Genomic DNA, 72,089 nt, shown 5'->3' with positions numbered 1-72,089 from the left:
TCCTCCTTTACATTAGAAGTCATCATCAGAGACCCCCTTTACATGAGATGTTCCCATCAGAGTCCTCCTTTACATCAGATGTCCTCAACAGAGTGCCCCTTTCCATCAGATATCCCCACCAGAGTCCCCCTTTACATCAGATGTCCCCATAAGTGTCCCCCTATACATTGGATGTCCCCATCAGAGTCCTCCTTTACATTAGATGTCACCATCAGAGTCCTCCTCTACATTAGATGTCCCCATCAGAGTCCTCCTTTACATTAGATGTCACCATCAGAGTCCTCCTCTACATTAGATGTCCCCACCAGAGTCCTCCTTTACATCAGATGTCCCCATCAGAGTCCCCCTTTACATTAGATGTCTCCATAAGAGTTCCCTACAATAGATGTCCCCATCGGAGTCCTCCTTTACATTAGATGTTACCATCAGAGTACTCCTTTACATTAGATGTTACCATCAGGGTACTCCTTTACATTAGATGTCGCCAGCAAAGTCCTCCTTTACATTAGATGTTACCATCAGAGTACTCCTTTGCATTAGATGTCACCACCGGAGTACCCCTATACATCAGATGTCCCCATCAGAGTCCCCCTTTACATTAGATGTCCCCATCAGAGTCCTCTACATTAGATGTCACCATCAGAGTCCTCCTTTACATTAGAAGTCATCATCAGAGACCCTTTTTACATCAGATGTTCCCATCAGAGTCCTCCTTTACATCAGATGTCCCCATAAGAGTCCCCCTATACATTGGATGTCCCCATCAGAGTCCTCCTTTACATTAGATGTCCCCATTAGAGTCCTCTTTTACATTAGATGTCCCCATCAGAGTCCTCCTTTAAATTAGATGTCCCCACCAGAGTCCCCCTTTACATTAGATGTCACTATCAGAGCACCCCTTTACATTGTATGTCCCTATCAGAGTTCTCCTTTACATTAGATGTCCCTATCAGATTCCCCCTTTACATTAGATGTCACCATCAGAGTCCTCCTTTACATTAGATGCCCCCATTAGAGTCCTCCTTTACAATAGATGTCCCCATCGGAGTCCTCCTTTACATTAGATGTTACCATCAGAGTACTCCTTTACATTAGATGTTACCATCAGGGTACTCCTTTACATTAGATGTCGCCAGCAAAGTCCTCCTTTACATTAGATGTTACCATCAGAGTACTCCTTTGCATTAGATGTCACCACCGGAGTACCCCTATACATCAGATGTCCCCATCAGAGTCCCCCTTTACATTAGATGTCCCCATCAGAGTCCTCTACATTAGATGTCACCATCAGAGTCCTCCTTTACATTAGAAGTCATCATCAGAGACCCTTTTTACATCAGATGTTCCCATCAGAGTCCTCCTTTACATCAGATGTCCCCATAAGAGTCCCCCTATACATTGGATGTCCCCATCAGAGTCCTCCTTTACATTAGATGCCCCCATTAGAGTCCTCCTTTACATTAGATGTCCCCATCAGAGTCCTCCTTTAAATTAGATGTCCCCACCAGAGTCCCCCTTTACATTAGATGTCACTATCAGAGCACCCCTTTACATTGTATGTCCCTATCAGAGTTCTCCTTTACATCAGATGTCCCCATCGGAGTCCCCCTTTACATTAGCTGTCCCCATCAGAGTCCTCCTTTACATTAGAAGTCCCCATCAGAGTCCCCCTTTATATTAAATGTCCCCATCAGAGTCCCCCTTTACATTAGATGTCCCTATCAGAGCAGTCACAGCAAGTTCCCTGTCATCCACCTTTGAACCAGCCAGGATGACTCAGAGAAACCAGAAGTAAAGGCACAGGACCCACCAATCACACACTACAGCAGGGAACAAAGAGGGAGTGTTTAGGGCGCAAAGCTCTGCACCCCGAGGACTGTCTAAAGGAAGAAAATAGAGCTTCACCCTGCACACACTTAAAGGAACATTATTTTATTTTTTTTCTTTATTTTTTATACTATTCAGTGATTGCAGCACGTCATGCTTCCCATACACCTGTGAGTGCCTATGGGGGAGCCGCCACTGTATGTAGCACAGCTGATTGGCTCCCAGTGCTGCCCCCTCCCTCTCCCTGGCCAGAGTGCTGCTGTATAGGGAATTACAAAATGGCTAATACCAAATAAAATTCATGTACGTAAACTAGTTATATTTAAAAACCAATGCCAAGATTTTTTTAATGAGCATATATCTGTTTTTAGCTGGTGTTTTTATATCGGACTGGAATCCAACTGAAATTGTGTCAAAAAAGTTTTAAATTCCATTACATTGTGAATAACTGCACAAGCAATAATGGAGGATTCAGGATATACTAAGTGTTTCAGCGCTAAAAAAATAAATAAAAAACTTCCTTCTTGTGATAATCCGCAATTGATTACATTTTCTTCAAGTGCTGGAAATGAGGGAAATCCATAGACATGATGAAGACAAAATGTTCCACTTGGCTTATGCTTTGTTTGCAGTTTACACATGAATGAGGTTTCCCTGCAATTCTGTCAGCATCTGCTTTTGACAGCAGCCACGAGAGTATGACTAAAACAGTATTAGGCCTCATTTGCATCCTCACCGCCTGTTTTAACCCCCTAAATGCTGGACTACTGCCCTGCAACTACCCACGTTGTGTGCGGTTGTGGGGCTGTTAAAGCACAGCCCCAATAGGCTGAGGGCAGTAGTGCCCACTGAGCGAGACAGGGAGTAGATTTCATGCCATGGCAACAGTGCAAAGCATCTCAGCCACAACATTTGTACATCCCTGGCCATTGCCTCTGCAGCTGAAGGGGAAGCAGTTAAGGAGTGGTAAAATGTGGCTCACATTTTACTAAGATGACTTAATTATTTACAAGAATGTGATAGTGAAAGATGACTTATATAACACATGAAAATACCAAAACTCTAAGGCCGCGTACACACGCGGGGACTGTTCGCCCAACTTTGTCCGTCAAACAGTTTCGGCAAACAGTCCGCTCAAACTTAGCATGGACGGACATGGCCACACACGACGGACGAACAGTTTGCTGAAACCGTGCGCGATGACGTGACGAAAAATACGACGTCCTATACACTGCATTATAACTTTCGGCGTGTAAATCCTTTCTGAGCATGCGCGGAACTTAGTTTGACGAACAAGCCTACACACGAGCGGACTGTTCGCTGAAACAAGGTTTCAGCGGACAGTTTTTCGGAAATTCCGAAAAACCTTGTTCGTCAAACTGTCCGCTGAAACTGTCCGCTGAAAGCCCACACACGAGCGGACTGTCCGCCCAAACACTGTTCAGCGGACAAAGTTGGGCAAACAGTCCGCCCGTGTGTACGCGGCCTAAGGCTGAGTTCACACCTATACAAATTGGTTTTCCCAGCATCCAATTTGCATAGCAGGAGAACATGACCGGCTCTCTATATCTCCGGGGCGGCTGCGGAGTGTACTGCACAGAAACGCTCTGCGTCTTTTCCTCCGTTTCAGGGCCGAATTCAGGCAAAGATTCTGCAGCCGGTTTGGGTGTGAACAGAACCTAAAACTACACTCTGACCATACATTCTTTGTACAATCAATTAATTAAGCAAAACTATTTATGAAGACTTTTTTTTTTAACTTTATTTCTTTATTGAAATGTTTCCAGAAGAATTAGGATCAGGATATAAAAACAGACATTACGGTACCTCCTGGGCCCAATCTCCCTGTCCAGTGCTTCCCATTCTTCAAATAGGCAATATAAATAAACTGGTGAGCATTTTATGGGAGGTTCTGGGGCAGAGTGGGCCTCCTATAAGGGGTTATGTCTAAGGTTCTATTTATAGCTCAAATCCCAACCCATTCGCTTGCCACTCACAACTCCATCCATTCCTCTCATTCGTTCATCTACCACTCTCTCACGGTCCAAGTTTTTCTTTTGGGTCACTGCCCAACATTTGCATGTTTCTGTGCACTAATAAAATGTATGGATATATCCCTATTGCTTCCCACCAGGGTTTCCAGATCGAGTCATATTTCTTTAGTGCTGCTTGCTTTATATATACAGATTTCTCCTTGAGAATTTCCACGTTCATAGTTTAGCCATTCTCCACTGGACGCCAGTGACACCGAATGCCATCTCCGGGCTATCAAGTTCCTAGCTTGAAATAAGGATAATAAGGATATTTATGAGGACCTTGATAAGCTATCCATTCAATGTATGTATCAGACAAACCCTTGTACTAAACAGTTGTTATTAGATCCAAGGCCTTATGTACTTGGACATATAACATTGCCTGTGTGCTAAAAAGTTAAATCCCTGACACTTTCACACTCCCATTTGCCGTCAACAGCTGCCAATGCAAATGAACGGCTGTACGCTGTAGTGCTCGAAAAAACGCAGATTGCTTCTGCATCAGCACGTTTGGGGTGAAACACTGTACAAGCATGTACTGGTAAATGCCAATACAGGAGCAATCGGAGTTTACCCAAGCACGGCCGCATACAGTCATACACTTGTATTGGCGGCTATAAGCAGCCTTTCCCCGGGTGCACAGGGGTTTTACACTTCAGCAGCAAGTGTTGTTATATGCCTGTATGCATGAGGCCTAACCCTTGGTTCACATCTATTTGGCTGCAGTTGATGTGTTTCCCTGGAGTATTTTGCTGTGCGTTTTTGAACCTGCGTTTTTGATGCGTTTTTACATGTGTTTTGCATGTTTTTTGGGTCAATTGGAAAATATCGCTGCCTTGCTATTATTTCAGGATGTCAGCTTAAATTTTCACATCCTGCTTTATGTGTGCTTTTGCATTGACTATCATGGCAGCAAGTGCATTATTTCTGAGTAGGGCAGTGCAGAGAAGCTGGAGCAGAGCCTTCATGTTTTATTTCTACCTAGCTAAGGGAACTAAGGAGAGTTGACTGCTGCATTGTAAGTGCTACATTGTTTTTGCAAAGATGTTCCTTGCTCTAGAACAGGGGTCTCTAAACAATGACTCAACATGTCACTCTTCAAAGTTGTGCCCGCTCGTGGGATGGCGACAAACTTTTACCGTGAAAAATCTCCATAGACCACGTTTAAAAAATTCTACAGGTTGCATGTTTTGAGTTACAGAGGAGGTCTAAGGATGGAATTATTGCTCTACCGATCGTGGCAATACCTCACATGTGTGGTTTGACCACTGTTTTCATATGTGTCATATGCTTATGTATGCGTTCGCTTCTGCACGCGAGCTCGGCGGGACGGGGCGCATTTAAAATAATTTTTTTTTACCCTTTATTTTTTTATTTGTACACTGTTCTTTTAAAAAAAAAAATTGTGTCTCTTATTCCTATTCAATGAATGTAGACATCCCTTGTAATAGAAAAAAAGCATAACAGGACCTCTTAAATATGAGATCTGGGGTCAAAAAGACCTCAGATCTCATATTTATACTAAAATGCAAAAAAAAAAAATGTCATTAAAAAATAAAAATAAATATTCTCGTTAAGTGCTATGGGAGGAAGTGAGGTTTTGACATTGTTTCCACCCCGCAATGGTATTGAGATGGGTGGGGGCCATCTTTCCCTCATTCATCTCCATACCAAGCCAGGGAGAAGACCCGGGCACCGGAGAGTGGCGGGGGGGCTCCTCTTCTGCCACCAATAAAAGTGATCTTGTGGTCGAATGCGCCATAGAGACCACTTTTATCTAAAAACCGGACCGCTCACTTAAGAAGAGGATACTGGGTTTATGGTAGCTAGCTGCTGCCATAACAACAATATCCCTCTTGAAAATGCCGAAGTATATCGACGTATATACAGAAGTAGATAATTTGTTTTGAGGTTTTTTTTGATAATGTATTTTTTGCTAAACAAATGAAAAAAGACTGAACATTTAAAAAAAGGAAAGTTTTTCTTAATTTATGTTTTGAAATTTTGTAAGTAAGTAATTTTTCTCCTTCACTGATGAGGCTGCACACTAATGGGCACTGATGAGGAGGCACTATTATGCAGCATGGATGGGCACTGATAGGCGGCACTGATATGCAGCACTGATGGGAACTGATAGGCGGCACTCATGGGCAACCTTTATGGGCACTGATAGGCGACAATGATGGGCACTGATAGGCGGTATGTATGTGCACTGATGGGCGGCACTGATAAGGAGGCACTAAAATGCATCTCTGATGGGCACTGAAAGGTAGCACTGATGGGCACTGATTGACATCACTGGTGGGAATTACTGAAGGGGCTTCACTGATAATTATTGTACTGATTATCAGTGCAGGTCCCCCTGTGAGGAACGCCGATTATCACTGTCAGCGTGAATAGAGGATTCCTATTTACACCGTGATCAGCTGTAATTGGACACATCTAATCACATGGTAAAGAGCCTATGTCAGTGATGGCAAACCTCGGCACCCCAGATGTTTCTGAACTACATTTCCCATGATGCTCAACTACACTGCAGAATGCATTAGCATCATGGGAAATGTAGTTCCAAAACATCTGGGGTGCCAAGCTTCGCCATCACTGGCCTATGTCATAGGCTCTGTACTGTGATCGTAGATGTGACACACCACCGATTGCCACACTGCGATGTCCAGTCAAAACAAATGAACCACCACCGGGCCGTAATTTTGCCATAGGCCGGGTGGGAAGTGGTTAAAGATACATTTTTTTTTTTTTTTTTTTTTTTTTTTTTTTACTCTGCTGCCTTACAAAGGATTCTATTAGGCCCTTTTCACACATACAGACCGTTTGTCTATTTTTCATCTATCCGCCAATGGATGAAAAATGGACATCAGTGCTTTCCAGTGGAAAAATGGATGACAGCTGATGCTCATCTATTTTCATCTGTTTTCATCCGCTTCCGTCAAAATCTGTTTTTTTGAACGGATGAAAGACCTATTTTTCATATGTCAAAAAAAACGAATCGGACGAAAAGCGGATGTAAACTGACAAATTGTCAGTTTTTCATCCCTTTTTGCATTGGTTGTTAGGGGCAACCAGTCACTGTGGGGGGCAAGGGCTGTGGCAGAGAAAGGCCGGAGAACAGTATAGCAGTATACATGGGGCCTGTATTTTGGGTTTATGATATATTCTGGGTGGGGGCAGTTTTTGTGTTTCACGTTTCCTAATGAAAAAAAAAAAAATTTAACATTTGACACTTTTGTCACAGCAGTTTTGTGGGTCAGGGGGTCTTTAGGGGGTCAGTGATTAACTACTTCAGCCCCAGAAGGATTTACCCCCTTAATGACCAAGCCATATTTTGCGATACGGCACTGGGTTGTTTTAACAGTCAATTGCATGGTCATGCGACCCTGTACACAAACAAAATTGATGTCCTTTTTTCCCACAAATAGAGATTTCTTTTGGTGGTATTTGATCATCTCTGTGTTTTTAATTTTTTTGTGCTATAAACAAAATAAGACACACAATTTTGAAAAAAAAACCAATAATTTTTACTTTTTTTCTATAATAAATACCCAAAAAATAAATAAAAAAAAACATAATTTCTTCATCAGTTTAGGCTAATATGTATTCTTCTACATATTTTTCTTAAAAAAAAAAAAGAAGAAAAAGAAAGTAAATAAATATTTAAATATATATTTATATAGACTGGACGGTGATTAGCGTCCAGTTGCAGATCGGAAGAGGTTGAACCTTTTTGACCCTCTTAGGAGATCCTTAAGATGGAGTCCATTCAAACAGTACAACCAGAGGGCTGGATGCTACTGCTGGATCGTCAGGATGCCTATCCTCACATCCCAATTTTTTCTTCTTTTCCTTCCAAAATAAGTAAGTTTGGCGATTGGTTAGACACATCTCCACTTTAACAGCCTACCTTTTGGCCTATAAATATCTCTGAGAATGTTTGTAAGGGTCTCAGTGCCGTGTCAGCTCCACTCAGTGAACAGGTTCGCCACAACCTGGACGTCACTCTTCTTCTATCCAGAACTGGAACAATTGCTGTCACACCAAGCGGTTCTCATATATACCCTGCAGAGATATGACTGGGTTATAAACTTCCAAAAAAAAGGGGGAAGCAAAGCCAACTTTCTCAAACCCAACGGTCATTGTACCTGGGGGTGCTCTGCTAGTTCCTCTGTTTTGTTTCCATCAGAGAAAGTGGTGACAGGCAGGAACAGAATTCTGAGGACAGATACTTCCGCTTGTTTGATGGCTTCTCAGTGCCTCAGTCATCTGGGCACAACGTCATCATGTATACCGATGATTCCTTGGGTGCATGGGCACCTGCGCAAGTTTCAACTAGGATTAACGCAAGGGGGGAAACAGGATCAATCACAGTTAATAACAATGTCACCCAGTATGAGTAGTGGTCTGCGGAAATGGAAAGACCTTGAGGAAGTCACGGCCTGTTAGAACAGTTAGACTGAATAATTGTTACGATCATGTCTGCAAGACAGCCTGGAAGGTGCACTGACAGGGACTGTCGGTCAAGGCAAGCGGAGATTCCCAGCCAAGGAGAGTAGTCTCAAATGAGCTGGAAGTTCAAACAGCCCCTTTAGCACTTTGGCTTTGCTACACTGAATCAAGGGATGCTCCAGAAAGGAACTCGCAGCAATATACTATAGAGAAAAGTGAAAGTGGGATGGAAGATCACCAGCAAATTCAGTAAGCAGTTTACCTCCCAGTGGATTTTGAATACACAGGCAGACTGACTACAGTGCAAGCTTCCCCTCCCACCACCAGAAAAGATTGAGTGTATCACCCTCTCCAAGTGCAGGTCAATACACAAACCATATGTTGAAACAAAGTCACCTGAATAATAGTGCCCTTTTCACGAAACCAAATGACATTTACCTGTTTTGTTCTCCTCTTAAAACCACTTAAAACAAGAATTGAGAGAAACTGGTTCTTCAGACAATCAACTCCTTGCAAAGCAGAAATCAAAGATATTTACCTGTCCTTGTTGGGTAGATAAAAGGATAGACCCAACTCTGCCATAAAAAATTACACAGATACATAACTGTATTGTTCTCACAAAGAAATCACCCTTAGAGCCGGTTCACACAGCGGGCGATGCGAGGCGACACGTATATACAGCTAAACTGTATCTAAATATTCATTGAGTCTGTCCAAAGTTCACTTCAAAACACTTTTAGGAAGACATTTGAAAGTTGTGCATTCAGCATTATTTTAAAATACTTTTATTTGATTATAAGTCATTAAAATTATATATTAGATTCTAAGTCATAAATACAATTATGATTTTAGTGTCTACTGACCCAATGATAATTCTATCATAGGGTAAAAACATAAGACTTAGATGTAAGAACAAATTAGAAGTAAGAATTGTTTTAAGATGCCAATTAATGTTGTGAAAGACATATGATTTGTGACTATAACTGTATAAAAATATACATATAGCATGTGTTTTCCTAGATAAACAAGTATTCACAGGATATACAATAATTATACATTTATCCATATATATAACCATTTTATGTGATATTGATTAATCGACATTATACTGAGCATATTTTATATTGGACCAGTTACCAGAGTACTTAAATTATATATATATATATATATATATATATATATATATATATATATATATATATATATATACTGTATATATATATATATATATATATATATATATATATATATATATATATATATATATATATATATATATTCCAGCACCAATATACAAACAGATACACATTATGAAAATAGAACATATTATTTAACAGATAGTTTAACAGAACACGTTTTTCTGCCCTCAGACATGCCTAGTGTTTGAAGGTAATATTACCTGAACTAAGTACCTTCTGGGCTGAGCTTATTATAATTTTATGAGCTTACTTTCCCAGATGGTATAAAGTATGTGAGGTGCCATAGAGAGGGGACCACAGACCCACATACACCCTCTGGACGAACACAGATTTGGCAATAAGCGACACTCCCCATCTTGCTGGACATTGCTGCTAGGGCGAATCGAATATACATCCTTTCCTTTAAGCAGTGGTGAGATACTGACCATATAATTATTGATAATATTTTTCTCTTCCCAAAATCATAGTAATTGTATCTAATTGTATGCATTTTATCTTATCCAATACTGTGTGAAGGGAAAATTATAGGAATCGTATTTTACTATTTACATTTTATCTTATCCAATACTGTGTAAATGGTAGTTTAGTATTTAATAATTGTATCACTTTATTGGCCTTGTGTGTTCAGGGTGAAGTTAAGATCAAACTATATTATAACAAATTTGGCTACTGTGGTCCCAGGGAAATTATTTATTGCCCATTGAATCTGGTAGCTCTGTTAAATTAATACTCCATTCAAATTGATAATATCTATCTGTTGACTCTGCTAGACATGCTTTGTATGCCTTCCGGCAGGAGAAATTCAGAGAATTGTTTTCTCGAGTGACAAGAGATATTATGTGTTTGAACTTAAGGCGTGATTGCCGCAAATCTTTTTTTAACATAGTCATTTGGGCTACCCTTGGGTTATTTATCAAATATTAAGGAAAAATAGTCTTATTACTGTGCTGATGTCTTTGGTAGGGTATATGAAATATTAATCACCAGAAAATCCGGTTCTGTATGAAGTCGTATTATACTTGTAAATTAATAAAAATGATTTACTTATTAAATTCATTGGGAGATATTTATATGTTGGTAAGAATTCCCCATAGATTAACGAACTCAGGAAATTATTGTGGTATATTACTGATTGTCTGTACAAAGTCCACATTTTTACCATAAGGTTGCAGGCACTGCGCAAAACAATAACATTTTATGTAATTAAAATTCCCCATATGTATTCCATACCACACTCACACAAATATATATATTTGCGCGAACATGCGACGTGTCTCCCAAACAAAATTGACGTCCTTTTTTTCCCACAAATAGAGATTTCTTTTGGTGGTATTTGATCACCCCTGCGGTTTTAATTTTTTGCGCTATAAACAAAAATAGAGCGACAATTTTGAAAAAAAACACATTATTTTTTATTTTTGGTTATAATAAATATCCCCCAAAAATATATAAAAAAAACATTTTTTTCCCTCAGTTTAGGCTGATACGTATTTTTCTACATATTTTTGGTAAAAAAAATTGCAATAAGTGATTATTGATTGGTTTGCGCAAAAGTTATAGAGTTTACAAAATAGGGGATAGTTTTATGGCATTTTTATTAATAATTTTTTTTTTTACTAGTAATGGTGGCAATCAGCAATTTACATTGTGACTGCGACATTATGGCGAACACATCAGACATTTTTGACACATTTTTGGGACAATTGTCATTTATACAGCAATCACTGCTATATAAATGCAGTGATTCCTGTGTAAATGACACTGGTAGTGAAGGGTTTAACCAGTGGGTAGCAGTGTATGGGGTTAAGTGTTCCTAGGGGTGTGTTACTAACTGTTGGGGGCTGGGCTTTCATTTAGTGAACACTGATCTCTGCTCCAATCACATGGAGCAGAGATCAGCGTCACTAATTGCTAGGCAGGTTGTAAACAGCATCTCTCTGTTCAGCCGCCCCGTGAGACGATCGCAGGTATGCTCGCGGCGATGAGTCCACGAGACCCGCGACCGAACTCATGAGGGTCCCGACCAGCACGCGAGCGTGCCGGCGGCGGCGCGCTCGCGATGGCAGGGTGGCATTAAAGATTGGACGTACCTGTAAACCAATATGCCTGCCCATGCCATTCTGCCGACGTACATCGGCGTGCGCTGGTCGGAAACTGGTTAACCACTTAAGCCCCGGACCAATTTGCAGCCAAAGGACTAGGCCCCTTTTTGTGATTCGGCACTGCGTCGCTTTAACTGACAATTACGCGGTTGTGCGATGTGGCTCCCAAACAAAAATGGCATCCTTTTTTTCCCACAAATGGAGATTTATTTTGGTGGTATTTGATCCCCTCAGCGGTTTTTATTTTTTGCACCATAAACAAAAATAGAGCGACAATTTTTAAAAAAATTCAATATTTTTTACTTTTTGCTATAATAAATATCCCCAAAAAATATATATACATTTTCCTCAGTTTAGGCCGATACATATTCTTCTACATATTTTTGGTAAAAAAAAATTGCAAATAGCGGTTTGCGTAAAAGTTATAGCATTTACAAAATAGGGGATAGTTTTATAGCATTTTTATTAATATCTTTTTTTTTTACTAGTAATGGCGGCAATCAGCAATTTTTATTGTGACTGCTACATTATGGCGGACACATCTGACATTTTTGACACATTTTTGGGACCATTGTAATTACATTATTAATATACAGCAATCAGTGCTATTTAAATGCACTGATTCCTGTGTAAATGACACTGGCAGTGAAGGAGTTAACCGCTAGGGGGCAGGGAAGGGTTATGTGTGACGTGTGTGGTTTTTTTACTGTTGGGGGGCGTGGCTTGGTATGTGACGTCACTGATCGTCTTTTCCTACGATCGGTGACAGCCACAGTAAGAAGCAGGGGGAGAGGTTTGTTTACACAGACCTTTCCTCGTTCTTCAGCTCTGGGACCTGATCGCGGGACACCAGCGGTGATCGGGTCCACGGGTCCCGCGGCCATGGTCACAGAGCTCAGGACCGGGTTGCAAGCGCGCCGGCGGTGGCGCGCTCGCGACCCACGGCTGGGCACTTAAAGAGCCACGTACCGGTACGTGATTATGCCCAGCCGTGCCATTCTGCCGACGTATATATGTGCAGGAGGCGGTCCTTAAGCAGTTAATAACATAACATACAAAACTCTGGAACTTACAAAGTTCAACGTAGAAAAACAGAAGGCAATATCAGACATTATAGTATGTCCAAAATGTCTGGATATTGCCTTCATCAGATGGGGTGATGTCACCCCTGTAAAAGCCAAATTTTGAAGAGGCACACAATTTGGGAGTCAAAATGGGTATTTCCCTCCTGATCCCATGCCTAATGTCAACATGTGCTATCTGCCATCATGGGGGATCAATGGATGTGTTTTGAGGGTGCAACCCCTTCCTCTCACCTACTTCATTGGGAGGAAGGGGTTGTCCCCCACAAAATGCGTACATTGATCTCCCGTGATGGCAGATGGCACACGTTGACACACTGTGTGCATCTTTAAAATTTGGCTTTTACTAATTACAAAAAAAATAAAAAAAATTGTGTTTTTATAACAGCAACAATTATTAAAATGGTTGCATTTTAAAGATCTGTTAAATTCTCCCCAGCACATCAATCATGTTCTTCATTTGTTGTTCAAGAAAATTTAGTTTATTTCTAATGATGTTGATTTCACTATTCCATGTCATGTTGTCCTGGATTAGGCACTTGCACTTGTGAATTTTTGAGCTTGCTCTTCCACAACCAGAAAATCACCTACATTTTTTTTGAAAAAACATGTATTATACATATGTATAAGTATACATATATTACCTGAAGCTGGGGTGTCAAACACTCACCTGTTGTGGTGAAAAGTTTGCCCACTTCCTCCACCTCTCCTTCCTCCCCTTCTTTGTCAGGTGGGGGGTTGCTGGTGTCCTCTGTTGAGTGGTGGCCTCTGAGTCTTTGGTCCCCTATGAGGATGAAAAAAAAGGTACACTTTAGCACACAGATATTTAGGCATGACCAAATGTATTTAACCTGTATCTGCACAAAACATCATATTTAATGCGTGAACGATGTTTACTACGACCACTAACCTGAAAGTTGCCATTTTAAAATGTCCTACAGTAAATAAAATCACATGAAGCAGCATGCAAGTAATAATAATAATCGGAACACGTGACAACTACTTACTTTTTCTAAGTATTTTCTTGATCCTTCTGTTCTGATCCAGCTCCCTCAGTTTCAGGTCTGACCAGCGTTTCCTTATTTGCTCCTTGGATCGTCGTACCCCAAAATTTGTGTGCAGACTCTTCACAACTTTCGTCATGATTTTGTCCTTTCTCACATTCGGGTTGGTGTACAGTCCATTCTTGCCATCATAGTCATTCCTCCTCAAGATGTCCACCATCTTCACCATCTCACCAAAGGACATATTTGAGGCCTTAAATCTTCTCCTCCGGGATAGGGACATTTTAGCCTCCGGGCTTTCCTCCTCCTCGTTACTGGAATTATTAGTAATAACACACACCTGCTGTGTCTCCGCCATGTCGCTCCTACTGCGTGGCTAAGAGAAGGGGCAGGGAATAAACTAGAAAGAACATCAGGGGCGGACAACGTGGGTGACACATGTGCAGTATATATAAAGTAACACGCATGTGTCATACACGTATACGTTCGGGGTGCTGAGGAAGGAGGACGAACATGCTAACGTAGGTGACACCTTAACTCTGGGACATCAGTGGCATATACTGCTTCAAGATTGAAGCCTATATTAGGATGATATTATGAGAGTTTAGGCTGACATTAGTGTTTTTGTCTTGTGTATTGTCTGACAGAAAATATGAATCACTTTAAGGACCCAGAATTTATGGCCAGTTTCATTGACAAGTACAGGGAGATGCGGAATTTGTGGGAGGTGAAACACAGCTTATATTATAATAAACAAGCTGGGAGGTCAACGCTGGAGAAACTTCTGGAATTTTAAGACCCCGGTCCCCGATGCAACCATCGTGTTCTTGGAAAAGAAAATTGGGATCTTGAGAAACATGTATAAGAAGGAACATAATAAGATCCAGAAATCACTCAATCAGGAGCATCAGCAGCGCAAGTGTATGTACCCAGGCTGTGGTACTTCAACAAACTGTGGTTTCTGGACAACCAGGCTGAAGCCAGGGAATCATTTTCTACCCTTCCCTGCAGCCTTCCCTCCAGGCATAATGTCTTGGTCACCCCCAACTGATAAAAAAGGAGTACAATGTTTTATCAGGTTTTCCAATTTCTATAGAAAATTTATCAAAAACGTCTCCAGTATCATAGCACCCATTATACAGCTCACAAGGAAACAAAGCCGTTTTCAATGGACTGAAGCAGATCAGGCTGCATTTGAAAGGCTAAAGGGGTTATTTATTCCGCTCCAATACTAAAACATGCTGATCCTGTCTTGCCTTATATCCTGGAGATGGATGCTTCTGAGAGTGCTGTAGGGGCCATCCTGTCCTAACGCCAAGGGCCTAAGTCTTTAATGAACCCTGTGGCATGTAGGGGACCGAGAACTTTTGGCAATAAAATCGACCTTAGAGGAGTGGCGGTACCTCCTGGAGGGAGCAGCACACCCAATACTGATCTTTACTGTTCATAAAAATTTAGAATATCTTAGAACCGCCAAGCGCCTTAGACCCAGACAAGCAAGATGGGCCCTTTTCTTTTCACATTTTAATTTTCATATTACTTACCGGCCAGGATCTAAGAATATCAAACCCAATGCATTATCTCACATGTTCACGGAAGCCGAAGTTGCAAGCTGGGAATTTTTTAATAACTCAATCTGATTTTGTGTCACAGATCCGCCAGGCATCCCGGAGAGCCTCCCTACCCCCAGGTATGAACCTTCAAGAGAAAGATGGTTTTTCTGTCAAGGGAATACATTTTTTGTACCCCAGAACCTGCGAATGACCATCCTACAGGTCTGTCATGACTATCCTTTGGCAGGTCATTTTGAGGTTACAAGACTATGGACTTCAAAGACACTTCTGGTGGCCAAATCTAGAAAGAGATTGTAGGAATTACATTAGTTCTTGCCTGACCTGCCTCAAGAATAAGAACAGTAAAAACAAAGCTTGGGGGCTATTAAGACCATTGCCGATCCCTGAAAGACCATGGGATAAGATTGCAATGGACTTCATTGTCGAGCTTCCTCCTTCTGAAGGGTTTGTGTCCATCTTTGTGGCAGTTGATCGCCTTTCTAAAATGGCACATTTTATCCCCATGAAAGGGATTCCTTCAGCAACTGAGACTGCCAGGGTGTTCATTAAAGAAATCATTAGGCTCCACGGAATTCCCGGTGACACTGATTCTTATCGTGGAGTACAGTTCAAGTCAAAATTCTGGAAGGCACTATGTGAAGCACTAGGCATCAAACAATCAGTTTTTCCTCAGCCTATCACCCCCAGACCAAGGGGCAGACTGAACGTACTAACCAAACGTTGGAGCAGTACTTTAGTGGTTTTTCCTCTTTTACTCAGGAAGATTGGGCCTCATTACTGACCCTGGCAGAATATGTGTTCAATAACTGTCCTCACTTTACCACATATCAGTCACCCTTCTTCTTCAATTATGGGTTTTATCCCTCCTTTTTGCCAACGCTTGTACTAGACTCTCCTTTGCCAGCTGTCCAGGATAGACTAAATTGCTTTGTCATCAACAATCAGATGCTTAGAGAAACCATCTCTAAGGCACAGGAAGATGATAAAATATTCTTTGATAAGAGAAGAAGGGGGGAATTGGACTTAAAGGTTGGTGACCGTGTATGGCTTTTGACAGTAAACCTGAAACTGGCATGTCCTTCCAAGAAACTGGGACCTAGATACTTGGGACCCTTCCCAGTCAGGAGGAAGATTAATCCCATAGTTTATGAACTCGAACTTCCCGACTCATTTAGGATCTATCCTGTGTTTCATGCTTCCCTACTGAAGCCTGACGTGGAAAATCCCTTTTCCGGATCGAGTAATAGGACCCCCAGAAGCTATAATGGTGGATGGAGAGGAAGAATTCAAGATTGAAGCAATCCTGGATTGTAGGAAACGATAAGGGCATCAGTACCCAATCAAATAGAGAGGCTTTGGCCCACAGGAAAATTCCTGGGAACCTGAGACAAATCTCCATGCACAGAGACTTATATGGGCCTTTCATCGTTCCCACCCAGAGAAAATGGTGCAAATGAGCAACCGGAGGCTGCCCTTAAGGAGAGGGAAATGTCAGAGAACTCACATAGCTAACGCCCGTCTCTGTGCAGCAGTGGCTAATTCTGTTCCGCTAACGCCAATGCACATGCGCAGTGGCCCAGACAGAGACCAGTGAGACCCAGAGTGAGCATGGGCACTGGCACATCCATACGGGCTTGCCGTTAATGCACACTTGTGCACCCACCAATTCCGGCACATGGCGCCCTATATAAACAGAGACTGCCTAATGCCAGTGCTGGATCGTCTTCAGCTTGTCCGTGTGTTCCTGATTGCTGTTCTTACCTGTTGACCTTGTTCCTGAAAACCCGGCTTACTTGACTTCACTCCTGGATCACCCCTGCCTGTTTACCTGCCTCTGCTCACGATACAGACCTTTGCTTGGATTTACGAATACGGCTCCGCTTCCTGATTGTGTACCTTGCTGCCAGCCCATTGCCAACCTCTGTCTGTCCCTGATTACGATCCTGCCTCTTGATTGTGTACCTCGCTGCCAGCTAGTTGCCAACCTTTGCCTGTTCCTGACACTGCAATTGATCCTGAGTCTGTATTTACCTGCCTGGCTCCTACTGAACAAACCTGGTGACCAGTTTTCATGCCTTCTTCAGAGAGGTTACTGTATCTCCAAGCTTCAGCCTTCTGCCTGCAGACACCTGCCCTCTTTCATTGCTCTAGCACTCCCTGTCTCCACTACCAGGGGTTTTTGGACCATAAACCGTGCAAGAGGCCACCCTCAGCATTTCGGGCTCCGCTGTAAGGTACGTGAAAACATTAGGTTGGACAGGGATGGTGGTGGCCTCCCTAGATTTCGAGAACCCCAACCCGACAGCCCATATACGCATCAATAACTCACTGTCACCTCCTTTTCCCCTAACCAGGGGTACTAGACAGGGTTGCCTGCTCTCCCCGGGCCTGTTTGCACTAGCCATGGAACCTGTATGAGATCCTCTCCCATGGTCGAGGGAATTCGGTTCGGGGGAACATGAATAAAATATCCTTATATGTGGACGATACCCTCCTATTCCTGAAAGACATTTCCTCCCTTCCACCATCCCTTCACATCGTTGCTGTGTTTGGCTCATTCTCGGGCATCAGGGTCAACTGGGGAAAGAGACTCCTCTTCTCGCTGCACGCATCGGGCCAACACCCACCAACAGGTACCCCCTTGAACTGGACATCCGAGTTTAAATATCTGGGGGTGCGGATTAGAAATTCTTTGTATTCATACTTCCAGCTAAACCTCATGCCGCTGCTTAAGACTTTTCCACAGAGATGCGTGGCCTGGAGGTCTCTCCCTCTTTCGACAGTGGGTAGAGTGAACCTGGTTAAGATGGTGTACCTGCCTAAATTCCTCTACTTCTTCCGCAACTCCCCACTAACACCTCCAGCCTAATTTTTTGCCAAACTAAAAGGTATCATATCCTCCTTTGTATGGAACAGAAGGTCCCCACGCTTGGCCATCTCCACCCTGCAGCTCCCCATCACTCAGGGGGGTCTCTCCCTACCTGACTTCCATGCTTACTTCTGGGCAGCGGTCCTGGTAACAGTCAGGTGGTGGTTGTATCAGTCCAAAGATAACCCAACGGTAACCATGGAGGCGGCCATTATGGGGTCATACTCTTCCCTCAGTAACCTGGTGTTCAGGGGACCGAGATCTCAGCCTGGTATTACAGACCTAATGAGCACAACAATTTTGGTATGGCACAGAGCTGGCTCAGCTTCCCCGAGACTTTCTCCCCCCACATTCCCCTATGGGGCAACCCAAATCTCCCACATATGAACAAAGTTCCTGACCCAAAGGTTTGGGCAGGGAAAGGGATAGTAAACCTCAAACATATAATCTCCACCGGTAAATTATGATTATTCCCCAACCTTTGGGAGGCGTACCAGTTGCCAGGGTGGATGCTGTTCCTCTACTATCAACTTCACTATGCATATTGGAAGCAGTTTCCACCTTCTCTCACCCTAGAATCAGACTCTGTAGAGGGATTACTCATCGCCAAGACAATAGACAAACCTTTATCTTCCCTATACCTCCAACTATCCATAACTCCCACCAAAAAAATTTGAAAAAAATCTTACACAAATGGAGGGTGGACATACCTGGCCTGACTGAGGAGGGCTGAGATGCCTGTATATCCACTTTTGTAATCAATATGATCTCAGCCAGGGATCATTTTATGCAGGTCAAGTTCCTCCACAGGTTCACCCCAAAAAGATTAACACTTATGAATACAGGGGCCCCGGTGCCCTGTCCCAGATGTGACCTGCAGGCTGCTTCCTTCTTCCACATGGTCTGGTCCTGCCCACGCCTTGATGCTTATTGGTCTGGATAGCCACACTCAGAGCGGTTGCAGCCTCAGAGGCAGCACATTCAAGAGCATCTATGATGTCCATCTGTAGAGAGGTATTATGGTCCTCCCAGACTACCTACTCAAACTTTACGGAGTAGACCCGGGTGATTTGTCATCAAGGGACTTTGTAGAAAAGACTATTGAGTCCTCTGTCCCATCCTAATTAGATGTTTGTTTTGGCAAGTAGAACCCACCCTTTTGGCTAGCTATTTATCACTAATATGCTGCCATGTTGGCATCAGGAAAACTGAAAATTGTATCAAATACTTACTGTAATTTTCCTGTTCTGAAGCCAAATCATAGCAGCATACGGACCCACCCTGTACGTTTCAGTATGTAGCTTGTTACAAAGAATGGGGGGGGCTAACTAGTCCTTTTTTATGCTATCCACTGGTCCTTAGGGAGTGGTCAAGAGGCGGAGCTCTATCACTAGTATGCTGCCATGGTTTGGTTTCAGGAAATGATTATTATGGTATTTGATACAATTTTCGGTTTATCACAGCACCTTCTCTTCAAAGGATAAGTTCAGCTTTTTACAAGAAATAACAAATGTATTATTTTTTGTTGTAGGAGCATTGCACCAGCGATCATGCAGGACTCCTGCAGACCTGTCAGTGTATCTGGTTGCTCATACCTCGTAAGAGTAAGCCAATACACTCTGACAGGAAGAATTAGTGAACTACCACAGTGCTCACAGCGCTGTGGTATTTCGTTGAGATCTACAAGCCGACAGCCGCTAAGGCTGCCAGGACCTGTCTTTTTCTATTCATAGAGCACTGTGAATGAGTGATGAAGGCTGTCTTTGTTTTACATTTTGTCCTCTAGTGAGGGGGAGATGATCCCTGTTAGCTGTAAGAGAGGGGAATCCAAGAGGAGTGGGGGCCAGTTCTTTCATAACATGTTACACCCTGAATACGGGTGTAACATGTTATTAAAGGTGAACTTATCCTTTAAAGTAATTGTAAACCCTTACAACCAACTTTGACCTACAGGTAAGCCTAGATTAAGGTTTACCTGTAGGACCAAGAAATATCTCCTAAACCTACACGGTTTAGGAGACATTTGCCGAAAGACAGGCACCGCTATCTACAATGCATGTGCCGTAGACAGCGGCGCGCAGGTGCACTGAACGCGCCTCTGTCAACGGCGATATGCCACGAGTGGCGGCTCCCGTGCGCAAGCGTGGAAGTGACGCCATCGTGGCTTCGCCGAATGACAGCGGCGGAGCAGCGAGACCCACCGAGAAGATGGATGCTCCGGACTACAGGGGACAGCGATGACTTCGCTGGCTCCTGTGTCAGGTAAGTGACACATAATGGACTACTATGTGATGCATAGTAGTCCATTATGCTTTACCTTTGCAGGGAATCAAGGAGGAAGTAAACCCATCAGGGTTTACTTCCACTTTAAGCTAAAACTACAATAATCAGTGCAGCACAACCAGGGCCGCTGATAGGCCAGTACATCTGGCCCTGCTGTACCGGGCCTGACCAGCAGGGGGGCCCGGGCAACCTAACTGCCAAAAAAAAAAAAAGTTCCTCCTCCACGATCATGGATTGCCATAAATAACGCGCGCTATCAGCAGATAACATCCAGCCATAATCCCCTCCACCAAGCAACCACGGTCGGTACAGTTTTTTTTTTTTTTCCAATATGTGTTCTACACTCTGTGTATGCGGCTGCCTGTAGTGTGGGGACTCTTTCTTCTTTTTCGGCCGCGGAGGAATACATCCTCTGCACACCGCACACCGCACAGCATTAGCATAGAAAGGTTATGCTGCGGAGTGATATGCCCAATCCTCTCTCTCTCTACACATGACTAACAAGAAGCAGAGAGAGCAGGGGTCGGGCGATCGAGGTGAGCTCTTATCTGGAAGTTGGGGACAAGGTGAGGTGTGTATTCTTGATCTTGAGGCATAAAAGATGACACAAAACTGGACTGACCTGCTTTTGTGTCATACTTAATGATTACATTTTAAAAATCGTAAGCAATTTTGTACTTTTGAAACATAATTTTAATAATTGCACTTGAATTCTAGCACATGTAAACACAAAAGAATACCCATTTTTTTTTAGGCTGGGTTCACACTGGAGCGGCAAATCACATGCGATCTCTGTGCGATGCGAGTTCAGCCATACAGATAGTATGGCTGAATTTGCATCGCACCCGGCCCCAAACTCGCACAGGACCCTGCAAACTCGGACAGGAATCGGATCGCATGGTGTGAACCCCCATGCGATCCGATTCTGCTGTGGACCAAAAAAAGGGTCCCGTGCGAGTTTGGGCCGGGATGCGATGCGAATTCAGCCATACTATCTGTATACTGTCTGTATGGCTGAACTCGCATCGCACAGAGATCGCATGTGATTTGCACTGCAGTGCGGTGCGAATCACATCCGGTTCTCGTAGCCGCAGCAGTGTGAACCCATCCTAAAGATGTTGAACTAACATTACATTTCACTATGTATGGTCTGGGGAGGGGCAATGGGTGGGGCCAGAGGTGGGGCTGGAGGAGGGACTAGGGGCGCGGCCAGGGTGGAGCTGAAGGGGGGCCCCGTCAGGTAGGCTGTACGGGGCCCCGTGATTTCTATCAGCGGCCCTGAGCACAACAACAATTGTGATACCAATCAATCCCTTCATAAATAAATAAAACGCTCTATTGTGATGCTAGATTATTTCATGCATAAAAACGGTGGTGCTTAGTCCATAAATAAGAATTAATGAAACAATATACAAAAATGTAAAAATAAAATAAAAAATACTGTATATATAGTATATACACCGTCCAGCAGCCCAATGCAATCAGTGACCATCTACTGTATCTTCTTTTCTTCCAGTGTCTTGTGCACCTCCACTAAACAGGTGGAAAACCTGCTCAGCTTAACCACTTTCCGCTTGGGCTATAGCTGAAAGACAGCTAAAGCGCGGCCTTCCAGTGCTGGGAGGGCATCGATAGATGTCCTCACATGATTGCACGCTCTGTGATCGTCAAGTCCTTTGGACTCGGCTGATCACAGAACAGGGTAAAGGGCCAATCACAGTGGCCTTTTAACATGTGATCAGCTGTCAACAATGACAGCTAATCACGGAAGTAGATAGAAGCAGGTTATCTGCTTTTTTTCTCCTCACAATCAGCGCGAGGAGAATAGAAGAAAGTCAGTAATTGGCTTCTGTTACAGGTACATTGTCCCCAATCTGTGCCAGCCAGTGCTGCTAAACAGTACCAACCAGTTCCCACCTATCAGTGCCCATCAGTGCTGCCAATCAGTGCCCATCAGTGCCTCATCATCAGTGTCACCTATCAGTGCTGCCTATCAATGCCGCCTACCAGTGCCTTTCATTGACCATCAGTGCCACCTATCAGTGCCCACCAGTGTCCCCTAGCAGTGCCCATCAGTCCCATCTCTCAGTGGCACCTATCAGAGCCCATCAGTGCCACCTATCATTGCCCAATGTATTGTAGCCTTCATTATTGGCTCATTACGCTAATCGGTGTTGCACTGTGTGCACTGCGCAGCGTGATGTGAGCCACAATACAAAGGACATCATATAACGTCCAGTCAGAACAGCAAAGCCCCCGCCCGGGTGTCAGTTTTCTATAGGCCAGGCAAATGGGTGTTAAAAGGAAGGTAACAAATAACAGACTTACCGGCCAGATTACCAGGTAAAAGTAAATAGGGAAAAAGAAGCCTCAATTCCACCATATGAAACACTTCCCGCCCAAGGCTGTCATATGATGTCCTGGACTTTAAGTGGAGATATCTAAGGCCTGATTCACAACTATGCAGGTTGCAGTTTGCATATTCCAGGTGCATTTTGCATTTTGCAAAACACATTTTTGATCCATTGAAGTCTATGGAACCAAAAACCAAAGAAAAACTCCCTGGCTCTTGCATAGGTGTGAACCGGGCCTCAATGATGCTTGCAGCTGCAGGCATCATTCAGACATAATTTTTTTCTGCCAGCGATTCCCTGCAAAGCCAATTGATTGTTTTTACAGGTGGTGGAAGAGGACGTCCTCCGCTCCCTCCTGCCGCCCTCCGATGCTTCTACCAGCTTGCCCATGCGATTGACAAGCAGGAAAAAGAATCAGCCAGCTGACCAAGGAACAGATGGCCAGCTCTATGACCTTCGGAGGCCGGGTGCAATGTTATGATGTCACTTCTGGCCTCAGCAGATGTAAACACTGCCGTGTTTTTAGCTGGAAAGGCTGGGATGTTTTTTTTTTTTTTTGTTTTTTTTATCTCAGGCTTTCCAGCCTAGAGGAGAGATGTGGGGTGTTATAGAGAGGACCTGTCATGCACTATTCCTATTACAAGCGATGTTTACATTCCTTGTAATAGGAATAAAAGTAATTTAAAAAGGTATTTTTGAAAGGAAAGTGTAAAAAAATAAAACAAACAATAAAAAAAAAATTATTAAAGCGTCTCACCACCCCCGAATGCTCACAGAAGCGAACACATACGTACGTCGCGCACACATATGTAAATATCATTTAAGCCACACATGAGGTATCGCCGTGAATGTTAGTGCGGGAGCATTACTTCTAGTCAAGAGCTCCTCTATAACTCTAAACAGGTAACCTGAAAAATATTAAATCGTTGCCTATGGAGATTTGTAAGTTCCCGAAGTTTGGCACCATTTCACGAGTGTGCACAATTTTAAAGTGTGACTTGTTAGGTATCTATTTACTTAGCGTAACATCTTCTTTCGCATTATACAAAAAAATCGGGCTAACTTTAGTAGTTTTTTTATTTTATTTATGAAACAGGTTTTTTTTTTCCAAAAAGAAACAGGTTTGAAATAAATTGCTGCGCAAATAACGTGTGACATAAAAAGTTGCAATGACTTGATAGAGTCACAAAACTCTACTCTGCTATATAAAAAAAGAGAAGGTGTGCTGTAGCACACAGAGGAGAGCTGAGCAAGAACAGATACCATTGCTTGGGATTTCAAAGCAGAACAGACACTAAGCACATGCATTTTAGAGCACACTTGCTTTCTGGCAGGATCTACGGATATTTTTCCATAGTTGCATTATTTATGTGCATGTATTAGAGAGGTATACACTTTTAACACCCTGTAAAAGAAGTGGGCTTCTATGTAGTGATTGATCACTTTTGTGTGAGATTCTTTTTATGTCACTTTTCTACTAACATGCCAAATATAAAAAAAAGAGCGTGCTACATTCGTTAAGGGCAATGATGCTTTAATTCCACTAAAGTTCAGTTGTGTATATATATATATATATATATATATATATATATATATATATACAGTTGTTCTCTTAAGTTTACATACCCTGACAGAATTTATGAATTCTTGGCTATTTTTCAGAGAATATAAATGATAACCCAAAAAAAAAAGCGTTTCTTTCACTCATGGTTAGTGTTTGGCTAAAGCCATTTCTTATCAATCAACTGTGTTTACTCTTTTTAAATCATAATGGCAAAGGAACTACCCAAATGACCCTGATCAAAAGTTTACATACCCCAGTTCTTAATATCGTGTATTGCCCCCTTTAACATCAATGACAGCTTGAAGACTTTTGTGGTATTTGTGGATGGGGCTCTATTCTGCTGTAGCCAATGACAGGTTTGGCTTTGTGTTTTGGATCATTGTCATATTGGAATGTCCAAGTACGTCCCATGCGCAGCTTCATGGCTGATGAATGAAAATGTTCCTCCAGTATTTTTTGATAACATACTGCACTTCATCAATTTTGACCACATTTCCTGTGCTTTTGTAGCTCACACATCCCAAAAACATCAGCGTTGGCCTTGTTGGCCTTGTTGGCGTTGGCCTTGTTGACTCTTCTCCAAATGTAGCGTTTATAGTTGTGGCCAAAAAGCAAAATTTTGGCCTCATCACTCCAAATGACTTTGTGCCAGAAGGTTTGAGGCTTGTCTCTGTGCTGTTTGGCGTATTGTAAGCAAGATACTTTGTGGCATTTACGTAGTAATGGCTTTCTTCTGGTGACTCGACTATGCAGCTCATCTTTCCTTAAGTACCTCCTTATTGTGCATCCTGAAACACACCACATGTTTTCAGATAGTCCTTTATTTCACCTGAAGTTATTTGTGGGTTTTTCTTTGCATCCCAAACAATTTTCCTGGCAGTTTTGGCTGACATTTTAGTTGGTCTACCTGGCCGTGGTTTGGTTTCAACAGAACACTTCATTTTCCACTTCTTGATTAGAGTTTGAATGCTGCTGATTGTCAATCTCAATTCCTTGGATATCTTTTTATATCCCTTTCCTGTTTTATACAGTTCAACTACCTTTTGCCGCAGACTCTTTGACAATTCTTTTTCTTTCCCCATGACTCAGAATCCAGAAATGTCAGTGTAGCACTGGATGAAAGATGCAAGGGTCTGTCAGGAGTCCAGAAACTCATTGACTTTTATACACACACACACTAATTACAAACAAACAGATCACAGGTGAGGATTGTTACCTTTAATAGCCATTCAAATCCCTTTGTGTCAACTTGTGTGCATGTTATCAGGCCAAAATGACCAGGGTATTTAAACTTTTGATCAGGGTCATTTGGGTAGTTTCTGTTGCCATTATGATCTAAAAAGAGTAAACACAGTTGATTGATAATAAATGGCTTCAGCCAAACGCTAACCATGAGTGAAAAATGCTTTTGTGTTATCATTCATATTCTCTGAAAAATGGCCAAAAATCATCCATTCTGCCAGGGTATGTAAACTTATGAACACAAGTGTTTATAATTTATATATATATATATATATATATATATATATATATATATATATATATATATATATATATATATATATATATATACATATGTATATTCCAGCCGGCCCGAGGCACAGGAACAAGCAGCACACACCCCAGGCCAGCAGGGCCATGAGGTCGGGATAGCGAACCCCAGAAAAGATAGATATCATAATGGCATCAGTACCTTAAATACCCCCACCCAGAATGCACAGTAGGCGAACCACTCCCACTGGGCTATTTCCGAGTAAAAGGGTATTCAATGCATCCAGCCTGTTGCATTTCCAACACTTACCGGTGGTGACAGCACCACCCACGGCCAAGTGGAAACTAGCACAACCCAGCTGAACTGGTACAGAAACCAGAACTTTGGAAATAATTAGCCTGAGCCAAACTGCAGCTTCACACAACTTAAATTTGAAAAACAATAGTGTCTGCTCATTAGGAGCAGGGTGCTACATACATAATTGTGAAGTGGAAGGAAAATGATAAATGGTTTTCAATCTTTTTTACAAATAAATATCTGAAAAGTGTGGCATGCATTTGTATTCAGCCTCCTTTACTGTGATACCCCTAACTAAAATCTAGTGGAACCAATTGCCTTCAGAAGTCGCCTAATTAGTAAATAGAGTCCTTCTGTGTGTAATTTAATCTCAGAATAAATACAGCGTTCTGCGAATCCCTCAGAGGTTTGTTAGATAACCTTAGTGAACAAACAGCATCATGAAGGCAAAAAAACACACCGGACAGGTCAGGGATAAAGTTGTGGAGAAGTTTAAAGCAGGGTTCGGTTATAAAAAAATATCTCAAGCGTTGAACATCTCATGGAGCACTGTTCAATTCATCATCCGAAAATAAAAAGAGTATGGCACAACTTCAAACCTACCAAAACATGGCTGTCCACCTAAACTGACAGGCCAGGCAAGGAGATCATTAATCAGAGAAGCAGCCAAGAGACCCATGGTAACTCTGGAGGAGCTGCATAGATCCACAGCTCAGATGGGAGAATCTGTCCACAGAACAACCATTAGCCGTGCACTCCACAAATTTGGCATTTATGGAAACGTGTTAATAAGAAAGGTATTGTTGAAGAAATCCATAAGAAGTCCCATTTGCAGTTTGCAAGAAGCCATGTGGGGGACACAGCAAACATGTGGAAGAAGGTGCTTTGGTCAGATGAGACCAAAATTTTACTTTTTGGCCTTAAAGCAAAAAACTGTGTGGTGGAAAATTAACACTGCACATCACCCTGAACAAACCATCCCCTACCGTGAAACATGGTGGTGGCAGCATGTCAGGGAAGCTTGTCAGAGTTGATGGGAAGATGGATGGAGCCAAATTCTGAGCAATCTTAGAAGAAAGCCTGTTATGCCACGTACACACGACTGGACTTTCCATCAGAAAAGGTCCGACAGAATCACTCGATTCGTGTGTGGGCTTCATCTGACTTTTTTCTTCAAAAATTTGATGGACCTAGAAATAGAACATGTTTCAAATCTGTCCGATGGAATCAATTTCTATCGGGAAAACCGTTCGTCTGTATGCTGGTCTGACAGACCAAATACGACGCAAGGGCAGCTATTGGCTACTGGCTATTGAACTTCCTTTTCTAGTCCTGTCGTACATCATCACATTCAAAAGTAACGGACTTTGGTCTGTTCGTGCGTGGGAAAGTCCGTTCGGTCGGAAGTCCATCGGAACTCCGTCGGGAAGACCGTCTGACCTTTTCTGACGGAAAGTCCAGTCGTGTGTATGCAGCATATGGTGTCCGTTTATGAAGCAGTGATCAGTGGAGATCCAGAGGATCGCCGCTGATCACAGCCCATAAATAGTTTATAAACCAGAGATAATCGGGGGAGAAGTGTTTGAACTTGTTCTCCCGCCGATTATCTCCACACACTGAGAATCCTCATTGAATGACACAGTAACGGCCAGTTTATGAAGCTGGGATCTCAGCGCTTCACTGGCGATCTGTGTCAGAATTCACACTCCCCGATTCACCAGCTCAGAGGTGGAGAACCAGGGAGTGAAGCGAGAATGTGGAGGGATCTGAGGAAAGAGGAAGATAATTAACTTCCTTATGCCTCGTTCAGACCCCCCAACACTGTAACCATGTCCCCCTGTCATATTTATGTGTATACATATATATATATATATATATATATATATATATATATATATATATATATATATATATATATAATGTGTATATGTATATATATATATATATATATATATATATATATATATATATATATATATATATATATATATATATATATATATATATATATATATATATATAATGTGTGTGAATATACATGTATATATAATGTCTGTGTGTGTATACATGTATATATAATGTCTGTGTGTGTATACATGTATATATTATGTAGGGGGACTCTTTATTTTACTAACATTAATCACACCGTGTGTCAGTGTATTGAGCTGTGATAATTTATCACTGCTTAATAAATTGACATCTCTGTGTATTGGTGAATTTCTAGTACTGTAATCTCGTAAAGTCTCACGAGATTCCAGTATTAGGGGCCATTCACCAGTGTTAGAAGCGTTTGTAGATAGCTTCACTCCTCCAAGGGTGAAGCGATCTTCTCCGCTTTATAAACTGGCATACAGAGGAGAAAGATTTCCTCTGTGACTGCCGGAGAATGAAGCAGTGAATAGATTTCACTGCTTCATAAAAGGACACCTAATGCCCCGTACACACGAGCGGACTTTTCGACATCCAAACTCCGACGGACTGAGTCCGGCGGACTATCCGCTCGTGTGTGGGCTGCAACGGACTTTAGCTTCGCAAAAGTCTGACGGACTTTAGAAATGAAGCATGCTTCAAATTTTCCCGACGGAACTCCGCCGGACCCGGTCCCCTTCGAAAGATTTGCTCGTGTGTGTGCTACTCCGACGGACTAAAACCGACGCTAGGGCAGCTATTGGCTACTGTCTATGAACTTCCTACGTCGAATCCAGTCGTACGTCATCACGTTCGACTCCGTCGGAGTTTGGTGTGATGGTGTGTGGTCAAGTCCGTTCGGTCGAAAAGTCCGCCAGAACTCCGGCGGAACTCCGCTAGAACTCCGTCGGAAGTCTGTCAGACTTAATCCCTCTCGTGTGTACGGGGCATTAGAGTCTGCAAAAGACTTGAGACTAGGGCAGAGGTTCACCTTCCAGCAGCACAACAAATCTAAACATACAGCCAGATCTACAATAGCAGGCGATTGGCTATCCAGGCATAAAAGCCGCTTGGCTGTTATGCCGGAGGAGCGGGAGGGAATGTCCCCCCCTCCCGCCGCCTCTCGCCGCTGTTACCGGTGCTCCCGCTCGATCGGGAGCACCGATCAGAGATCCGACGCCTCCGGCTGTTGCGGAGGAACTGGAACGAAGCCGTAATCGGCTTCGTTCCAGTCTCCTCATCGTAAACACGGAAGCGACGTCATGACGTCACTTCCCGTTTACTCGGCTGCCAATGGCGCCGGTTTTAAAAAAATATCCGGTATTCAGAATCGCCGTTTTCAGCGATCTGAATACATTGAAGTGTAAAGGAGGGGTGGGGGGTCTTTTAGACCCCCGATCCCTCCATAAAGAGGACCTGTCACCACCTATTACTGTCACAAGGGATGTTTACATTCCTTGTGACAGCAATAAAAGTGATCAATTTTTTTTTTTTTAAAACAATTTAGTCATTTTAAAATAAATAAAATAAATAAAAAAAGAAAAAATTTTTTTTTAAAGCGCCCGCCGTCCCCGCGAGCTCGCGAAGCAAAGAAAACGCATATGGAAGTCGCGCCCGCGTATGTAAACGGTGTTCAAATTACACATGTGAGGTATCGCCGCGATTGTCAGAGCGAGAGCAATAATTCTAGCACTAGACCTCCTCTGTAACGCTAACCTGGTAACCGTAAAAAAAATTTTAAAGCGTCGCCTATTGAGATTTTTAGGTACCGTACTTTGTCATCAATCTACAAGTGCGCGCAATTATAAAGTGTGACATGTTTGGTATCTATTTACTCGGCGTAACATTATCTTTCACATTACGCAAAAAAATTGGGCTAATTTTACTGTTTTTTTTTTTTTTATTCATGAAAGTGTCCCTTTTCCCAAAAAGTTGCGTTTAAAACACCACTGCGCAAATACCGTGTGACATAAAATATTGCAACAATCGCCATTTTATTCTCTAGAGTCTCTGCTAAAAAAATATATATAATGTTTGGGGGTTCCAAGTAATTTTCTAGCAAAAAATATGGATTTTAACTTGTAAACACCAAATTCCAAAAATAGGCTTAGTCATGAAAGGGTTAATGTGTTAGAATGGCCCAGTCAAAGTCCAGACCTAAATCCAATTGAGAATCTGTGACAAGACTTGAAAATTGCTGTTCACAGACGCTCTCCACCCAATCTGGCAGAGCCTGAGCTATTTTGCAAAGAAGAATGGGCAAAAATGTCACTCTCTAGATGTGCAAAACTGGTAGAGACATCCCCAAAAAAGACTTTCAGCTGTAATTGCAGAGAAAGGTAGTTCTACAAAGTATTGACTCAGGGGGGCTGAATACAAATGCACGTCACACTTTTCACATATTTATTTGTAAAGAAAACTGAAAACCATTTATGATTTTCCGTCCACTTTGTGTTAGTCTATCACATACAATGGCAATAAAATACATTTAAAGCGGGAGTCTGCCGTTTTTTTTTTTTTTTTTTAAAAGCCAGCAGCTACAAATACTGCAGCTGCTGACTTTTAAAATAATGACACTTACCCGCCCAGCGTGCCCGCGATGTCGGCACCCGAAGCCGATCTCTCGATCGTCTCTCAGGTGCTGCCGCCGCCATCTTGGGTATGAGAATCAGGAAGTGGAGCCTTGCGGCTTCATTTCCCGGTTCCCTACTGCGCATGCACGAGTCACGCTGCGCAATAAGGATGGTCCCCGCTGTCTCTGGGATCCAGTGGGGGACCTTCGGAAAGGGGCATAGATTCTGCGGAAAGGGGCGTACCTTCTGCAGATATCTATGCTGGAAGTGAGTGCAGATACCTGTACTGTACAGGTATCTGCACCCCCCTCCCCCCTGAAAGGTGCCAATTGTGGCGCCGGGGGGGGGAGGGTTCCAATGAGCGGAAGCTCCACTTTAGGGTGGACCTCCGCTTTAAGTTTTTGGCTGTAACATGACACAATCGGGAACATTTCAAGGTGTATGAATACTTTTTAAAGGCACTGCAGATGCTTAGTATAAAAAAAATAACATAACATAGTATAAAACATAACATAATATCAATTCTGAATAAAAAAAAAAAAAATCTGAATTTGGACACTTCATGTTTGTGCCAGAAAAAGAAACATACTTTAGAAATTGCATAGTGCTGTTTTTCACTGTTATTGCACAAAGCAGTTGAAGTTTTGCATATATATATATATATATATATATATATATATATATATATATATATATATATATATATATATATATAAAATATATTTTTTATATACTTTATTTATTTATTAAAATATTTTGTAATATTATTCTGCTGCGGAATTTGATTTTAATTCTGACTTTTATATATGCAATATTTGTATAATATTTATTATTTCTATAGCTGCAGCAAAATGTGGGAGACGTTGTAGCCCAGTCCTGGAACAGCTAGCCAGTACATGACGGTGCCTAATTGCCAGCCTTTGTTTCATTCTGCCACACCCCTCTCCTACTGCACCCATCCACAGCCTTGCATCTCCACCAAGTGAAATCTTGTCTGCTGCAAGCAAGAAGAGTACATCTCTTACGCCTCTCTCAATGACCTTGGTCACTTATATTTATATTACACTCCCTTGATGTTTTACAGGATGTCTCTATGGATACAGGAATAAACACAAGATAATAGCCCTACAGTCTTTAAAGCAGCATTTCATTCTACAGGCCAGGCGGGGAGAGGAGGCGTCTATAGCAGAACAGAGGGAATCAGGAGGTAAGAGCAGGATTCTCTTCTAGTCACTGCACATAGCACAGGCACACTTCTTCCACAATAAAATTATTATTTTTTTATTATTATTATTTGATTTATTAATCTTTACCTGTTAGAGAAATCAGTGTATTAATATATTTGCTTCCAAATTCCTATATGATTTATTTCTGCAGGTGCATTAAAAAAATAAAAAATAAAAAATAAACGATGCATATATCTATGCAAAAGGGATACAATTCTAATAGATGCTTTTTGCTGGATGGTCATTTTCCCCGAATGGATACGATTTTTTTTTTTGCCAGCGCTAAGATGTGCTGGCGTGCTTTGTGGCTGAATATAGTCATGCATGGTGTCCCAGGCATGTTTTCATATAAACATTGCCTCAGTCTCTCTTGTCTGCTAATGTTGTAGTATTTTTATCTTTGCTTCCCAGCTACTGTGCATGAGCCGAAGACAGATTTTTACATCTGTTCCTGCAGGGTGGGAAAGGGACTGTAATGGTTTTTCACTAGCCCCTTGCTTCCAGAGAAGAGCAGTGATTTATTTGTTACATTGCATATCATTTTACAATGGTTTGGGTAGATAATTAGGGTTCGTGTCAGCAAATCTAGTTTTTGGATGGGAGATGGTACCGGTTATTTGGTGCTGTCATGACATGTCTGTATGTTATGTATAATGATTTAAAATGTCATTCCACCTTTTCCTGTCAAATGTGATATGTAGCTGTGGAAAGCTATTTACAGAGCTCATAGCATAGAAAGATTTCCACTGTGCTCATCACATAATTCAAAAGTATAAAGGCGGATTTTTAAAAAACAAATCATAAACTGCTCAGAATCCTATAATCCATTGTGTACAATTTGTTATATCTATGACTTAGAGCAAAAGTTACAATAAACAAATAGGAATTGTTTTGCAATCTAATATTTGGGGGAAAAAATGTTTTAAAACTTTTTAAAAATAGCATGATAGTGAAATTAATTTTTTGGCAATCTACCATGCTTTTAAACATATTATGTGCAGGTCTATGTATGAGTTTTCCTGTGCTGTTATACTGGAGTCTACTAGAGGAGTATTCCTTCTGTATTGTATTTCAGTATATTGAATGAGAAGTGACAGTTGACTGTGGGGGTCAGTGCAGAATCAGTTCAAGTACATGGGGTGATACCAATGGGTTCTTGTTAGTTATGGGGTGTAAAACGAATGCCTTGTACACATGGTCGGACATTCTGACCACAAAGTCCATCTGATTTTTTCAGACGGATTTTGCCGAAACTGGTGTTGCATACACACAGTCGGTCAAAGTTGTCGGAAACTTGGTGACATTCCTTGCATATGACGGGACTACGTAGAGGCTAGTACCCAATAGCTTTGGTCTCGTAATTTGATCTGAGCATGCGTAGCACTTTGTCCGTCGGAACTCTCTACAAACGATCGGAAAAGTCAGATCGGATTTTTTTGTCTGAAATTTTTTTTTTTGTTTAGCCAATGGGCAGAACAAAAAAAAAATGACCGGAATCTTCCATCCACACAAGCGGGTGGACAGAGGAATCCTCTCTGCTGAAATATTGTATTCTGGTAGTGTGGACTCTCCACTTTCCATATACACTTATCAGCAGCTGCAGCCACAGATCGAGAAAAGTTTTACAACAAACCCAAACAGAAGTCGATTATTCGATCAACTTTTTTTGAGGGGGGGTGGCCACCCATAGATTGAAATTTCACTGGTCCCTGCTGAACTGGCTGAATTTCAATCCATCTATGGCCTCCTTTAATTTTTGCCCTAGTATGTGTGTATGTATGTGAGATAGGGACCTTAGATTCTAAGCTCCTTGAGGAGAGGGACTGATGTGTATGTACACAATATGTAAAGCGCTGTATAAATTGTTGTCGCTATATAAAATACCTGTAATAAATAAATGGCGGTAGAAGCTCCTGACTATAGATGAGCTAATTTTTTCTCTAAAACCAGTGAGTTAAACGAAAGCACTGACCCAATTTCAACAGTGCCCCATTCAAGGTGGATGGGGGAATTCTCACCACTGTGTCTTTGTATTCTTGAGACTTCCCTGCCATCAAAATACATTGATCAGTGCTGATGTCTATAGCCTGTGGGACTGATCGAGGAAAATTTTTCCATCAGATCGGGCAGATCAGCTTCTGCTCATTCCCAGTGGCCATACATGGATGGAAATTCGGCCAATACCTGCTGAACCATCTGAATTTTGATTCATGCAATGCCAACCTAAGGCTCTTTGAATGAATGGTTTAACAATTGGACAAGTTAGAAAACTCATTACTGTTCACCATCCCCACCCCTAATAAGCTGAGGCTGGAGGTTCATCTCCCCTGCCCTGCTTCATAAGCCTGAACATGATTGGCAATCCAATGCAACTGTTCATGATGAGGGAAGTGCTGACCGCCACAGATACCTGAAGACAGCCAGACTATGCCTGCTCTTCCAGCCACCCTCTGCTCTCTATGGCCAGTTTAAAGGAACCTGTGAGTGATAATGTTAGGTTGCCCATACATGCTTAATTTTATTCTTTCAACCAATAGGTTGAATAAAAAAAAAATGATCCAATTCCCACTGAGCTATTGTATTCTGACAGTGGGGAGACTTCTGCAACAAAACCAGACAGGCTGGTTGTACAGAAGTCGATCCATATTTGTAAATTTGGTCGGTCCCTGCTGAGCCATGCATGGCCAGCTGCAACTCTAAATCTTAATGCACATGGTGCATTGGTTGATTTCCCTATGCATACTATATATGCATTAACCTATGAGCAATTATTCCTACCCACATGTGTATGCAAAGAATAGAGTACACATTCCATCCACTATAAGGGCATAAATGCCTGCAGGAGCATGTCTTGAAGTATACATTCACATGTACTACATACTAGATGTGACTAGGCTGTTACATTAAACTTGGTAGGTAGGTAAATGTCAGCAAATGTTGATCACTGTCACTTGCTAGTGATCATCTGTCAGTGGCAGAAACACTATTGTGTAAAATAAAAAAAATTATCTCTGATTTTCCCTTATAGAACAGAATTTAGAATGGAAAATAGAGGAGAAAGGCTGCACTAACCAGCAAATATTTAATTCAGCTCTGTAGGGTGGGGCTCCAGACTAATTTAATGTTTCATCTCTAGACAGTCCATCCTGGATCTGTATTCCTGCTATAATGATGCCAACTGGTAAAATCAATGAGAACGCACATAATGATTTCTTATGTCTGACCACCCCAAATCAGAAATATGATTAAAAATGTTACAAACTATATCCTTTTTAGCATTATTACTTCCTGCCTTTATAGACAACATATTGCTCCTATACCTACTATTGTTATACATTCCAAACCTTTGCTATACACAGTCTATTTGTAGATCAGCATGTGCAATCTATTCAAAGTAAATATCTATTAATTTACAACATAAGCCATGCATGTACAGAATATCTGCTGCATCGGTTACAGTTTGTCGTATGTACAGTGGGTGTGTGTGTGTAGTTAGGTTCACAATATACATTACAATTCAATGGCTGAACAATTTCTTCTCTATATACTATATCACCCATTTATATAGTAAATATATAGTATACTGTTTACACCACTTTGTCTCTTTTTATAACATATTTTACTATTTGCATCATGTCTGTATAATACGTCAAAAACTAAAATAACGTCACTATATATATCACAAACTAAGAATAAGACATTTTTACTTAAAGAAAAACAATAGATTTGGCTCCTTGGCGGTGTGACCATAACAATATGAAGGTCTACAAGGAATATTCATTTGTTACAAGAACATCTGTGTTCTCTGTCTCTAGAGATCCTGTCATTGCCCTGTACACTTAGACATCTTAGAGCAGCTACATAAATATTCTATAGCCTTATGCCATACTCGAGACTTGCTGTCCCCTGTGACACTAAATTAATGGCTCCATTAACAGGAACACTGAGGAAATAGAAATGTTTTTATCAAATCACTATGAAAAGTGACCCGCCGCCTCCCCCAAAGCTTTCTCTGTTATTGCTCACTTACGTCACCAAAGTCTGCTATAATGGTGATTGGTAGAATGAGAAACAGCAGTGTCATGATCCCCCTGCAAGGCTCAAGGGATACAGAATGGGGTGGTGGATTTGTACAATAAATGATTAAGTTATCCAGAGTGTTATGTTAACTATATGCATGTCAAATGGCAGAAACATTCACAAGTTTGAGGTCTTTGAATTATCATAAATATCACCAATAGATATGCCTGCTGATGGGTGATGTGTTATTACTGTATTTATTATTACTGGACCGGTTAGGACTGAACAGAACCAAAAATGCATAATAATGTACATATGACTATCCGACGGACTTAGTCTGGCAGACTTCCCGCCAGACTGTCCGTCAGACTTTCCGAGCGAGCTACTTGCCCACACACGGCACTTTTTCGGCGGACTAATACGGCGTACTAAGTCCGCCGTACTATCCGCCCTACTTTTGAAATGAACGGACTCGCCCACACACGCAGAGGAAAGTCCGCTCATTTCGAGCGCGTCTCCAGGTAGGCGGGGCCCGCGAAGGAGACGTCGCTGGCCCCGCCACCTGGTATGGACTTAAAGGGGAACCCCAATGCTGAAAAAAATCGGCGTGGGGGTCCCCCCCAGGTCCACATCAGACCCTTGTCCGAGCACGCTACCCGGCCAGTCAGGAAAGGGGGGACGAGCGAGCGCCCCCCCTCCGAGCTGTACCAGGCCGCATGCCCTCAACACGGGGGGTGCCTTGGGGAAGGGGGGACCGCGCAGCCCCCCCCAAAGCACCTTGTCCCCATGTTGATGAGGACAAGGACCTCTTCCCGACAACCCTGGCTGTTGGTTGTCGGGGTCTGCGGGGCGGGGGGCTTATCGGAATCGGGGAGCCCCCTTTAATAAGGGGGCCCCCGGATACCGGACCCCCACCCTATGTGAATGAGTATGGGGTACAATGTACCCCTACCCATTCACCTGTAAAATAAAGTACAAAAAAAACACAACACACAAGATAAAATAGTTTATTGCACAGGTCCGGGGGTCTTCCGTCTTTGGGGGTCTTCTCGCCGGACTCCTCCTCTATCTTCTTCTAGCTCTTTTGCTATCGGAGGAGCTCGGCTTTCTTCCTCGCCGCGGCCTCTTCTTCCGACTTCGGGGGTCTTGTCCCCTCTTCGGTTCTTCTGCCGGGCCACCGCGCCTTCTTATAGCTCTTTTACAGGCGGTGGCCCGGTCTTCTGTCGCCGCCGCCGCCTTTTGTTCTTCTGTTCTTCTCTTCAGATGTTGCCTCGTCGCTCGCTCCGCTCACCGGGCGTGCGGCGACTTATATAGGGACATCACCGGATGATGTCGACACCCATTATGGTGTCACAGTCCCAGAGGATGCTGGGACTGTGACATCATAATAGGCGGGGACATCATCCGGTGATGTCCCTATATAAGTCGCCGCGCGTCACGCTGGAGCCATTGTGAGCGGAGGGAGCGACGAGTCAAGATCTGAAGAGAAGAAGAGAACAGAAGGCGACGACAATGGCAAAAGAAGACCGGGCCACCGCCTTTAAAAGAGCTATAAGAAGGCGCGGTGGCCCGGCAGAAGAACCGAAGAGGGGGACAAGACCCCCAAAGTCGGAAGAAGGGCGGCGGCAAGGAAGAAAGCCGGGCTCCTCCACTAGCAAAAGAGCTAGAAGAAGATAGCGGAGGAGTCAGGCGAGAAGACCCCCCGAAGACAGAAGACCCCCGGAGCTGTGCAATAAACTATTTTTACCCTGTGTTGTGGTTTTTTTTGTACTTTTTTCACAGGTGAATGGGTAGGGGTACATTGTACCCCATACTCATTCACATAGGGTGGGGGGGCCAGTATCCAGGGCCCCCCTTATTAAAGGGGGCTCCCGGATTCTGATAAGCCCCTCGCCCGCAGACCCCGACAACCAACGGCCAGGGTTGTCGGGAAGAGGCCCTTGTCCTCATCAACATGGGGACAAGGTGCTTTGGGGTGGGGGGGCCGCGCGGCCCCCCCTTCCCAAAGGCACCCCCCATGTTGAGGGCACGCGGCCTGGTAAGGTTCAGGAGGGGGGGGCACTCGCTCGTCGCCCCCTTTCCTGGCCGGCCGGTAGCGTGCTCGGACAAGGGTCTGATGTGGACCTGGGGGGAACCCCCACGCCAATTTTTTTCGGCGTTGGGCTTCCCCTTTAAGTCCATACCAGGTGGCGGGGCCAGCGACATCTCCTTCGCGGGCCCCGCCTACCTGGAGACCCGCTCGGACCGTGTTGTCGGATAATCCGACTGTGTGTGGTATGCATCAGACTGATTCCGTCGGAATATCCGTCGGACCCAATTTTCCAACTTGTTGGAAATATTTTCCGACAAACTGGTTCGATCGGACATACCCCGATCATGTGTAGAGAATTCCAATCGGACAAAGTGCCACGCATGCTCAGATCAAATTCCTACACCAAAGCTATTGGCTACTAGCCTGAACGTAGTCCCGTCGTAACTAAATAACGTCATCACGTTCTGAATGATCGGATTTTCCGACAACTTGGTCCGACCGAGTGTATACAACAGTTTCGGACACAATCCGTCTGACAAAATCCGTCGGACAAAATCCAATGGATTTGGTTGGCAGAATGTCCGACCGTGTGTACAGGGGCTAAGGAAAGATCTAGTCTCTGAGGACCAATATGTAGGACACTGGCTTAAAATGTCAGTTTATACAAAAATGATCCTTCAGTTTCTTGTACATTATGGATAGTTAAACCACTCAATATCTGTGAAGGTTCTCATTTATCCAGGCCATGGTTAGCTATTAGTATTTAGTCTCATTCAGCTGCACTTGTTCTGTAATGTTGAAAATGTTGCACAGCTTATCCAAGCCACTTTTTCAGTTCTAACGAGTGTCACGAACAAATATCTATAAATGTTGGGGGATATTCCGGACATTCATCAGAACTAAAGAAGTGGCTTGGCTGATTTACAAAATGCCTTCAACATTACAGAAGAAGTCCAATTCCATGTGACTAACTACTACTAGATAAATCACTTTATTTTTTGTTATCGTGTTTCTCTGGGACTCTGGTAGAAAATCTTTGTGCTTGTGTTCTCAGATCTACACACCTGCCATGGTTATAACAAAACATAATATGCATTCTATATTATTGAGAATGTGACTCCAAGGAATCCAGGAGGAGAAGGAGGCAGGAATCCTTACAGCTTGATTCTCTAAGAAACAATTATAAGTCAACATGTGACTTACTTTATTAGACCCCCCCCCTTTTATATCTATTCTGGGTAGGTCTTTAGATGCCTTGTTGATGGACATCTGACAGCACTTCTTGGGAAATCTGAGTTTCACTGCTTTCTCCTCGTTACAGAGACTTTGTTCAACCTGATTGCTAAAGCCCAAGATCAGCCAAAACGTTTCCTTAGTTTTGACCAGTAAAGGGTTAGGCACTCTGCCAGAATCGGAAAACACTGTGTGTGCTTTAAAATATTTTTATGACTGATTTTAAATGTTTACCATGAAAGTAATTTATTTTCTATTCCTGTTTCATTTGACACCTATTGCCTGGACAGGAAGTGAGGGAAATTTGCCCTCAGAGGGACACATGCAACAATCAAATACAAGCAAACTTTCTAACCCTTCCTCACTGTAAAGAAAACATGTTTTTGCATGGCATGCAAATGATTTTCCCCCACGGGTTTATGTTGCAAGATCCCAAAGGCCAAGGGTGTCTCTTGTGAGAACCTTTTTGAAGGAATACCTGTTTGATTTATTGTTGATGTTTAGCCCACTTCCACCCCAAAATTTCATTACATGCAATACTAAAATATGCTGGATGTTCAGCTTTGGTCCCCTTAGGATTGTCCTCAGACTAATATTCCAACAGGATCATTATTTGCCTTATTGTAATCCTATATTGGTGTTCTATAGGATTCTGCCTAGAGAGGAACTAGTGAGTAGTCCATTTAATTTTCTAATGTAACTTTATAAACATTGAGTGAGTTTCTAGATTACTGTACTTTAATTGATTTTTTTTTTTTTATTACAGTTCTTTAACTTATTGATTATTGCTGAGTTTGCTGTTCTACTCATCAGTTTCTCCCAGGGCATGTGGTGGTCAGTATTGTTTAAAGTGTAAGTAAACCCCCCTATCGTTTTCAGCCAAGGAAGCTGGCATCTTGGCCTCTGTTTAATCTACAACTGCCGTGATGCTGCACATGTGATCAGTTATGACACCAGCCATTGGATGGTTTGACAGTTTGGTTGAGAGTACAACCAATAGGAGTGTTACATTTCCGGCATGTGCCAGAGATGAAACTGTTTTATAGATGGGTTTACTTCCGCTTTAAATTGTTTTTAATTGTGGGCTTGATATATCATTACTTGTGTTAATATATAACATCTAAGGTAGTGCACTGCTTAGAAAATTGTTGGCCATTATTATTTCTTGTCTTCATTAGTGAAAACTCTTGTCTTTCTGGAAAACTATATATTGTAGAACTAAAGAAATTAATTGACATAAGATAATAATCTTTCAATTCAGTCTTGTTTGTTTAATTCAGCAATGATCAATTGCCTAAATAATATGGTGCAAGAAAGTCCCAAATTAGCATTTTCTTGAAACAAAACGATTAGCTGGGTTACAAAATATTGCAAAAATAATTCAAGATCCCAACTAATGTAAATACTGTATATTCTTTGGACCATAAAATCTGCACTATCAGCCACATACAGTGGCAGAAAAACTCTTTGGCATGTTTCACACATTCATGCTTAACCATAACGTGTCAAACATATGAAGGCTTTTTGGCACGTCTGGTCCTGCACCATGACGGAACTTGAGAGGATGGACAATTCCTGTTGCAGTAGCAAGCTGAACTTTTTCCTTATGCCGCGTACACACGACAGGACTTAAGTCCGGCAGACTTTTGACGGAGTTCTGACAGAGTTCTGACGGACTTTCCGAATGAACAGACTTGGCCACACACAATCACACCAAAGTCCGACGGATTCGAATGTGATGACGTACGACCGGACTAGAATAAGGAAGTTCATAGCCAGTAGCCAATAGCTGCCCTCGCATCGGTTTTTGTCCGTCGGACTAGCACACACACGAGCGGATTTCTCGGTAGGAACTGGGTCCGGCGGAGTTCTGGCAGAAAAATTTGAAACATGTTCCATTTCTAAAGTCTGTCAGACTTTTGCAAATCAAAAGTCCGCTGCAGCCCACACACGATCGAATAGTCTGCCGGAATCATTCCGTCAGACTTTTGATGTTGAAAAGTCTGGTCGTGTGTATGCGGCATTAGAAAGTCTTGCTTGATCATTAATGTTATTCCTCTCTGTACAAGACTCCAAAACCCTAAATAAGCCTCCTGTGACTAGAGAAATCCTGTTCGGGGCATGTTCCCACTAAAACACATACAAACATTATTTAAGATGCTCCATTTGAATTGACCTGAATAGCAAACTACAACCGGTCAAAACATCCAAAATGTAGCTTGCTGAAGTTTTACTCCACATTTTACTGTAACACAATAATGGAAATAGGCAATATACTTAGATGATTTGGGTGGTAGAACCCAGATAGTTTGGGTGGGATGCGTTAACAGGAAGCTCCTGACAAAGTACCTTCATGGCAGGATCATCAGGCAATATTTTAATGAAAGCTGAAATGCTAATTTTTATTTGAGATTACAGTGATTTAGTTTACATTTTCTTTAAGCAAAAGAAATGTGTCACCAATCAACCAAATAACATCAAGCCATGGTGTAAGCTGACACTTTCATCAATGGCCTTATTTCCATTTTTTAATGGACATTTGTCCTTCACAGCAGGGACTTTTTTCTCTCTGTCATACTTTTAGATTATTGACAGTGATTCACAGCCCCATAACTGGTGAATGTTTCTCCACCCTTCAGAAATGAGCTAGGGAAAATGTTTGCACAGAAAATACCTGACAGGGTGATGATACAAAGGAAGACTGAAAGAAAATAGTACCCATAGCAATAAACATAACATCATTTTTAATTATTATGCTCTACAACATGACGGCGTCTAATTGCTTTGGCCAACACTTTTCATTTTAGTTTCCATCAATAATACAGCACAACCCTCTTAGTGACTGTATCAAGGATTCATCATACAAGTGCTTCTTAGATTATCACTAATTTAATAAACTCTCTCTTCAGTAAGGTTTTATTATCAATACAATGATGTATATAAAACAGAATGTATGTGAAAGACATAACCTCCATTACATCATATAGTAAAATGAATGACCTCCTGTGAATATCTATAGTAACTGATGTCTTACTTCTATAAATACATTTTCACACATTTGACAGGTGTTTCTGTATATTTTAAAAGTGGTCAAAATGCCAATAGTGATTAAAATACTGAAGGCAGCTGCTTTACTCCTGTGAGCAGTGTATGCAGCGTGGATCACGATGTGCTGATACAATGTATAGTAACATGGTTTAACGCATGGGTTTGCAGAAGTATAAAACTCCATAAAAAAAAAAGTAAAAAACTCCACTCAATAAAACTCCATTGTTGCCTCCAGTAAGAAGCTACTGCATGCTGTTATGTCAACCAACATAATGTTTCTAGTGCCATTTTCATATTCCAAAATTGTCAGTGATAGCAGATGTAAGCTTTTCTCCCTTTGGGGCCTTACCATATCACATATCGGAAACTGGGCTACCATGTGGCTACAAATTTCCCTTTCTTTCTTGTGACTCATTGCATGGTTAACAGCTAATGGAATGGAATAATTTATATTTCTGTTCATATAGTTGTGATATTTACACAGATCATGAATACATGAATATGCTTTGATCTAAACCATTCTATTGTAGCCCTGGCTGTATGTTTAGGGTCATTGTCCTGCTGGAAGGTGAACCTCTGCCCCAGTCTCAAGTTTTTTGCAGACTCTAACAGGTTTTTCTTCTAATGCCGCATACACCCAAATGAATTGCCCAGCAGACTAGGTCCGCCGGACCACAGTACGCCGGACAATTCGATCGTGTGTACGCGGCATTGGATTGCCCTGTATTTGGCTCCATCCATCTTCCCATCAACCTCTGACCAGCTTCCCTGTCCCTGATGAAGAAAAACATGATGATGCCACCACCATGTTTCAGGGTGGGGATTGTGTGTTCAGGGCGATGTGCAGTGTTAGTTTTCCACCACACATAGTTCAATTTTGGTCTCATCTTCTTCCACATGTTTGCTGTGTCTCCCACATGGCTTCTTGCAAATTGCAAACGGGACTTCTTATGGCTTTCTTTCAACAATGTCTTTCTTCTTGCCACTCTTCCATAAAGGCCAGATTTGTGGAGTGCATGACTAATAGTTGTCCTGTGGACAGATTCTCCCACCTGAGCTGTGGATCTCTGCAGCTCTTCCAGAGTTACCATGGGCCTTATTGCTGCTTCTCTGATTAATACTCTCCTTGCCCGGTCTGTCAGTTTAGGTGGACGGCCATGTCTTGCTAGGTTTGCAGTTATGCCATACTCTTTCTATTTTCAGATGATGGATTGAACAAGTATTCTGTCAGATGTTCAAAGCTTTTTTCTTTTTTTTATAACCTAAACCTGCTTTAAACTTCCCCACAACTTTATCCCTGATGTGTTCCTTGACCTTAATGATGCTGTTTGTTCACTAAGGTTCTCTAACACACATCTGAGGGCTTCACAGAACAGCTGTATTTATACTGAGATTAAATTACACACAGGTGGACTATATTTACTAATTAGGTGACTTATAAAGACAATTGGTTCCACTATTTTTTGTTAGGGGTATCAGAGTAAAAGGGGGCTGAATACAAATGCATGCCACACTTTTCACATATTTACAGGTATTTGTAAAAAAAAAAACTTTTAGCATTTTCCTTCCACTTCACAATTATGTGCCACTTTGTTTTGGTCTATCACATAAAATTGCAATAAAATACATTTATGTTTTTGATTGAAACATGACAAAATATGGAAAATTTGGGGGTAGGAACACTTTTTAAAGCCACTGTAGTACTGAATAGAAAAGAAAAGTGATACCTATACACATTTCTAAATTTCCTTTATTTTATAATACCAGATTATCCAGTTACTTTAGGTTTTCCAAAACTGGTTTGCTGAAGAAGACATTATTGTTTTGAATGCTCCCAGTTCAGTCCAAGCACAAGTTCGGACCAAATTTTGCTCGTTCAGACATTCAGCCGAATGCAGGATTTGCAGCCCGTTTGGCATTTTAGTCAAATTTCATCAACAGTAGCAGACTTTTCTCCCACTACTATATATGACAACTTCCTTCTACTGCAGTCAATGGTTGTTTGAGGAAGCAATGGAACCTCCCTAGCAAAGCACCATGTCCCCATGTTAATGAGGACAAGGGCCTCTTCCCCAATACCCTTTCTTGGTGTTTGTGGGGGTCTGCAGGAAGGGGCTTATTGGAATCTAGAAGCCTCCTTTATCAATAAGGGGTCGGTCCTAGGTACAACCCCCCATGTGAATGAATAAGGAGTACATAGTACTCACAGAAATGAAATAAAAAAGTTAATAGATATACTTTTTTTAACTATCCTTTTAACCCTAAAAATGTCCTATGATGTACATCCATCGATGATCATGATGAAAATTGTTGTCAATGCCTGCCATAATCCCCCCGGACACAATCCCTTCGAATGCCACTCAAATGACAAAATGACGTAAATTCTGGAATTTAGCGGTACCCCACACCTTTTTTGATTTTTGATTTTTTTTGCATGGGGTCCCCCTTGACATCAACAGCAGTTCCTTATCAAGGATGAGTGTTTGGTATGTACTTTTAGGGGGAAACCCACGTGTCTTATTTTCTTGTGTGGAGTCCCCCATTGACATCTATACCAGACCTGAATCTAGGATAAGGGTCTGGTATAGATGAAGGGAATACTTGGCTGTTTGTTTACAAACCAAAGTAAAGCAGCCAAAGCTGTCATTTGCCAGCAATTTAAATGGCATTAATTTTGTAAATGTCATTTTTCTGCAGTGGATTATATATATATTGTACGTGTGCACCACTTCACAGACAGGGTCAAGGCACCCCCCAGGCATGATATTTAAAGACATTTTGCATTTTTAATGATGTTTTAAGCATTATTAAAATAGCTTCCCCCCACCAAATGGTATTTAAAAAAAATTTTTTGCTTTGATACTTGTTCCCCATTGCAAAAGCTGCATGTCATTTGTCTGACAATACCTAGCTTAACATTCAGCTCATATAGATTCCAATTGAGTTTTGTAATGTTTTTCGAACCTGCCTCACAACCAAACCCAGGTATGTTCAGCTCTTCCCTATCTACCAGTAACAGCACTTCCTTGCATGCTGACAACACAAAATTGCTGCAGAGCCATGTTCACTCCATCAGTTGGGCATCGGGCTGCATGCCAGGCCTATCTGATAGGACCAGCAGTCAACTGAAGGAGCTTTTGTGGTAGGCTGAAAATGCTGCTGTTAAAGGCAGAACATGCTTTTTACTGGCAGGATTTCAGGTAAGAATAGAGTAACAAAAAATGGTATACTTAAGAAATCTGTACACTGAAAAAAATTACAAAATACATCTTTTTTAAATTGCTGTACTTATAGTAGTAAATGTCCTGCCATATCTTGAACTGAATGTTTAAATGGAAAAACAGAGATTCCTCTTTGCTTCAACCATCCTTTAACCTGGTTGCTGTTATACTGAATCCACCACTGGCTTCTTGTGCGTCTATGATTTTATTGGCAAAATATTCAGGTGATGTTCTTGCCCCCTGTATTTTCCCCCCAAGAAAGTAGCTTGATTGCCCTAACAGTTTTATGAATGGAAGCCTCTGAGAACCATTGAGCCACAAGGGAAGAAAGCTATACTTAACCATAAATAGTGTGCTCTCATGGTGTAAACACATGGGATGACATGCAAAAGTAGTTTGCAGTAGACATTTATTCATGGTGACAGGTTCATTTAAATGCAAGACTATTTGCTTTGCCAAACTGTTCTGTGCTGGAATGATGTCATTGCTTTTATATATGAGCCAAGCTGCAATGCAGACCTGGCGGCGCAATAGGCTAATGTGTAAATACTTCACTCATGATTGTCCGTCTGAATTTTTTATACAAACGTTTTTTTTCCTTGGCTAATTAGTAATAAGTTATTTCCCCCCAGTTTACCCTCCCTAGAAAACATGACCAAATTTTTAGCTGTAGCACCATGTGATCCCCAAAAGGATATGGAAATGATTATCTTCTGAGATTGTCTAATGCTATCAGTAAGGCTCCATTCAAACTTATGCACATTGTTTTGCATGTGCAGATACACTTTGCACATACATGTTTTACATAAGAAGTAAATGGGCATGTACAGTACGGCAGTGGTCTCCAAATGGCGACCCGGCTCGTTGTGTCCTTTCACTTTCTTTAATGTGACAGTATCACTCCCACTGACACCAATAAGGGCCGGTTCACACTGCAGGCGATGCGAGGCGACACCGACTTGCCTCGCCGCGACCTGCCGCGACCTCAGCGGCAACTTGCAGATGACTTCTGTATAGAAGTCAATGCAAGTCGCCCCCAGGTCGCCCAGAAGTAGTACAGGAACCTTTTTTCTGAGTCGGAGCGACTCGAGTCGCTCCTCTCAGAACGGTTCCATTGTACAGAACGGGTGCGACTTGCGAGAGCGCGGCGAGGCGAGTCGTGTCGCCTCGCATCGCCCGCAGTGTGAACCGGCTCTTACTGGGCACTATTCCACCCATTGATAGCAACAGTGTGGCAATATTCCTCCCACTGACACCGATGATGGGGCACTTTTCCTCCCGCTGACACCAATGATGGTGCAATATTCCTCTCGCTGACACCGATAATGGGGCACTTTTCCTCCCGCTGACACCAATGATGGTGCAATATTCCTCTCACTGACACCGATGATGGGGCACTTTTCCTCCCGCTGACACCAATGATGGTGCAATATTCCTCTCGCTGACACCGATGATGGGGCACTTTTCCTCCCGCTGACACCAATGATGGTGCAATATTCCACTCACTGATTGATTACTTTTCCTCCCGCTGACACCAATGATGGTGCAATATTTCTCTTACTGACACCAATGATTGGCCACTTTTCCTCCCGCTGACACCAATGATGGTGCAATATCCCTCTCGCTGACACAAATAATTGGGCACTTTTCCTCCCGCTGACACCAATGATGGTGCAATATTCCTCTTGCTGACACCAATGATTGGGCACTTTTCCTCCCCGCTGACACCAACAATGCGACACTGTTCCTCCTGTTGATACAAATGATGGGGCACTACTACACCCCCTAATACCAATGATGGGGCATTGTTTAATCCCACTGAGGCCAGGACATTTTCTTCTCCCACTGGCCACAGTGCAACCCCCCTTAAAGTTTAAAGGACAGTAAACTGGCCCTTTCTTTAGAAAGTTTGGAGACTTCTGCAGTAAGGTATAAACATTGACACACCAAGCAACGTGTTACAACACAGGCTGGAAAGCATGCACTTAGATATGAATGTGACAAACGAGCCTATATACACAACAGTCAAAACATAGCTCCCACATGTCTCTCATTTTGAGGGACTCTGCCTCTTTTGGAGCCAAATCTCTACTTCTTTTTAAGTTGCCCCTGAAATTGGTTCGATATGGAACTCTATAAAAAGTATAAAAATGTATTATTTAACCACCCATTTTATACTGTGTACTACCAATTATTCTATTTGTCTTTTTGAAAAGCCAGTATAGGGGAGAAGTAGTAGTGATAAAAAGCACCTGTGGATATAATTATTATTTTTTGGCACATTAATTGCTTATAGCTTGTAAAAATAGGGCATACTAGGGATCTGTCCCTTACTTCATGCTAAAAGGTGTCCCATATTCTCAACTCGGATTGTTAGAAGGTATGATAAAAAGAATGTTCAACATGTGCTCCTAACAGCCGCCGATCACTCACTGCTGCCCAGAGTGGATACGATGTATTAATACCTACAAGCAATTAAAAAAGGTTTTCTTTGCAATACGCTCTGTTGTATTGAGTATCAATATGAAGTGTCTAGGGGCGTTAAAGCTGCCATTCCCATTCGTTTTCAGTCATCTCCCTTGGATTTCTACATTTCTGGACAAACCTCAGCACATACGATACAGACATTCCTGATACAATCACGTGACAGTATACTCAGTGTAAGGTCGCCCCCATGTATGAGGCTTTTATTCAATCTTTTGGTTGAATAAAGATTTGATTTGGTATATATTCTATATTTTGGGATGCATAGAATGCACTTTTTGGTTACGTTCTATTGGCAGATAGCATGTCTAATTTTCATTGTTTTCTTATTTTAATGTAGAATTAAAAAAATTATGTAGAATAATACTTGGCTCTGTGTTGTACGTCAAATGTCAGTTTGGGAGTAGGCAGTTACATTTTAAAAAATACAATGTAAAATTAACAAGGGACACCAACTTAGTAGTATCTTTAATATAAAAAAAATCTACGTGATGGTGTTGTGGTAACTTGAAAATTTTTTTTAAAAAACATAATAATATTCTTGATATTACTAGAAAAAAAAGCCATTTGGCAGAACTCCATCAGTATCACCAGCAAAACAGCTTCATTATTATCTTGAGAATGTGCGTTGCATTTCGAGATTTCATAATTTGCCGCATCATGAATGTGGATTCTCCATTACGAATGCTAGTTTACAAGAATGACCGCTCCCGACCCATCCTTGCTTCTGAGCATGCGTGTTTATACTTTGGACTTTTGTCCGTCGGACTTGTGTACACGGGCTCGGAAAATCTGACAACAGACCTTTGTCCGTGGAAAATGTATAAACCTGCCATTCAACATTTGTCCATGGAAAGTTGGTCAACAATTGTCTGATGAAGCATACAAACAGTCGGATTTTCTGCCAGTAGCCTGTCATCACACATTTTCCGCCGGAAAATCTGATCGTGTGTACGAGGCTTCAGATCCCTTTCACACTGAAGGTGCTTTTCAGGTATTTTAGCTCTAAAAATAGTGCCTGTAAAGCATCTGAAAAGCATCTGAAAAGCGCAGTGTGAAGGTCCGAGTGCTTTCACACTGGGGCGGTGCGCTTGAAGGACGGAAAAAAAAAGTCCTGCAAGCAGTGGCTTTAGGGCAGTGCGGGAGCGATATTTATACTGCTCCTGCCATTGAAATCAATTGGCAGCACTGTGAAGCGCCTGCAAAGTGATCTGGCAGAGGCACTTTTAACCCCTTCTTTGGGGTTAAAAGTGCCCCGCTCCCGTCCGCTATCTACTTGGTATTCATAAGGGCAAAAAGTTACTCTTAATCCTGCCAGAAATCCAGTGGGCTGATAAATTCTTATGCTATTTGCCTTTGTTGGCTGTTATCTTACCTTAACATATCTCCCAGTTTAACCATGTGGACTACAGAACACCTCCCCTCTGTGTTTATGAAGAAGAAGAAATTAGTAGGTTTTCTCTAGTCTTGAAGGAATGCCTGTCCAAGCTCCTATGGAAACAGAACAGTGATGCCCCGTACACACGAGCGGACTTTTCAACATCCAAACTCCGACGGACTGAGTCCGTCAGACTATTCGATCGTGTGTGGGCTGCAACGGACTTTTGATTCGCCAAAGTCTGACGGACTTTAGAAATGAAGCATGCTTCAAATTTTCCCGACGGAACTCCACCGGACCCGGTCCCCTTCGAAAAATCCGCTCGTGTGTATGCTACTCCGACGGACTAAAACCGACGCTAGGGCAGCTATTGGCTACTGGCTATGAACTTCCTTATTCGAATCCAGTCGTACGTCATCACGTTAGACTCCGTCGGAGTTTGGTGTGATGGTGTGTGTCCAAGTCCGTTCGGTCGAAAAGTCCGCCAGAACTCCGCCAGAACTCCGTCGGAACTCCGGCGGAACTCCTTTGGAGGTCTGTCGGACATAAGTCCTCTCGTGTGTACGCGGCATCAGTGAGTGTTGTCATCCTAGGGCAGCAAGTGCGTTACTAGCAAGTGTGCCAGGTGAAAATAAATTAAGGAAGTCTAAAAAAGAAAACGAATGCAGCCACCTCATGTATATATTGGTAAGCTGCAATATATTAAATTTTGGTTTTTGGGTTTACATAAGATTTAAGGAAAGCTGGTTGGGACAAAACATACTCGTGTTCATTCATTTAGAAATGTAGACTGGCCCATTTGAGTTATGCACAACTATGCACCTCCTACTTAACAGCAGCAATAGTAATTATATTGTTATTATTATACAGGATTTATATAGCGCCAACACTTTACGGAGCGCTTTACAATATAAAAGGTAGACAATACAGTTACAATATAATAAAATACAAGTGGATTAAGAGGGCCCTGCTCAGAAGAGCTTACATTCTAAAAAGGTGGGACAGGTGGTACAAAAGGTTGTAACTGGGGAATGAGCTGATGGACATGGTAAAAGATTAGTCGGAGGTGAGATTGCCAAGAAATCTAAAGGCAGATAGATTAGGAGATAGCTGGACAGGTTGAGGTATAGAGTTCCAGAGGATGGGAGAGGCTCTGGAGAAATCCTGGAGATGAGCATGGGAGGAGGAGACAAGGGAGCTTGAGAATAGGAGGTCTTGAGGGGAGCGGAGAGGACGGTTTGGGTGATATTTGGAGACAAGATTTGTGATGTAGCTCGGGGCAAAGTTGTGAATGGCTTTGTATGTTGTGGTTAGTATTTTGAATTTAATTCACTGGGTGATTGGGAGCCAGGGTAGGGATTGGGAGGGGTGGCAGACACTAAGCAGTTGGCAAGGTGGATAAGTCTGGCAGCAGCATTCATGATAGACTGAAGAGGGGATAGCCTATGGAGAGGAAGGCCAATGAGAAGGAAGTTGCAATAGTCAAGGTGAGAGAAACAATAGATGGCAGCTACAAACTGGCATGTGGAAACATTATCCAGGAATATTATGAAAGTGAACTTATAGATGGCTTGTATGATACAGATCCTGTAAAGAAGTCATGGATTAAACATATCCTGATGTGCTCAGTTACAGAAAATATATGAGCTATAATTGTGTTACAAGTGAATAGGTAAACTTTGATATCATTTGGCACCCTAAACAAATACTGAGCTCATTTATCCTATCATCCAACCTGTGTATATAGTGATAAAACAGTTTGCCAGTTAGCAAGGCTTTAAGTAAACAACTCTTTGTCCTGGCATGTTAAAAAGTCAATTCAATGTGTTGTATGTGCCTACATATAGTTGCATAGTAGGCGAGGTTGAAAAAAGACACAAGTCCATCAAGTCCAACCTATGTGTGTAATTATATGTCAGTATTACATTGTATATCCCTGTATGTTGTTGTCGTTCAGGTGCTTATCTAATAGTTTCTTGAAACTATCGGTGCCCCCTGCTGAAACCACCGCCTGTGGAAGGGAATTCCACATCCTTGCCGCTCTTACAGTAAAGAATCCTCTACATAGTCTAAGGTTAAACCTCTTTTCTTCTAATTTTAATGAGTGGCCACAAGTCTTTTTAAACTTCCTTCTCGCAAAAAAGTTTTAGCCCTATTGTGGGGTCACCAGTACGGTATTGTATATTGAAATCATATCCTCTCTCAAGCGTCTCTTCTCCAGAGATAATAAGTTCAGTGCTCGCAACCTTTCCTTATAACTAATATCCTCCAGACACTTTATTAGCTTTGTAGAACTTCTTTGTACTCCAGTACATCCTTCCTGAGGACTGGCGCCCAGAACTTATTGCATTACAGTAACAATTATACAATACACATTTGTTTCTAATGTGTTCTTGAATTTTTTAAGATTGTGGCATGATGTGTGGCTTTTTGTGATCTGTTAGCGTGCTTCACTTTGTCAGACAGCTTCTATTTATGTGATTTCTTGATTCAACAGGTCTGGCAGTAATCATGCCTGGGTGTGGCAAGTGAAATTTAACTCAGCTTTCCAAAAAATTGCGGTTAATCACAGTTCATTCATGATTCAGCATGGGGGGGCAATTACTTTTTCACATAGGACCAGACTGGTTTAAACAGCTTTTTTCCTTTAATAAATGAAGTAATAATTTAAAAACCACATCTTGGATTTAGTCTGATTATCTTTGTGTAATATTAAAACTTGTATCTGAATCATTTAAGTGTGAGAAATATGCAAAAAAAATAAAAAATCAGGAAGGAGGCAAAGACTTTTTCACAGCACTGTATATATAATGAACAAAAAAAACCTTTAAATCAGTACCAGGGACAGTACTTATATTGAATGAAAGTGCCCCTGTGTTGCTATTTTCATTGAAATATTCATTACTCTAGCTCCACAGATAACCCCACAGCTGTGATCTTCTGGTGCTGTGGGGTCCTGGATCTGTGACAGACACTTGTCAAACATGCCGATGTGCTTCAGTCATAGGGGCTGTACTATCACTTCCCACAATGAAAAGCACTCTATGAATGGAGGAGGCGGACCTTTTACCCATCCACCCATCGTCCATTCATAGAGTGCTTTTCATTGCAAGTGATAGTGCAGATTCTATGCATGAAGCAGGGAAGTGTAAAGGGAGGGCATAGCCTTAAATTTTGGCACAAGCCTGTGACAGGTCCAGTAACTTGTATTAACCCCCACAGCATTGGAAGATCACAGCTATGGGGTTATTCGGGGGCCAGAGGAATGAAGATTTCAACCACCAGCACAAGGGGTACTTCTCACTTAACATAAGTATCATCCCTGGTGCAGATTTTAAAAATATATAATTAATTACATTTAAGCTTTAGAGTAGTCCTAAAGGTGCAAGGATTTTACCATAATACAATCTATGCATGAAGGTAAAAAAAACCTTCTGCAAGCAGCTCCCCACCAACCCCCCCCCCCCCCCTTATACCTAACTGAGCCCGATCTCGATCCAGCAATGTGCACAAGAACAGCGGCTCTCCTGGCTCTCCCTCTCCTCATTGGACAGGGAGGAAGCAGTGGGAGCCATTGGCTCCTGCTGCTGTCAGTCACAGCCAGTGAGGATGCAGCAGGGGCAAGGCTCAGCTGCACTTTGTGTGTAATGGACACACAGAGCCGGCTCGGGAAAGAGCACACACGATTGCCCCCATATCAATTTCCAAATTTGTAGCCAAAAGAAGCTTTTACTCAAGTGTAAAATCTGGTGACAGTAGGTGAAATTAAGTAAAACGCACCTGCATGCATTTCAAACATCCAATGATCTGCCTGAAAAAAAAATATATATATTCTGTACACGTCTGGATGACCGAAGTGAACAAAGCTTTGATTCACCTCATTTCGCCTCACTTCACTCCATACGTAAATGAGATCCAGATTCACTTCAGTTCAGCTTGCTTCACTGTTTAGTGAATTAGGCCTCTAATGTACAATAAAGCTAATTGATTCCAGCAGCACATGCTTGTAGAGAAACCCAAACAGAACAATGCTATCAGAGGTAGGAAAACCCTTCAAAACTTTACATGACAATTGAATCAGACAATGGTAAAATGGTGACTTGTGTGTTATGTGACACACATACACATAAAACATATCTATTTAGAGTGTTGGTGACTTCACATCATTGCATTTGGTTCTGGCTCGGCACCATCCACAGGGTTCACTTCAAGCACCCATCATTCCAATGGCTATGAGCTTCTATTTGGACTTTTCATTTTTTTTTTGGAGACTTTGGTAGCATCTGATTTTGCTTTTCCCACCAACCACAATTTTTACAATGATGTCCCCCCTAATGTGGAAATGGGGTGACCACAACTTGGAAAGTGCAGGATCAGAACCTCCAGCAAGAACACGTTATGCTGGTTACTTAGTAATATTTTGCCTATTTATATAAAAGTTACTAAAAAAACACATGCCCTATATTTTGAACACAGCACATCACAACATGCAGATAGTTTACATTTGTGCAGTGTTCACTATAGCATTTTGACGTTCTGTAGATATGCTATTACCATGCATTACTGCAACACATAGGTGTGAATGGTCCCTAATGCCGCCTACACACGATCAAATTAGTCCGCCGGACCACAGTACGCCGGACAATTCGATCGTGTGTGGGCTCCAGCGGACTTTTTCTTCCTAAAGTCCGGCGGACTTAGAAAGTAGTTTTGACTCAAAATTTGTCCCCCGGATTTGGCTTTCAGCTGGCAATCCGTTCGTCAGTGTGCTAGTCCGGCGGACTAAGAATGACGCATGCTCTGAAGCAAGTACGAGAAGGAAGCTATTGGCTACTGGCTATTGAACTTCCTTTTTCTAGTCCCGTCGTACGTGCTGTACATCATCGCATTAGAAATCGCCGGACTTTCAGAGTGTCCGTGTGTGGCCAAGTCCGTTCGTTATAAATTTCGGCGGATTGTTTGCCGGATTGTTTGCCGGACCAAGTCCACCGGACAATTCGATCGTGTGTACGCGGCATAAGGCCTCATTCACACTGTCAAACCTGTATTTATATACATTCAGAGGATGTTTCTAAATGCATATAAATCCATGTAATGATTTTTCAGTGGTGCCATTCACACCATACATTTGCCTGTGTTTAGGTACAGTCAATTTAGCTGCATTTAGAGGAAAATATAATATGATTACAAACTCTAATCGCAGCCAAACGGCATATAAATACAGTTTACCACTTGCAGACCGCCTGATATGTACTGCGGATGGGCAGCCTGCAAACCTGTAAAGCAACGTATCCGAATGTTGCTGCCTGCCTTAGGGTTTAGGGCATGTGCGTCACCCCCCGTGCCAGCACCCGCTATGATTGTACACAGCAGGAGCCTGTCAATAAGTCCCAACCACATTCACAGCTGGGACATGCTGATCAGCTGTGTGCAACCACAGCCCAGAGCCCAATGTTGACAATCAACACAGGGCTCTGTACAAAAGAAATGTGTCTTTCTTAGATAAGAAACACTGAGATCTGTAGTAAAAAGCAGCACATATTACATATTACACATTGTTAGGCACACATTTATCCCTTGTTTGCCCTAGATGTTAACCCCTTCCCAGCCAGTGTCATGAATACAGTAGTATTAGCACTGATCACTGTGATGTCAGTGGCAGTTAGTGAGTCCACCCCAGCGTCAGTTCGTTTTAGATTTCCCACCGCAGTAGTATAAAAATAAATAAATCCAAATCTCAGTATGTATACCATAGTTTTTAGGTGCTGCGACTTTCACGTAAACCAATCAATATACACTTATTGGGATTTTACTATCAAAGACATGCAGCAGAATAAATGTTGGCCAAAATTTTTTAAAGAAATTTTGTGATTTAAAAAAAAATTTATTGGTTATGTTTTGTAGCAGAAAGTAAAAAATATTGTTTTTTTTCAAAATGTTCATTTCTTTGGTCCCTTGGCCAGCTGGGAGAGCCTATTTATTTGGGTGGAGTCAGGTGATCCGGGTTCCGTGCCACCTGGACAGCTGTCTGGGTGGACATGTGTTATGCTGCCAGCATTACACATTATTCAAATAAGACCATTTTGTTTTGAAACTGAAATAGAGGTCCTAATGTATCTAAAAATCCAGGCTAAGCATGTTCACTGGTTCAAGCAAACACTCACTGCTGCCTCCCCCAAACACACATTGCAGTAGGAGAAGTAGGTTACAGAGCACAAATTGATGAAAAATTGCAGCCCTGCCTAAAAAAAAGGACAAGAAACCTGCTAAATCTGGATCTATATTAAAACTCAATTTGAGGTACATGTAGCAGGCTTTCTGATTATAGTATGTATGCCACAATTCTTGAAAATTTTACCAGTCCATTGACTTTAAGTTTAAAGGAGAAGTCCAGCCAAAGCTCGTTTGGCTGGGCTTCCACAGGAGTGCAATTAGTTTTGCACTCCTGTGACCCGTATTCAGCAGAGAGCATTCTTCACTCTGCTGATGTCACAGAAGTCAGTCCAGGTACCGCATCATACTGACAATGGGAGTCCGCATCCGCAAGGTGCTTGGACTGATACTCGTCTCAGCCTCTCAGTGATCCGCTGAGAGGCTTAGACAGCCACTTCGCCCCTCCACAGCTCTGCGCTCCAGTGAGCGTGAAGGAGAAGAGCGGAGAGCTGCTGATTGACAGGCAACAGCTCTCTGCTCGGGGGGCTGTGAGAACCGAGCCACTGCCGGTGTTTAATCACTTGCTTCTCAGTGTAGAGGTGCTGGGGGACAGATGCAGCATCGCACTGATGCTGCATCCACTTAGGTAAGTATTATTATGGAAAAACCCCCAAACCCATATTTCTCTTTTATAGTGGATGACAAGTCAAATACCAACTAAGGCTAAAACTGCTCCCACCCCTGTTCTAGGCCTATTCTAACTACCATGTAAAGAAGTCTATACTTACCTATTCTGAGGGCGTTCCAGTCCAGTCACGTGATCTCTCCAGCGCCGGTGTTCTGTCAAAAGAGCCAAGTCATCAAAATTTGACAGAGCACCGGCTTCAGTGAGGAGGAGAGATCACCGACCACGGTTGCAGAGCCTGAGCGGTGATGTCATTCCCAGGGGTACTGTGGGGCACCAGTTGTCGTCTGTCCCTCTTCTACACAAAAGCCGGCACTGGGAGCTGATCATGTGACCAGAGCGGAGTGGTTTCAGAATAGGTAGGTATAAATATCTTTCCTTTCACAGGGTAGATAGAATAGGCTTAGAATGGGGGTGGCAGTAGGTTTAGGCTTAGTTAGCATATGACTGTAAATCCACTTTAAGTTTATTTCATTTTTTTTCTAAATCAGCAACAGGGAATTTACTTCCATTGAATGGAGAGTGCCCCTTGTATGTGTGGCTGTGTTCATTGAAATCTTCAGTTCTCTGCCCCCTGTTCCCCCAATACCCCTGCAGCTGTGATCTTCAGGCGCGGCGGGGGCTAATATGAGCCGTTGGACCTGGTACAAGTGCCAACTTGCTTGACCTTTCTGCCCCCCCCCCCTGCTTCATTCATAAAGGCTGTACAATAGCTCCTCGCATTGAAAAGCACTATGCAAGAGATGGACCTTTCATTTATCCGTCCATGCTCCAGTCATAGAGCACTTTTCACTGTAAGAAGTGATAGTACAGTTTTTATGAATGGAGGAGGGGGCAGAAAGGGCAGACATAGTTGCCACTTTTGACAAGTGCCTGTATTGGGTGAAGCTGCTCCTATTAACCACCGCAGCACCAGAGATTACAGCTGCAGGGGTATCAGGGAAAAGGGTGGATATGGGTTGGGGCCAAAGAATAAAGATTTCAATTAAGATAGCAGCTACCAGCACATGGAATACTTTACATTCAAAGTAAGCACCGTTCCTTGTGCTGATTTAAGAATAAAAAAATGTAACCAAATTTAAAGTAGAAAAAAACCCTTAAAGCATACTTTTATCAATCTGCAGCTCGACAATTCTTAGATGTGGTGGCTGCATTCATTTGTTGTTGTTGTAACTGCTTATAAAGTGTTAAAATAAAGTGTTAAAATAAAGTCTGAGTTTGGCTTTAGTTTGTTAGTGTATCTAAATCTAAAGCAGGGATCTTCAAACTACAGACCTCCATCTGTTGCGGAACTACACAAGCCATGTGGAATTGTAAAACTCTAACATTCACAGACATGACTAGGCATGGTGGGCATTGTAGTTCCTGAACAACTGGAGGGCCATAGTTTGATGACCCCCTGGTCTACAGCCAGCCACAGATGGAGTGATTTTCTTTCCTGTAACCACGGGAACAAAAATCGCTCAATCCCCCTCATCAACATAGTCCGTGTTGATGGGGAATGCCTCCTTCAGAGTTTTGTGGGGGGGGTGGGGGATGGGGCTATAGCCTCTGGCAATAATCACATGACAATTTTGACATGCTGGTTGTACCCAAGTTGATCAATCAATCAACTTGGGTACAATCAGCCATCCATACATGGTTCAAATCTCAGCTTTACAGGATGAGATTCAAATCGTCTATGGCCAGCTTAACACTCTTGTCCCCCAAGACTGATAATGCCGCTGTCCAGATGTGTCTGTTGCTCTTCCATCCAGAGTGTAGGCACTCTAATACAGGAGGCGTGTTACCAGCCAGAGGAAAAAAAAGCTTAAAAAAAACAAATGGAGACACACCTAATGATTGGTAAGCTGCAATATATAACATTTTTGGTTTTGGGTTTAATACCGCTTTAAGTTTTCATTTAAATACTACCTAGAGATGCTCAAAAAATAAAACTGTTTGATTTACAAATGAAAGTGTTCCTAAGGAAGGATTTTAAGTCACTTTAGTGGTTTCATCGAAAAGGGTTCACTTTAGGTTACATTTGCAAGTCTAGGCCAGAAATCTAGCTGACGTAAGATTAATGTCCAATATTCACACCTTGCAAGAGGCACCGGCATACATTATTAGCATGCAGGAGGTGCCTTCCCTAACATAAATGAATGTACCAAGAGAAGCTACATAGCAACGCAACGTAGGTACAAATATCATGCTGTAAACTTTGTACTGAATGCCAGATAGCAACTGCTTGTTGCCACTCAATACACAGCAAAACAGAAAACTTTTTCTCACGCGGCATGCTTAGAAAATGAGCCTTCCTTCTTGTGCCATGAGATAGTGTGCTGAACTCTGTACACAAGTGAACAAGACTGAGTATATATGGATGACAAATGACACTGGGAGGGCAATCATATTGAGCTGATGCCTGATATCCATGGCTTAATTAGATCTACAATTGTATTGACTTAAAATAAACATTGTACAAATGCAGACAGAACTATGTCTCTGGTCTGTAGCATGTTTCTGATAGCGTTCCCTGTTAATAAGTGCTAACTCTATATTGTTAATTATTGACAGTAAATTCCTGACTTCATAGGTTTGGGACAGCGTGTGTAAAGCCTGGTACATACTACAGATGTTTTTTGTGCAACCCCCTGCAAGGTTAGTCCAGCAATCTCCCACGCTGAGCTATTGTGTTCTGACACAGCGATTCCCTACAGAACACTGTGATCAGCGTTCTCTGCCATTGGCTGAGAGCACTGATCAGGAGTCGGTCAGCTGCTGGTTGTCCAGCATGCACATCCGACAGAAGCCAGCCAAATGGCTGGCTTCTGTCAGACAGACCGACATACACCCAGGCAGAATTTTTTTTTAACTGGCAAATGTCTCCCAACATTCTGCCCATGTGTACGGAGTTTAAAGTGGATGTAAACCCACTCTCATCATTTCTAAATGACTTCCATAGTGCTGATCTATAAGGATATATATGCCTCCTGCATGTATCCTTACCATTCAAATATGTCCCCTTTAGCTGTTTGCAGCCCTGCAATACTCCGGATTCTGTGGGTGGGTCAGTTGTCTAGGGTTGTCGTGATGTCAGTAGACTTCCCGCCCACCTCTACACTCCCCTTAGCCAGGCATCGATATTTCTTACACTGAACTTCTGCTGGTCTCATGGATTATGCCCCATGATCAATAACATCCAGTCAAAACCCAGGAAAGTCACCACATGACTTCAGCATGCCCAATCATGCTAAGGTATGGAGCAGCCAATCCTAGGTGAGCTGGAGAAGAAAGGAGGGGGGGTGTGAAGTACACAGAATGTCTCTCTCACACTCCTGCATGAGCTAAGGAAATCACCTGTCACTCACAGCAAGGGGGAAGAAACAGAAACCCATTTCTCTGTGTCTGTCTTTATCTTACTGAAAAAAATAAGAGGATTTTTCAGAGCTGGATTAACTCTTTGTGGCAAGACTGGGCACAGATGAAATTACATCCTCTGCTGTAACAGATAGGAGACTTAGTTAAAAAAATTATTTTCATGTTTACATCCACTTTAACCGCTTCCCGACTGGCTCCTATACATATACAGTGACTCTCTTGCGTGAATCCCAGTATATGTACGGTGGCTTCACGCGCTACATGGCGGGGGACCCGATGCATGTGGCTGGGGGGCACAATCGCAGCCAGCCACCCATGATCGTGGGCACGAGAGCTAAAACGAGGATCTGTGTGTGTAAACACACAAATCCCTGTTCTAACAGGGGAGGAGAAACAGATCGTCTGTTCCTACTAAGTAGGAACAACTATTTGGCTCCTCCTCCAGTCACTCCTATCCCCTCACAGTTAGAAACACACCTAGGGAACACATTTAACCCCTTGCTCACCCCTAGTGTTAACCCCTTCCCTGCCAGTGACATTTATACAGTAATCAGTGGCTATTTTTAGCTCTGATTGCTGTATAAATGTCAATGGTCCCAAAGTGTCAAAAGTGTCCAAACTGTCTACCGTAATGTCAGAGTCCAGATAAAAATCACAAAAATAATAATAAAAATGCCATAAATCTATCTTCTATTTTGTAGACGCTATAATTTTTGCATAAACCAATCAATATACGCTTATTGCAATTTTTTTTACCAAAAATATGTAGAAGAATACATATTGGCCTAAACTGTTGTTTCATTCATCATTGGACGGAGCGATCACGTGGTAATGGGCCGCTGTGATTGACTCTTTACCCCGATCCGTGATGCGCTGAGACCCGGTGACCCAGCGATTATGGACACTTCTTGATGCGCGCCCATATGATGGCCTCCCAGAACTAGCCGGTCGCGCTGTAGCCGTCTTGCACATGCTTGGATATAATTTTTCTTAAACCAGAGTTTAGTATCACTTTAAAATCATTTAGGATGTGATTCACATTTTTACAAGCCTGTCCTTCTATATATTAGTTATTGTAGATCAGCCACTAGAGCGCACTTTCAAGAGCTCAGCGCAAATTCACTTTTCTTTTATTGTCTTTATTGTAAACACAACACTAAAATCTCATAAAAGCTTTTCTGTGTTAATGCCATTTCAAATACCAAACAATAAAAAATCATGAAACTTTAACTTGTTAATGTAATTTTAAAGGTCATTTTAAATATTATTTAGATCTTCAGCTTTCTTTAAAATAATACCTGGTCACACTGCCGTTGTCCAGGGGCTTGCAGCTATTGGGTGTCTCTTAATGGTAATCATGCATTGTCATGCCATTACATAGCCTTCCAAAGGAGAAAAGAAATGGCTGTTTTTACACACCTTATGCAGGCATGGTCCACTGTTGTCACTATCAGGAAACCCACCATGGGAAATGAACTGCAGCTATCAAGCCAAAATATGAAATCAAGTTCTTTAGTAAAGTAAATGCCATCCAGTTAGGGTTTACATCTACTAACTCTTGCAATAGAATATTATTCACATAGGGAGTGTATTGTTTTTAATTAGTTAAGTGAATCTTCGGGGGGGGGGGGGGGGGGGGTTGATTTACTAAAGGCAAATGTGCAGTTGCACTAATTTTCCCCAGAGCTTAATGAATGTGGTGAAGCTCTGCTGATTTCCATCACCCAATCATGTGCAAGCAAAAATACTGTTATTTTTTTTTTCGTTGCATCTGATTGGGTATTCTTTGCAAGTGCAGTTGCACTAATTTTCACCAGACCTTAGTATATGTAGTGAGTTTTCACTTTGTAAAGTGCACAGTCTATTTGCCTATAGTAAACCAACCCAATAGAGTTGCATGGAGAGAAGGGGAAGTGCATCTCAACCACATGACGGCTATATCACAGTCACACATTGCCGGGGGCATCAAATGTCCTTCAGATACAGCTGATCAGAAATCGGTATAAAAGGCCCAATTACAGCTGCTCTTTACCATGTGACCAGCTGTGTCCAATCACAGCTGATCACAGTGAAAACAGGATAGGTCAGTTACCGGCAATCCTTTCCTTACGCTGACAGCACATGCGTAGAGGAGAGCCGATAAGCGGCAATCCACATAGGGGTCATCTACACTGATAATCAGGGCACTGATCATCAGGGTTCTGATGATCAGTGCAGCCCCAGCAGTGCCCACCAGTGCTGCCAATCAATGCCTATCAATGCTGCCAATCAGTACCCATCAGCACTGCATGTCAGTGCCCATCAGTGATGCCTGTCAGTGCCACCTATCAATTCCCATTATTGCCGCTATTTCATCAGAAGCGGCGACCCGTCAGATTGGGTAACAGAAGTGGCATTCCGTCAGCTGTGCAAGCGTTCCACCACTACCAGGTTTGCTAATCTGACAGCGGACATCTTACTACACCCAGCTACGTCTTGAATTTCACAGTAATTTTACCAATAAAGTGAGCGTACTGTATATAAATATTGGTGGGACAAGAGACTAAAAGCTCAAACTGTCTTCCATTAAAACTGATCTTTTAATATAAAATTAACGTTTCTTCATCATAAACAAAAAAATCTTCTGTTTTTGCAGGACGACAATGGCTGAAAACTCAGATATTGCTTCTCTAGAAGAAAGTTTTAAGAAGTTTGCAATCTATGGAGATACAAAAGCTACAGGTCAAGAAATGACAGGAAAAAACTGGGCCAAACTTTGTAAAGAGTGCAAAGTTATTGATGGAAAAACTGTGACTGGCACCGATGTTGACATTGTATTCTCTAAAGTAAAGTAAGTGGAGTCTTTAGATAATATATTTAGATCTGATTTTGCATCCAGGGCTATAAAGCTGACCTATCATCTACGCAGCTAATCAAATCTATATTTGAAACTATCCAGCAGGTCAGAAGGTGTCATCATTTAGGCAATGCCAGTATCCATGACCGTTCATTAGAATGTGAATAGCAGAGCCCATTTATTATAATAGTGCACGCACTCTATCTTTCTATGAACCAAAACTAGTATTAAAAATTCCCAGCATGCACCACCTATTATATCTAAAGTGGCTTTACTTTAATGCATTCTCTGCATTAAGATAAAAAAAAACTTCCAATATCAGTTTCCCTCAGCCCTCCCTAAATACTTACCTGAATTGTGTTTAATCCAGCTCTGTGCTTATCTGCAACAGCGCTGCTCTCTCTCTGTCTTTTAATAGGACACAAAGGCAGCTGGGGGAGCCACTGTAAATTTTTCCTTTAAATGCCAACTTTGCCTCCCCACACTTGCGATTGGTCATTGAGAATATTCCCAATGGTAAAGGATCAACAGTGAGAGTCAGGTGTGTCTACCTTGACTTATTTAGGAAAGGTCAAACCTAAAGACATTTGGTCTTGATTCTATGCATTTTCCATGAGTTTGAATTGCCCCGGTTTCTCACAATGATACTATCTTTTTATACAGCTCTAGTTAGAAGTTAAACGATAGCTTCATAGTGAGAAAATGCATGTTCAAATTACAAGTTATGCACGTATGGTTATTGTATTCCAGACAAAAGTCGGCCAGAGTCATTAACTATGAAGAATTTCAGAAGGCACTGGAAGAGCTCTCATCAAAGAAATTCAAAGGAAAAAGTAAAGAGGAAGCCTACGAGTCAATTTGTAAACTTGTGGCTGGGAAAGAACCCACTAGCATGGGAGTAACGGTATTAAGCTATATTATTCGTATTATCATCTCTGTAAAACTCATAATATGCATTCTTTGTATCCCAACAGTATAGGCCGTCGCGAAGCCAATTATCCCCTGTACACGTGGTCGGAAATTCCGATGGAAAAAGTCTGATCGGATTATGTTGTCGGAAAATCCGATTGTGTGTGGGCTCTATCTGACTTTTTCTGTCTGATTTTCCAACACACAAAGTTTGAGAGCAGGATCTAAAATTTTCCGACAACAAAATCCGATTGCATAAATTCAGATCGTGTGTTGACAATTCCGACGGGCAAAGTGACACGCATGCTCATAATAAACTAAGAGACAAACGCTATTGGCTACTGGCCCATTTATAGTCCCGACGTACGTGTTGTATGTCATCTCGTTCAGAACGATCGGATTTTCCGACAACTTTGTGCGACCGTGTGTATGCAAGACAAGTTTGGGCCGAAATCCGTCGGAAAAAATCAGATGGATTTTGTGGTCAGAATGTCCGTCCGTGTGTACAGGGCATAATACTATGTTCATCTCTGCATTGATATTGAGAACGAAAGGGGTAGAAAAAGAGTCAAACATAAATTCACCAACACTAATTATTATAATACTATATACAAATACCCAACATCTATGGGACTTTAAATATGCTCCCTCGGGAGTTTTCAATGATAACAGATACAATTCAATATTGGTAAAAAATAATGTGGGCTTTTATTATACACAACATGTTAAAATGTCTTCAAACATATAAAATATGTGGTGCAGAACCTTGATTGTAATAACAAATACATTTAATAAAAGGCCAGGAGAAGCCTATCATTTATTATCTAACTCAGTCTACGTGTTTCACGATAGTTCCATTCCATCAAGACTGAAATATAGATTTTCCTGTGTAAATTGATAACAAATAGAGGTCTATCTATATGAAATACCATTAAAAAATTTAGTTATGTAACATACATTTGACAAAAAAACAAATACCCAGAACATTCACTGCCCACCACACCTAGTGGAAGGGAGGAATGTGAGGGAAGTAAAATGAGAGAAGAAAAAGAAAAAAAAACACCTGCCTATAAGAACACACAGACTTTTACCTTACATAAAGGTGTTTTGTTTTGTTTTTTGGGAGGGGCTACAGTCCTCCCTGCAGTGAAATGCCTACAATATTGTCGGGATCCTTCTCCTTTCCTTTTCCTGTGTATGATTCATGTCAGCTGTCTGCATGCTCTAGACTTCATCACAGTGGCAGCTGCTCTCCCCCTCCTATCCCTCCATCCTCCATCCTCCAATCCAGGATGCTCGATCTCCAGCAGACAGACAACAGCAAGTAGAGGAGCGATTGAAGGGTGGGGGGGGGGGGGTATCTCTGGAGTTGTAACCACGCCCTCTAAACTTTCAAATGGAGAGCAGACTGTTACTGACAGATGAAGTGTCCCTATTGCAGTAACAAAAAAACAAAAGATGTATACGGATGCTGGTAAAATATGCTATTTATTTAGTCTATCCCACACTTCTCCTTTAAGTTTGAGACAGAAACAATATTATATAGTTGTTGAGTGTTGCAGGCTAGATTTGGTTAACATTTGCTGGTGACTCAAAATAGTACAGAAAATGTATTTATTTCTTGAAATGAAATGGAGTTTTCCCAAGTTTCTCTCCAGGAAATGCCATCTAAGCAAACTTCTCTACATGGCCACATAAAGCTTTTCCTAAGCACACCATGCTCTAATGTACAACACATACAGACCCAACGTGAAGAGGAGGTCCAGCCTGAGTGAAAAAAAAAATTTAAAGTCAGCAGCTACAAATACTGTAGCTGCTAACTTTTAATATATGGGTACTTACCTGTCCAGGTGCCCACAATGTCGGCACCCCATCTGATCTTCGGATCGACTCCCGGGTGCTGCTGCCATCATTCCTGGTAAGGGAACCCGGTAATGAAGCTCTTCGGTTTCACAACGGGTTCCCTACTGCGCAATGCACACTGCGGTTTCTAATTGGCCCGGCAGCAAGGAAAGTAGAAGGGGAGGCAAACTCCCGTGAGATCAGGTCACGGCCCCGTCCCCCCTGAAAGATGACAAATAATTTTTGGGTGGAACTCCGCTTTGAAGTGATTGTAAACGATCACCTTGTAAAACAACCCATTGTGTTTAAAATAGAAATGAAAGGCAAAACATTTTTGTATAGATATAAAAAAAACATTTTAAATACCTTTTTTCTCTTTTTTATAAGTGTTCTCATTCCCTCTGTTCTCAGCTGCATCATAGCTGGGGGAGGAAAAGAAGCAGGACACTGAGCTTGCCAGTGAATGGCTAACCAGAGCAAACTGACCACAGTGTGTTCTCTTGCTTAGTGTGGTCAGTATTTAATAGGAAAGCAAGTAGACAAGCAGGAACACCAGGGATAACACATAAAGGAAGCAATAAAGAGAACAGGAGACTTTTGCATACAAGAATATATTACAGCAGGCAAATATCAGAAATATGAAGTGTTGGGGTAAAAAAAAGCTTTAACTCTACCTGTACCTTCATCATGCATTCCAGCTGGGCCTACCTGCACTTTGCCCGTGGGTTCGTTTGCCAAGCACAACCTCCAAAATCATCCCATATAAGTGAAAGAAGACCTCCTCTCTAGGTTTAGGGTTGCCTCTGATTTTACACAGGATGCAATACAGCAAAAAAGGGGAACATACTAAAACTTATATGTGCATATCTCCTTAACACAGCCTGTTCAACAAAACCAGTCCCAAAAGGATGTGGCTTTTTTAAATGACTTCTGTGTTTACCAAATACGAATACATTTGTGGTTTTGTTTTTGCCATGGTTCTGATTTTTTATCTGAATCACACTATAACCTGGTTATATAGATAGACCTAATCTTGGTTATAGGTGTCAACAAAAGTTTTAGTAATCTTTGTTTTTCAGCCAAAACTTTTTTGTAGTTTTAGAAAGAGCAAGGAAGGGTTAACTGTTGGGTAATATTTTTTGTCTGTGTCCCTCATTCGGGAGATTCAATATTTCTATTTGTCTTATTGTGGTTAGGACCAAAAATTATAGCAAATCCAACATTATACAATTGTTACCAGTAGGCAAGGGGAAAGCTTCCAGTGGGGACACCTGTCCTTGTAACAACTGCATAAGAAGGGATGTTTCTCACTTTAGGGGGATTTATTCTCACATTCTATAGTTTTTCCATAACAGAAAGTGAGGGAAAATCTCCCTAACTTGGCAAAAACAGCAAAAAAAAAAAAAATACCCACACAGGGGTTGCAACCATTCAATAATCTATCCTAAATAAAAATCCAACAAGATTTTCCACTGCTTATTTTGCTGTGTTTCTGGTTTCTTTTTTTCTCTTTTAAAATGTACTCAATATCATACCATCTAATACCTTTCCCTTCTATAGAAAGCTACATCAGCTGGAGCTGTGGAACGTCTTACAGACACAACCAAATACACGGGATCCCACAAGGAACGCTTCGATGAGAGTGGGAAAGGAAAGGGTAAAGGTGGCCGAGAGAACCTTGTGGAAAACACTGGCTATGTAGGTGCATACAAACACGCTGGCACTTATGAGTCCAAGGTAAAGAAATAGGGATTCCTCAAGAGGAGGCAGCCTACCTTAACTCCTGCATAGACATATTTGACCTCTTTGTTCCCAGTGGTGAAGAGCAGTCCACAGCAGTAGTGAAGGTCATCATGGTTCTATTCTGGCCCCTTCTAGCACCAAAGAAGCTAGTGACAAGTGAATGATTTGTGACGTCCAAATATTCCTACCCTTTTATGTTGCTAATTCCAAAAACAAGACTTTGTTTTGATGACATCATGCACGTCTCTACAATGGTTAATTGGGTTTGAGGTATATGCATTGCTGTTTCTGAGTAGCAGCTGATTAATTTGACTGCTCAGTTATCACTTATTTATGTCTGAAAATTTAAATGTTTCGTGATGCATGCACATGCTCTTGAAGTTTTCAAAGTAAGGACTACATTTTGTGAAAACTGTAAAGGCCTAAAGTGAATGTGTGGAGACAAAAAACGAATTCTTATCTTTTATTGCAGACGTCAGCATAGAGTTGCCACCTCATCCCTTTAAACCCAAACACAAATGAATTACACAGGTTCTGAGGCTAATTAAATGCAGATAAGGCACCACGTGAGTTTAATTACCACCTTGATCAGCCACAGAACCTGTGTAATTCAAATGTGTTCAGGTTTAAAGGGATGAGGCGGCAACCCTACATCAGCAAGTGTCCCTATAGGTTCTCTGGATGCCTGATTAGCAGGGTGCTCTGACCTGTACAGTAAACAGTGACCAACTTCCATGGCCATTGACTCCAACCCACTCTCTAGCTTCATACACCTCACTACTAGCCACTACTGGCTCACTAGTGGCCTATTACTGTGATGGGTATCCTTGACAAGCAATAGTGAGGCACAGGTGGTAAGAAGGTGTGTGACCCTATGATACTTTGATTCTATAGCTTTCTGCACATCATGGGCTACACTACAGAAAAAGATACCCTTGAAAAGATACGTTTTTTTTTTCTCTCCGAGGTTTCACTTTAGGTCGGTCAAAACTTTAAGAAGGTGACTGTTGTGTTATCTTTGGAATGATATTAGCATAAATGTGCCTATATTAACCAAGTATACAAGTGTTAGTATGTTGGAGGTACCCCCACCACTGGCATAATATCAGAAGAACAACTGCAATTATCCAGGAAAATCCAGCCTCAGCCATCAGTTTTTTTCTCCCAAGGTGGTCGGCAGGTTTGCCCGCAGAGGTTGTAATGTGCTTATAGGCATTTGTGTTACAGTCTGAACATCATCAGCCTGACTGGTGATGTTCATCCCATTTTAGGCATTGTCTATGCAAACATTTATAGACATCTGTACATGTAGAACTGTAGAGTTTATGGTCCCTGAAATGCAGCAGGCAAATTGGGTGCAGTCTATTCTTCAAATGCTAGTACTGGCATAATGACACATGAGTAGTACATACTAATCCAAAATTGTCCATGGCAATAAGAAATCCAGGGACTGCCACTGTCAACCTTCTTCTCAGAAAGCCACTTGCCTGACTTCCATGCTGATTTTCTGGCTCAGTACTTGTCACTTAGCCATGCATGCAGGTCAGTGACTTTTTGAAAGCACTGAAACTATAGGGTCAACCAGGGCTGGGCTGGGACAGAAATTTGGCCCTGGACTTCATCCAGACCGGCCCACTTACATTTTGAGTTTTCCATCAGTACCCCTTACATCAGAGTGTCCCATCAGCAGCCCCCTTACATCAGAGTGTCCCATCAGCAGCCTCCTTACATCAGAGTGGCCCACTGAGCCATCGGCCCACCGGGAAACTCCCGGTAGTCCCGATGGCCAGTACATGCCTGGGGTCAACATAGCATCCAGGCAACACACATTTTCATAAAGGGGTTAGCAATGGCAATCTATGAATGTCTGCTGTCCTGATAATGTGGTGCCTGAACGTGTTTCCCACTCGCCAGATTTGAATAAAAAAACGTCATCAATATAATTGGATAAAATCGGTTTGCTACATTGTTGACTGATAATAACACACAAAAATGTTAAATAAATTAGTGATAAATGAGCAGCAGATAGCGTGGTATATTGTGAAACAGGATCCTATGACTGCTCAGCACGGTGTTGGTATATTCTCAATGACAAAGAAAAAAAGGGGATGTTATCTGTAGGCTGTTACAATAGCTTAGTCGCATGTTGCCTCGCGCCTTAAAATTTCCATTTATTTTCCAAACTTTGCAGTGGAGGATAAATACAAAATGTGGTTGGTTGCTATAGGACATACCTTCCGAAATGGGACTTCATCTGAATATTTTATACACACGTAATTTTGATTTATGTACACTGAAGCAAAGTTGTCCACAGCAACCAATTAACCCATTTTAATTCCATAAACCACACTATAAAATGACGGATCGAATCTATTTTCTTTCAATACGGCTATTTCTTGCCCCCCGATTTTCACAGGCTAAGTTTGTTTATAAATCATTTCAAAGTAAATTGATTAAACATGCAACGAAATTCAACTTTTTAAAATAATAATCAGTTGTAGAATTTTTATTTTTCCATCAAATGTATTACATAATGTTTGCAAAATATTCACAAAAATCATTTGACAATTAACAACTATTTATTGAAAATTACATATAATAAAAAGATTGGGTGTAAGGAGAACGTATCTTACTAATGCTTGACATGGTGATATTTACTGACTATGTTCAGACAACCAACGTTCAATCTTTTTATTATATGTCATTTTCAATAAATAATTGTTTTACTATATTTTTTTTATATTACTTTATTGAAATTCTTTTTTGGTGTGTTGCCTATAAAGTCCACCCAGGGGAACTTTTTCTTTTTTCTATTGTGAAATTTGGATGTGGCACACAACAAAGCACTATACTTGCCATTCGCTTCTCTTTCTCTCAATGAAAGAAAAGACACAATTTACTAATGAGGTCATATATCTATTTGTCTCTTGGAGTTTTGGCAATACAGATGTTGTCCTGTTGTTAGGTAATATTTGGCACCAAAAGGAATGATGCCATTAGAGGTGTGAAGAACTGGAGGATAAAAGCTACATTTCAAACTGGGTGCTTTGAGCAACATCGCTGTTGTAACAGTTTAATAAATCAGCTCTCCTGAATCTTATAAGACAGGAGATAAAAGTAGGATCTGTGTCGCCTGTGTTTGCATTTCCTACCATTCTGCAGGATAATCAGACGGCCTCACACCAACTATTTATGATTTCTTTTTTTATTCATTTATAAAGTCAGTACACAAGAGATGAATGGAGAACTTACGCATTTCATGCTCTCTATGATTAAATGTGGGTGAGCATTAAACGCATCAAAGTTCTCTATTCATCTGCTATCTTTTATGAATGAATAAAAAAGGAGGTCGGAAATAGCTGGTGTGTGGTCATTCGTTTTTCTTGTACAGTGGCTGTCAGCAAAAAAGATGGATGGGCATCTGGCTACAGTGGGAAAGCTTGGGCCAAACTGGAGTGACACATTGTTTCTTTTGCTTCTCTCATCATACTACTATGTGGGAATATAGGTCAAATGTAAATCAAAAGGAGCTAATTTGCAGGTCATATGCACCTAGCACTACATTCTGGATGACCCGAAAAACATCTCAAACTCAACTCATGAAAAGCAAGCCCATCCACAGCTGGAAGCTTGTCAACACAAACCTGTTTTGATTTGGTTTTGCCCAACACGTGCATACCTCCCAGCTTTATGATGATAAAGAGAGACACCTTTTAGCACATATTATGTAGGCAAAAGACACACCCCTGCCACGGCTGAGGTTAGACGGACCACAACATTTAGGAAATTTATGGCTAAAACCACACAAGTGCCTTTTTCATTTTTATTTTTTTGCTATTTTTTCCTTTCTATTGGCTTTCTATTGGCAAAATAACAAATGCAGTAATATAGGTTGGATGAAAAGTTTAGACCAGCATAACACTTTTGGTAGGAAAATAGTGCATTTAATATAGAGTTGTACACATCAGACTAGGGATAGTTGTGGCTGCGCGATCAGTAGGTCATTGGTCTGGTATTCACGCTGTACCAAATTTTACAAACTCCCCCTTCTGTATGGGTCACTGTTATATATTAGGTATCATACAATAACTGGAAGAAAAGAGATGTGAAATTCCGTCCCACTGAAGCCAACCAGATGCTTGCTTTCAATAACTGATCTGTTCTATAAAATTGCATTTTATTCTAAAATATAATGTTCTAACTCTGTGTTACCACAACAAACTAATAGCGTTTATCGTTTTACCCAATGAGGTTTATTTACTGAAGGTAAATAGACTGCTCACTTTGCAGGAGAAGTTGCATTTTGCGTGGGAATTTTACCCAGAGCTCAGTGAAGTTCAAACTCTGTTGCCTTCCATCATCCAATCATGTGCAAGTATTGTGTTTTTATTCTTGCATGTGATTGGGTATTCTTTGCCCCACATTCACTCATTTCTGCCAAAAATTGCCTTGAAAAGTGCAACTTCCCTTGAAAAGTCAACAAGCCAATTTCTTTTAGTAAATCAACTCCTATATGTTTAGTGCTAGCTAATTAAAGTAAAAGAGCCACGCTGTGTCATTTCAGATGTATACTTTCCCTTCATTTGTTACCAGTTTAGTGAATTAAACCATGTCAAGTATTGATAACATTGTTACAGATGATTATATAATCTGTCCTTGCTATGCAGTGAGTTAACTAATTCTCTTGGTTGTATATTACACTGTTCCAAAATTGAATGGTTATTGTATAAAAAAAATATCTTTCTGTCTATAAATAAATATATATGTATGTATGAAATATTCTTTCTCTGCAATAAATTCATCATTTTGTAAATCAGTGTGATTTTATGTGCACAAAAATATCGATTTTAATTAAAAAAAAAAGTATGCATGGTAACACAGTAATACTAAAATCCTTCAAACATACACATATCATTGTGAAGAGATGCACTGTGGTTGCGGCTGTGTTGTGCTGTGTGTTTTAATTGATATGGATAGATATCTCCAAATCATGTTATTTGGCAGTGTATGGGTTAAGATTTGAGGATATGCAAGCGTTGCCATGTAGCCTTGTGTTTTGGTAACAAAAACATAAAGATTGTTGCTACCAGGTGTTTTCAATGTTTTTGAGTGTGTTTTGGTTGCCATGACGAAAAAGTCTCAACTCCACTAACCATGACCCTGAATTGACAGGCCTTCATCATACTCGTGTCCTGGACCCCGAGTTATCCATGCCCCACCCTGCAGAGGGATGTTCTGCCTGTCATTTTGTAGGACAGTGTTTGAAGAAGGATTCTGCTAAGCACTATCCAAATCTA

The 72,089-nt window shown here is 41.8% G+C and overlaps 1 protein-coding gene across 1 annotated transcript; it reads left to right on the top strand.

Moving 5' to 3' along the window:
• The first annotated feature begins 31,585 nt into the window (after window positions 1-31,585).
• TPPP3 (tubulin polymerization promoting protein family member 3) lies at window positions 31,586-71,605 on the top strand. The gene is made up of 4 exons (XM_077458481.1): window positions 31,586-31,826; window positions 62,098-62,292; window positions 63,049-63,202; window positions 66,610-71,605. The coding sequence occupies exons 2-4, from the start codon at window positions 62,105-62,107 to the stop codon at window positions 66,796-66,798; spliced, it is 531 nt and encodes a 176-aa protein (XP_077314607.1). The 5' UTR covers window positions 31,586-31,826; window positions 62,098-62,104; the 3' UTR covers window positions 66,799-71,605.
• The last annotated feature ends 484 nt before the right edge of the window (window positions 71,606-72,089 follow it).

The sequence above is a fragment of the Lithobates pipiens genome, unplaced genomic scaffold (assembly GCF_037356315.1).
Source record: "Lithobates pipiens isolate NorthernLeopardFrog02 unplaced genomic scaffold, aLitPip1_a1.2 Scaffold_10, whole genome shotgun sequence".
Classification (NCBI taxonomy): domain Eukaryota; kingdom Metazoa; phylum Chordata; class Amphibia; order Anura; family Ranidae; genus Lithobates; species Lithobates pipiens.
Note: the sequence above shows the minus strand (reverse complement) of the source record. Positions and strands in the feature narration are given on the sequence as shown.

Coding starts and splice junctions, on each gene's coding strand:
- TPPP3 (XM_077458481.1), top strand. CDS start 62,105: ATGGCTGAAAACTCAGATATTGCTTCTCTAGAAGAAAGTTTTAAGAAG. Junction 62,293..63,048: donor ATTGTATTCTCTAAAGTAAA/GTAAGTGGAGTC, acceptor ATTGTATTCCAG/ACAAAAGTCGGCCAGAGTCA. Junction 63,203..66,609: donor CCACTAGCATGGGAGTAACG/GTATTAAGCTAT, acceptor TCCCTTCTATAG/AAAGCTACATCAGCTGGAGC.